The following is a 71,227-nucleotide window of genomic DNA, read 5'->3' on the forward strand; positions in this document are numbered from 1 at the left end:
ACTTGCAATGGCTGCCATTGATATATCTTCATCTGGTTTTGGACTCATGAAAACATGTTGAGGGAGGCACTCCCTTCTCAAATCGAACACTAGCCTAATCTGCACAGCTCGGTTGTGTTGTCAACAAAGCAGCATGGTGCATAGTCCAGAAACATACATCTGTTTAAATTTTCAAACTAGTTTTCATTGGGGGACGTTATCAAAAGCATTCACTTTTGCATGTGAAAACACAGAATCCTACTCATTACTGCACGTGATTAATTAGGCCTATATCACTTCTGTTGTAGGGCCACATCCCGTATGTTTTTAACCAATTTCGCCTGCTTTGAACTGGACACCTGGGCTCACGAACGAATGCAATTTACTTTCAACCGGTGCCTCATACGTTTACCCGGCCAGATTAATCGAATCCCCTTAATGGCAGCAGTAAATGCTCGCAGAGCGCGCAGCCACAGATTGACAGAATTGAATCAAGGGAAGAGTGTACGAGAAAGAGAAAGCTATGCGTCTTGCTCCAATATGTCATTTTTGGAATATAGTAAAGTTTAAATGTTGAGTTTGGGGATTTTTTTCCACCAAGGCGTGACCGTTTTTGGTGATGGTCTAGTAGATTTGCAGTCCGTGGTTGAGACGAGTGTTCCGCTTGATCAAGTCTTGAAGAAACCAGCAGCGTTTTACAACTCGCTTATACAGTGAGTAGACACCAGCCGCACTATTGTTCTTTGCTAACTGGGCTAGTACAGGGATTTCTCAACCATATCTGCCATAGAACTACACAGCTGATTAAAATAACCAACTCGTCTTCAAGCTTTGATAATTTGAATCAGCTGTGTAGTTACAGGGCAAAAGAACATAACGTGCACCCGGAGGGCCCCAGGGCCGAGTTTGGGAAACCCTGGTCTACTAGGCCTATCCTACTGTTAAGATTATACTATTTTGTTCTTCACGGTAGGCTATATACAATCTTTACTGCATATGTGCACGTTCTGTTAATTTAAAGGCAAATGGCTAAATTTCAAAACAATATCTCAATGTAATAAGCATATGAATTGGTCAATTCAATTATTCCAAAGTCAAAATCCTGTAGACCTACGTATAAAATGTGTGCAAAAAAGTAAATAGGCGAAGCAATGACAAGTCACGTTTTGTATTCATAATTGTAGCCTACACCAAACGAAATCAAATAACACATGTGGCGGCCTCACAAGAAGAGTTGACACTGCCAAAGTAAATAATGAGTATTAGGACTTTTCCACAACAGTATTCACCTATTACGCTGCCTTCATTTATATCCATTGATAAATGGTAACGCTCTGATTCAGCTTTGCATGTAGTACCTTGAACTCCTCAGATGGAGACGGAAACACATGACTGTCCTCATATAAAACTAAGAATGTAATGTTTGTTGAAGAAGTAAGATATCAACAATCTGTCTAAATTTACCTCGTGTATGTATTAAGGAAATAAGATGTGAATAAGATGTGAAATAAGATGTGCCATCTCAAACATACTAAAATATCAATACAATATGAATGTGTCCATTAAAATCATCAAATTCACTCTGATTAACATAATTACTTTTCTAATCAAAAGGTCTTATCCACTTTTGAACACGTGTTATTGTCTGCCACCCTCTTTAGTGTAATTGTCCATTGGGCCCTTTGCCAGACAGTTAAAAATAAATTAAAACACTCATTGGTGTTATTACTAAGGATTTGTACTGGTGTTTATTGTTGACCTATTCTGTCTCCTGTGGGATTCTAGATTGAGGAGAGAGAGTACAGCATGCAATGGCTCACACTGTCTGTTGATGAATACAGAAAATAAACGCATCCAAATTGAAGTTTTCTGCTTATGGTCACCATGAAGGGAGTTATATTTACCATTAGTTCACACGACAGGTAATTGTGTGTAGTATGTATTAGGGGTTTCTGACTTGTTGTGAATAAAAGTCTGAGCGTGATGATGTAGTTCAACGTTGTGGGTCTGATTCCCAGGTGGAACCAATATGGGAAGAAGTACAAAAATGTATATACTCACTACTGTGAGGCCCTCTGGATAAGAGTGAATGCTAAATTACTAAAACATATTTTTTGTATTTTTATGGATAGGCATTTACAATAGTAAAACATATGACTTCTTGAGTTTCTATTGTTAGTATAAAACAGGAAGACAACAAGAAGTGTCACAGTACACCACACCTAAAATATGTACGCTATTTAGACCATTGTGTTATTGTGGCGTTAGTGCCCCATTCTCCTTTCCTTCCCCACGCCCCTCCCATATCCTCTCCCTCTCGATCGGAATCTGTTTTCCCAGATCGTCTTTCAGTGAAAACAAACACATACAAATCTATTTGTCGTTTAAGATTAACATCTTCCACTCTGCGGCAGTTTCTTAAAGACTGATATGTTTTGGTTGGCATACAGCAATAAGAAGAACGCCTATATTTTCCATAGAGCGGGGAAAATAACTTGAATCGGGCCAGGATATGTAGGATGGTTTTATTTCACAAAACAAGTGCTGGACACAACCCAGCCCAGAGTCTTTGGCTGCAGATCTTGAATGTCATGTTCAGCAGTGAACTGTTGACTTTGTCATGTTTCGTAACGCGACCGAACGGTCAAACTCAATACCCCCAGGAAAACCAGGAATTATGGACAGCGCTCACACTACTTACTGAGTCACTCGTTGTCCGTGACATCGGATAGGCGTGTGCAATTGCCCCTTCGCTAAGCCCGGCGTCTAAATGTTTCTGCAACCAACCGCAGCACTCCCAATGGATAGCAACGGTCGTCGAGTTCAACACCTCCGACATGTTCATGTTTAAATCCCATGAAAGCCAGTGAGGGCTATAAAACAGTTTTACTTTGACTGCATGCTGACATTGACTTCAGAGCCATTCAGCTAGCTACACTGTTAAAGATTTTAACCAGGTTCCGGTGAAGCAATTGTAATGACAGTCCACCACAAGATACCCAATAGTTTCTTGATCAGCCAGGGGTAGTTGTGTTGAATTTAGATGTGTATTAGACACACCGTTTTTGAGATAATTGTGAAGGGATTTCGCCAGCGGTTGAATGGAATTGGGCATTCCGGGAAAATGTTATCGGAGGTTGCAACAACAGTAACTAAGGGGGGCTGGGCTTAGCGAAGGGTACATTTAAAATACCTCAACTGTGTTCGAAAAGCAATATACTAACATACTGTATACTACATACTATATACAACTAGTTAATTTTAGTATACTATAAACAAACTGTGTTCTTTCAGTTGAGTGTACTTGTGCTTCACCTGTCTACCGGAAGTTTATGCTGTTGCTATGCAACTTCTTGCTGGTTTGTTAGCATAACAAATACTAGCTAGACATCTTATGACTTCATTGTAGTAACAATGTCCATTGAGAATGCACAACACATATACCGCTAAGAATGACGTGAATAATCAAGTCAATAAATGTTGGGTAGTTAGTTGGATAGCATATTGTAATGAAACAGCAGGGAGCAGGTCTCGAACCCTGGACCTTCGAGCCCGAGGTCCGGCGTGCTATCGACTGTGCTGCAAAACCATGCTTGTGTGGCAGGGTCGATTTCCACGCTTATAAACCCAGGGTCTTTACAATATAGTTAATATACTGGCAAGTTTGATGTGTTAGTAGCCAACTAACGTTACCCGTACATACAAGCAACTGCTGTAATGCTATGCGGTTCGTAAGGCTGGCGACTGTGGCGTAGCTAACAAATTAACATAAAGTGTAACTTAATTTATTTAAAAAGTAATTACTTTATTACGTTGCTCAACATTTTCTTGACATTTGTCATAAAATACATTTTATAGTAAAAGCAATTTGTATCCACTGTAGGTTTTCTCTTTAACCCTAATCAAGCGCACCTGATACTAATAATTACCTGGTTGATAAGCTGAATCAGGTTAGTTACAAGTGGGGTTGGAGCGAAAACCTACAGGAAGGTAGCTCTCCAGGAACAGGGTTGGAGAGCCCTGGTTTAAAGTGACTAGTGATCCATTTATTAATGTGATCAGTGACTGGGTTTCAATGTAGGCAGCAGCCTCTCTGAGTTAGTGATGGCTGTTTAGCAGTCTGATGGCCTTGAGATAGGGGCTGTTTTTCAGTCTCTCGGTCCCAGCTTTGATGCAACTGTACTGACCTCGCCATACGGATGGTAGCGGTGTGAACAGGCAGTGGCTCGGGTGGTTGTTGTCCTTGATTAAAATGTTGTCCTTCCTATGGCATCGGGTGCTGTAGGCGTCATGGAGGGCAGGTAGTTTGCCCCTGGTGATCAAATCAAATGTGTTTATATAGCCCTTTGTACATCAGCTGATATCTCCAGAGTGCTGTACAGAAACCCAGCCTAAAACCCCAAACAGCAAGCAATGCAAGTGTAGAAGCACGGTGGCTAGGAAAAACTCCCTAGAAAGGACAAAACCTAGGAAGAAACCTAGAGAGGAACCAGGCTATGAGGGGTGGCCAGTCCTCTTCTGGCTGTGCCGGGTGGAGATTGTAACAGAACATGGCCAAGATGTTCAAATGTTCATAAATGACCAGCATGGTCAAATAATAATAATCACAGTAGTTGTCGAGGGTGCAGCAAGTCAGCACCTTAGGAGTAAATGTCAGTTGGCTTTTCATAGCTGATCATTAAGAGTATCTCTACCACTCCTGCTGTCTCTAGATAGTTGAAAACAGCAGGTCTGGGACAGGTAGCATGTCCGGTGAACAGGTCAGGATTCCATAGCCGCAGGCAGAACAGTTGAAACTGGAGCAGCAGCACGGCCAGGTGGACTGGGGACAGCAAGGAGTCATCATGCCAGGTAGTCCTGAGACATGGTCCTAGGTCTCAGGTCCTCCGAGATTGAGAAAGAAAAAGAGAATTAGAGAGAGCATACTTAAATTCACACAGGACACCGGATAAGACAGGAGAAGTACTCCAGATATAACAAACTGACCCTATCCTCCCGACACATAAACTACTGCAGCATAAATACTGGAGGCTGAGACAGGAGGGGTCAGGAGACACTGTGGCCCCATCCGATTATACCCCCGGACAGGGCCAAACAGGAAGGATATAAATCCACCCACTTTGCCAAAGCATAACCCCCACACCACTAGAGGGATATCTTCAACCACCGTGGCGGTGGTTACCATCCTACCAACTTACCATCCTGAGACAAGGCTGAGTATAGCCCACAAAGATCTCCGCCACGGCACAACCCAAGGGGGGGCACCAACCCAGACAGGAAGATCACATCAGTGACTCAACCCACTCAAGTGACGCACCCCTCCTAGGGACGCCATGAAAGAGCACCAGTAAGCCAGTGACTCAGCCCCTGTAATCGGGTTAGAGGCAGAGAATCCCAGTGGAAAGAGGGGAACCGGCCAGGCAGAGACAGCGAGGGCGGTTCGTTGCTCCAGAGCCTTTCCCATTCACCTTCACACTCCTGGGCCAGACTTCACTCAATCATATGACCCACTGAAGAGATGAGTCTTCAGTAAAGACTTAAAGTTTGAGACCGAGTCTGCGTCTCTCACGTGGGTTGGTAGACCATTCCATAAAAATGGAGCTCTATAGGAGAAAGCCCTGCCTCCAGCTGTTTGCTTAGAAATTCAATTAGGAGGCCTGCGTCTTGTGACCGTATTGTACGTGTAGGTATGTATGTACGGCAGGACCAAATCAGAAAGATAGGTAGGAGCAAGCCCATGTAATGCTTTGTAGGTTAGCAGTAAAACCTTGAAATCAGCCCTTGCCTTAACAGGAAGCCAGTGTAGGGAGGCTAGCACTGGAGTAATATGATCAATTTTTTTGTTCTAGTCAGGATTCTAGCGGCCGTATTTAGCACTAACTTAAGTTTATTTAGTGCTTTATCCGGGTAGCCGGAAAGTACAGCATTGCAGTAGTCTAACCTAGAAGTAACAAAAGAATGGATACATTTTTCTGCATCATTTTTGGACAGAAAGTTTCTGATTTTTGCAATGTTACATAGATGGAAAAAAGTTGTCCTTGAAACAGTCTTGATATGTTCGTCAAAAGAGAGATCAGGGTCCAGAGTAACGCCGAGGTCCTTTTCAGTTTTATTTGAGACGACTGTACAACCATCAGATTCAACAGAAGATCTCTTTGTTTCTTGGGACCTAGAACAAGCATCTCTGTTTTGTCCGAGTTTAAAAGTAGAAAGTTTGCAGCCATCCACTTCCTTATGTCTGAAACACAGGCTTCTAGCGAGGGCAATTTTGGGGCTTCACCATGTTTCATTGAAATGTACAGCAGTGAAAGTTAACATTAGGTTTTCGAATGACATCCCCAAGAGGTCAAATATATAGTGAAAACAATAGTGGTCCTAAAACGGAACCTTGAGGAACACTGAAATTTACAGTTGATTTGTCAGAGGACAAACCATTCACAGAGACAAACTGATTTCTTTCCAACAGATAAGATCTAAACCAGGTCAGAACTTGTCCGTGTAGACCAATTTGGGTTTCCAATCTCTCCAAAAGAATGTGGTGATCGATGGTATCAAACGCAGCACTAAGGTCTAGGAGCACGAGGACAGATACAGAGCCTCGGTCTGATGCCATTAAAAGGTCATTTACCACCTTCACAAGTGCAGTCTCAGTGCTATGATGGGGTCTAAAACCAGACTAAAGCATTTCGTATACATTGTTTGTCTTCAGGAAGGCAGTGAGTTGCTGCGCAACAGCTTTTTCTAAAAATGTTGAGAGGAATGGAAGATTCGATATAGGCTGATTTCTGGGTCAAGGTTTGGCTTTTTCAAGAGAGGCTTGGTGATGCGTTGTGCAGACCGCACAAACCTCTGGAGAGCCTTGCGGTTGAGGGCGGTGCAGTTGCCGTGATACAGCTCGACAGGATGCTCTCAATTGTGCATCTGTAGAAGTTTGTCAGGGTTTTGGGTGATGAGGCAAATTTCTTCAGCTTCCTAAGGTTGAAGATGCGCTGTTGTGCCTTCTTCACCACCCTGTCTGTGGAGGTGGACCATTTCAGTTTGTCTGTGATGTGTACGCAGAGGAACTTTCCACCTTCTTCACTGCTGTCCCTTCGATGTGGATAGGGGGGTGCTCCCTCTGCTGTTTCCTGAAGTCCACGATCTTCTCCTTTGTTTTGTTGACGTTGAGTGAGAGGTTATTTTCCTGACACCACACTCCGAGTGCCCTCACCTCCTCCCTGTAGGCTGTCTCGTCATTGTTGGTAATCAAGCCCACTACTGTTGTCGTCTGCAAACTTGATGATTGAGTTGGAGTCGTGCATGGCCACGCAGTCATGTGTGAACAGGGAGTACAGGAGGGGGCTGAACACGCACCCTTGTTGGGGCCCCAGTGTTGAGGGTCAGCGAAGTGGAGATGTTGTTTCCTACCTTCACCACCTGTGGGGCGGCCCGTCAAATTCCAGGACCCAATTGCACAGGGTGGGGTTGAGACCCAGGACCTCCAGCTTGATGATGAGCTTGAAGGGTACTATGGTATTGAATGCTGAGCTGTCATCAATGAACAGCATTCTTACATAGGTATTCCTCTTGTCCAGATGGGATAGGGCAGTGTGAAGGCGATTGCATCGTCTGTGGACCTGTTGGGGCGGTATGCAAACTGAAGTGGGTCTAGAATGGCCGGTAAGATGGAGGTGATATGATCCTTGACTAGTTTCTCAAAGCACTTCATGATGACAGAAGTGAGTGCTAGTCATTTAGTTCAGTTATCTTTGCCTTCTTGGGTTCAGGAACAATGCTATGACTGTGGCCCTGTATTATCCTCAAAGCGGGCAAAGAAGGTGTTTAGTTTGTCTGGAAGCGTGATTTCGGTGTCCGTCACTACAGACTGGGGTTCAATCCCAGACTGTGTCACAGCTGGCCGGGAGTCCCGTAGGGTGGCGCACAATTGGCCCAGCTTCGCCCGGTTTGGCCGGGGGGTTTTCTTGGCTCAATGTGCTCTAGCAAATCCTAACTTCAGTCATCAGTTGAATGGTTTTTCCTCGTACACATTGATGCGTCTGGCTTCCGGGTTAAGCGAGCAGGTTTTAAGAAGCACCGTGGCTTGGCGGGTCATGTTTCAGAGGATGCATGACTCGACCTTAGCCTCTCCCGAGCCCGTTGGTGAGTTGCAGCAATGAGACAAGATCGTACCTACAATTGGATATCACGAAGAAAAAAACCAACCTAGTTTGTATAATTTTGTATTAATTATTGTGTAGTTTGTATAACTTCTTCGGCATGATATACTCCTCTGTTTATATTCACATTTACTATCAGGCAGAATACACAGGAAAAATGTGAACTTCTTTTCTTTTTCGGATCTCCCTTGGATCTCCCTTGGAGTTTCCAGTTACCAAACCGTAGGAACAACTTTTGCCTTCAGAACAGCCTCATTTCGACAGGCATGGACACTACAAGATGTCAAAAGCGTTCGACGGGGATGCTGCTTCCCACAGTTCCGTCAAGTTGGATGGATGTCCTTTGAGTGGTGGACCATTCTTGATACACAAAGGAAACTGTTGACTGAAAAAACCCAGGCTGGCATCTACTACCATACACTGTTCAAAGGCACTTAAGTATTTTCTTGCCCATTCACCCTCTGAATGGCTCACATACACAATCCATGTCTCAAATCTTAAAAATTCTTATTTAGCATGTCTCCTCCCCTTCATCTACACTGATTGAAGTGGATTGAACAAGTGACATCAATAAGGGATTATAGCTTTCACCTGGTCAGTCTATGCCATTGAAAGAGCAGGTGTTCTCAATGCTTTGTATACTCTGTGTATAGTGGGAGAGCAGTCTGTTTCATGGAAGCTCGGAGTTCAAACTTCAAGAATGTAACATAATATTTAGACGGGACAATGGGCTCAAATTCAGCAAATGATATGTTGAGACCTAGAAGAATAGATAAGCTACTATGAATACATATACAATACACAGGCAATGGTGGGGATCGCAGTACCAGACTCTGGACTTATACTGTATGTTTCGGTTTGTAAGCACACCCTACTTAATGGCAGCGGGCCAGCTTAAGGGTGATGTTCAGTGGGGTTAACTCTTCTCTCATGTTTTTCTAGGGATGAACAGCATGGCAACCTCCCACATTCTCTTCATCTGCCTTCTCCTCATCCTAACAGTTGTGTCGCAGGAGCCGCCAACTTCTGAACAAGGTACTTTTGATTAATGATGAACCAGACCAAACCAGAGGGGCTTTCCTTTCACTGGACAATAAATACAGACCTATCAGATTCCTAGAAGTACTTCCTATGCATGTATAGTTCGTAGTAAGGACAGTCTTGTATGTACACTATGTAGTGTTATATACATAGGGGAGAACCAGGATGAAAGTAACACTTCGTTTTTTCCCTAATTACTTAGATCGATAAAGCTAGAGACACCATATTTTATGACAAACATCACTTGTCATGACAAACAACTTACAGTATATATGTCCTCTACCATAAGCAACTATAATTTCTTCTTTAGGGTAAATTAGTTTAAATTAAATAGACCAAGACCAGAACTACTGCAATGTTACTTTTGTAACCTCCAGTGGGGCGAGAGTAACACAGCCTTGGGGTGGAAGTGACAGCTTGTGAAAAGTGCACAATATCTGTCTTATCCCCATGTTTCTGGTTTGTAATGCTCATTACTTTCGACAAATGTACTATCAGACATCATTTCATGTGTCGATTTGAATAATTCATGTTAAAGGTTAGAAGTGTATGAAAATGAACCTTGCGACAACATCTCAATGTTGCGCAATCATAACATTTTTGACGTACAATATTAATCAGACTAAAAGGAATCACATAATGGCTGTATTAACCATCATTTCCTAATCTCACTTTAATGGCAATGTAGAAAGAAATGTGTTTCACCATTTTAAATGACTATTCATGCATAGCCCTACCAATCAGGTGTGCTCCAGCTGTCCTTGTCATGTGCACTCCTCGTGTCTTGATAGAATAAAACATTTTTATTTTCTTCACAAAATGGCAAACTCATCATGCTTATCACATTTCCATGGCTTGACACAAGGTAATTGACCCACATAATCATAAATATATGTATATATTTTTAACCACTAACTTGCTGATTTAAAGTTTGTGAGAAGTGGATCCATCCAGTCAATTTATTAAGGCATAATTCTAATGTCATATAATGTTCAAACATTCAGTCACTTGTTGATATCTTGCTAACATTATAAAAGCAATATGAACTGTGCTTAAACAGTTTATTCTATTTTATTCCAGGTTCATCAGTTAACATTGTTACTTTGGTCCCACCCCTTTCTCCTGTAACTTCTCCCAAGACTAGCTAGCATGACACTTGAAATCTATACTGTCATTTATCCACTAGATGGTTTAAGAAAGTGACATGTTTGGAACCTTAACAACCTCTCAATGTTGTTTTTCCTCATTTGAAGTGAAAGAAGGGGGCGGCAGGGTAGCCTAGTGGTTAGAGCGTTGGACTTGTAACCGGAAGTTTGCAAGTTCAAATCCCCGAGCTGGCAAGGTACAAATCTGTCGTTCTGCCCCTGAACAGGCAGTTAACCCATTGTTCCTAGGCCGTCATTGAAAATAAGAATTGGTTCTTAACTGACTTGCCTAGAATAAAGGTAAAAAATAAGATAAAAAATAAAAAAGGAACATGGAGGCCAGTGGTTATTTAGAGAGAGTTACATGTTCAAGCTTCATCAATCTTCTGTCAGGGGAGTGCGCTTTGTCCCCCTCCCCATTAAAACAGCCATTTCCTATCTCCGTCCCTACTATTACCCAGCAGCTGTGCAAACACAACCCTCTCTTTCCCTTTGATTAAAGTCATGATGAATGTTTGGACTTTTCAGTCCTAACGTGAGAGAGTAATTCATGATAGTTTCCAAAAATAAATGTGCGTCTAAAATAAATATACAGCAAGCATTTACCTGTTCTGTTTTGTTCAAGAAATTAAGTGAATTACATGTCCATTTCCCCATTTATGGTAGAGGAAAGCTTGAGTGAAGGACATCTGATATATATTGTACTTATGTGGGCACTTTAAAGCAGTAGCTGCAACCAAGGTATTCTCCTTCAATTGAACAGATTTAAAGCACTGAGGTAAAACCTTGGATTATAAAGCTTTTCGTTCTGTTTGTGTCCCTACCTCCTGCACCTCCCACCCATTTATTGACAAAATGTGTCAATTATATTTTTGTCTGGGATCTTAAATTCTTTCAACTATTCTGACAGAGTGAAGTAACACTTACTGGAAACAGAGGAACTTTGTCGAAGAAGCAACACAGTCAAAGCCTACACAAATCAGACAAAACAGACTCACGATAGAGGGAAAGCCTCTGCTCAATCAGTCATCGCCAAAGAGCTCTATTATAAAGTGTATAATGTTACGTAACATGAAGAAACACTTATGAAAGTGTGACTTCACTCACCATAAAGGCCTGAACCACCTAGGAATAAAACTTCCTGCACTCAAACTTTGTTCAGTCAACACTCTTGAATGAAGGGGGCCTCTGAATATCTAAACCGTTTCCCACAGTGCACTACTCACTGCTCCCACACTGCCCCTTCAGAATTCCTGTGAATCCAGTTCCTGGAAAGCACTCGATGTGCAGTGTGCCCAGTGCAACACTATGTGCCCATACGTGCATGCTTATTTAAAGAACATGTTCTAACATATTGTATTAGTCTGTATAATACACTAAACACAGTGCCATTGCATTATCATAAAACATGTTGCGTTTTCACAAATAACTGCTATATTCAATTATTTATGTAACATTTAAACCAGAGTGTGTAATTAAATCATTCATACTGTATATCTGTGATCTAGTCCTCTGAGAGTTGTTAACTGTGTGCCAGACAGTTTACAGTATGATGATACCCCCTGGTGTGTAGGGGAGAACCGGGACAAAGGTAACACATACATTTTCTCAGATAACTATGTCATTCTAACTTCTGCGTTAAGTCGGCATGTTCCTAAAGTGGAGGACGAGCTCCCTGTTAAAAAAACAGCCCAGCCCAACCATGTTTCACAGAGTTAAACAAAGTGGTTTTGAGCCATTGAAGGAGTAAAAAAAACAGAGTTTTTTTTTGTAGAGTTTAAGGCAATAGCACCATCCCTTTCATCTGTATAGATGTGCATGTGTATATGGGATATGTCAGTGACATTGTAGAGAGATAATAAGGAATTTGCCTCTATAAAGCATCCAGTTCTAGCACTCCTTGCATGTGTACTCTACAGGGAATTACATTAAAAGGTACATGTGCATTTAGAAGCCCCTTAATTAAAATAGACATTTCCTCCCACCGTACCTCCTATTTGACAGCAGCCGATCAAACACAACGCTCTCTTTCCTTTGATTAGTCAGGATGAATGTTTTGACATTTCAGTCCTAATGTGAGAGATTTTACGAGATAAATGAGCACGTTTTGTATCTTTATTAAAGGCAATTAAATGTACTCTGCACTGCAGGGATGTCAGGGTAAACGGGTTGTAATGGAAAAGAGTTCACCTTCCAGTGACTGGAAATACTAGAATAACTGGAACTCAAAAGTGTATGTTTTCTTGGAAAGTGTGTTTTGAAGTTAGAGCTTCAACGTTTTGTTGGAGCCAGTGATATCTGCTGCCCACCTTTGCTTCTGTGAAAACTAGCGACCTGAACTTGGCGAACACGAATCAAACAGCACTCACTCACGTCCACATTCAAGAACATTCACAAGTACTCACATATATATTTACACGTGCACATTTACATTCAGAAAATATTGGGTAAGTCAAAATGGGGACTGGATGTAGAGTCTCAATTTCTGCATAGCACGCACACACGCACGCACGCACGCACACACACACCACTAGTCCCCAAATCCTAATCAGTCACAGGAAATGTACCTAGTATGAAACCCTTAAGCGTAGCCAGGTGTTGGATAGATTTTTCCTCTTAATTCTAAGGGCTTTCCTGGGAGGAAAGGATCTGGTAAACAGGTTATTTTTAACCTTTGCGCCCCCTTCCCCCCTTGTTGAGCTGCTAACCAAGCCAGTGGTATGCATCACTCCTCAGAAGAGCAATACACAGTTGAAGCTGCCATCTCCCTATAGGCGCCAGGGCCCTTCAATCAGCTGTTGTGCTGTCCCACTCATCGGTGTTGATGTGGCAGACTGACAGCTCTTGCCAGTGTCATTATGGGAGATGGTACTTAAGTCACTCCTCGGGGCTGTGAACAGACAAGAGTGTTTACCTTAAGCGCCCCTCTCCCCGAGGACACATTAGTATGATAATTTAATATAGCACAGACAGACCAGGACAGCACTTACCTGTTATAAACAAGATAGAATGATAATTTACCATTCCTACAGCTTATTTATTGGTTCCTTTATAATCTCAATGAGCAGAAGGTAACAAGATAAGCAATATTACAGCGTTTTCATGTGTAGAGGTAGTAATTGGCATCTGAGAAAATCATTCCAATTGAGCAATTTAATTAGGAATTTAATTGTCCGCTGTCATTTCCTGCAGAAACAGAAGATATCTGAACAATAGTGTCCATTACTGTGAGTAGAGGTTTCACACCTTGTACTATGTAGTTCTGAGAACCGGTAACGGAGAGGATTTACCAGAAAGTCCCGTGGGCAGTATAGTCTGGCTGACAATTTGAAGGTCTACGGATACTTCCAGGAAAACACAGCTGTCCGCCCTGTGGCTATTACACATGAAGAGCAGCTCAGCCCCGTAAATGGTCTCTATATACAGCAACGGGCGTAGTTCAACTTGACTGGGTGTGTGTCATTTTAGGATAATAAAAAATGGGCGCAAAGTTCATGTTTAAGTTCGAGTTTTGACTGTTTGCAAGCCTTATAGACTGTGTGTGCTCACGTCTCTCTTTCTCACACTCTCCCTCTCAGCCCTGCCCCAGATCCGCCCCCAGATCACTGGCTGTGTCTCCCATGACATGAACACGTTCCGCTGCAGATGGAATGTCGGAACATTCCAGAACCTCACAGAGCCCAGAGACCTGCGGATGTTCTACTACATCAATAACAAGAAGTGAGAGAAAGAAGAGTTTGTTCACTGATAGGCCAATTCATTTTTCTTGAAATCATTTGTAGTTATTAGCCGTATGTGAGTCTCTTCCTCTTACCTACATGTCAGGTGCATGATGTTAGTCTTTCTTCCAATCAGCACAGTATTAAACCCCCCATGTTGTCTCCCATGCCTGCAGCATATCTCCCAAAGAGTGGAGTGAGTGTCCTAACTACATGGCTGACAGGATAGACGAGTGCTTCTTCAATGAAAGCTACACGAAGGTCTGGATAACCTACAGTGTCCAACTCCGCTCTGGAGATCAGGATAATCTCTATGACGAGGTCATCTTCACTGTGGAAGACATCGGTGAGCCTGGCCTCTGACCTCCTAAACCATAGTTACCTATACAGTGCTTTCAGAAAGTGTTCACAACCCCTTGACTTTTTCCACTTTTTGTTGCGTTACAGCCTGAATTTAAAAAATGAAATACTGAATTTTATATATCACTATTATTAGACAAAATAAAGAAAAACCTTTGAATGAGTAGGTGTTCTAAAACTCTTGACTGGTTGTGTGTGTGTGTGTGTGTATATATATATTTCAGAACACCTACTCGTTCAAGGGTTTTGCTTTATTTTTTACTATTTTCTACATTGTAGAATAATAGTGAAGACATGAAAACCATGAAATAACACATTTGGAATCATGTAGTAACCCAAAAAGTTAATCAAAAAGTAAATATTTTTGTAGTAACCAAAAAACAAATCAAAATATCTTATGAGATTCTTCAAATAGCCACCCTTTGCCTTGGTGACAGCTTTGCACACTCTTGGCATTGAAGTCATAAACAGCTCAATGCTTGAAGCACAGCGACGAGCTGCTGGCAAAACGCACAAAAGTGCTGTTTGAATGAATGCTTACGAGCCTGCTGGTGCCTACCATCACTCAGTCAGAGTGCTCTATCAAATCATAGACTTAATTATAACATAATAACACACAGAAATACTATCCTTAGTTTCCGGATTCGACCATATTAATAACCTATCATCTCGAAAACAAGACGTTTATTCTTTCAGTGAAATACAGAACCGTTCTGTATTTTATCTAACGGGTGGCATCCATAAGTCTAAATATTCCTGTTACATTGCACAACTTTCAATGTTATGTCATAATTACGTAAAATTCTGGCAAATTAGGCAGCCCAAACTTTTTCATATACACTGACTCTGCGTGCAATGAACGCAAGAGAAGTGAGACAATTTCACCTGGTTAATATTGCCTGCTAACCTGGATTTCTTTTAGCAAAATATGCAGGTTTAAAAATATATACTTCTGTGTATTGATTTTAAGAAAGGCATTGATGTTTATGGTTAGGTACAGTCGTGCAACGATTGTCCTTTTTTGCAAATTAGCTTTTGTTAAATCATCCCCCGTTTGGCAAAGTTGGCTGTCTTTGTTAGGAAGAAATAGTCTTCACAGAGTTCGCAACGAGCCAGGTTAGCAGGCAATATTAACTAAATATGCAGGTTTAAAAATATATACTTGTGTATTGATTTTAAGAAAGGCATTGATGTTTATGGTTAGGTACACATTGGAGCAAGACAGTCCTTTTTCGCGAATATGCACCGCATCGATTATATGCAACGCAGGACACGCTAGATAAACTAGTAATATCATGAACCATGTGTAGTTAACTAGTGATTATGATTGATTGATTGTTTTTTATAAGGTAAGTTTAATGCTAGCTCGTAACTTACCTTGGCTTCTTACTGCATTTGCGTAACAGGCAGCCTCCTCGTGGAGTGCAATGTAATCAGGTGGTTAGAGCGTTGGACTAGTTTTTTATTTTACCTTTATTTAACCAGGCAAGTCAGTTAAGAACAAATTCTTATTTTCAATGATGGCCTAGGAACAGTGGGTTAACTGCCTGTTAAGGGGCAGAACGACAGATTTGTACCTTGTCAGCTCGGGGGTTTGAACTCGCAACCTTCCGGTTACTAGTCACACGCTCTAACCACTAGGCTACCCTGCCGTAAGGTTGGAAGATTGAATCCCCGAGCTGACAAGGTACACATCTGTCATTCTGCCCCTGAACAAGGCAGTTAACCCACCGTTCCTAGGAGGAGGAGTAATAGTATTGGCTGCTTTTCATGGTTCAGGCCCCTTAGTTCCAGTGAAGGAACAACTTAACTACAGCATACAATGACATTCTAGACGATTCTGTGCTTCCAAATTTGTGGCAACAGTTTGGTGTAGGCCCTTTCCTGTTTTAGCATGACAATGCCCCATGCACAAAGCGAGGTCCATACAGGAATGGTTTGTCGAGATCGGTGTGGAATAACTTTACTGCCCTGCACATAGCCCTGACCTCAACCCCATCAAACACCTTTGGGATGAATTGGAACGCTGACTGCGAGCCAGGCCTAATCGCCCGACCTCACTAATGCTCTTGTGGCTGAATAGAAGCAAGTCACTGCATCAATGTTTCAACATCTAGTGGAAAGCCTTCCCAAAAGAGTGGAGGCTGTTATAGCAGCCAAGCAGGGACCAAATCCATATTAATGCACATGATTTTGGAATGAGATGTTCGACGAGCTAGTGTCCACATACTTTTGGTCATGCAGTGTGTGTGTACAGTATATACAATATGTTGCCTAGTTGTGTAGATATATTGAATTTTGTATGTGCCATTCAGCATTTGAAGTGATGAACCAACTAATGTTTTCCAGTGGAACCAGACCCTCCAATAGCGCTGAACTGGACCCTGCTGAATGTGGGTCTAACCGGGAGCCACTTTGACATCATGGTGAGCTGGGAGCCACCACACTCTGCAGACGTGTCTACGGGCTGGATGACGCTACAATACGAGGTGCAGTACCGTGAGGTCAATTCAACACTGTGGAGGATGGTGAGTCTACACCCTAGCAGTTAGCTGACCAGTGGTGGCTTTTCTGCATGATAAATTAGCGAGACATTCTACTGCACTGATGGATAAAGTTACACAAGCATTTCACTGCACCTGCCAAAAGACCTGCAAATCTGTGTATGCATTCAATTAACTTTGATTTGATTACCCTTCCATGAGGACTCTGACTCTTTTGGTGAAACTGTTGCAGATCCCACCATTGTGACATTTCAGAATCTTTACATAGGGCTCTATTCAATCCGTATCGAGGAAGTTCTGCATTACAGCATGGTTTAAATTCCCGCGTTAGCGGAGACTGCATTCACGGTAAACGGTGTATATTGTCAGCTAAATCCTAAATGACCTTACCATTTCTATCACGCAATCTGCAACGCTTCAGCGACACAGATTGAATAGATTCCTAAATGTAGTTTTCAGTGCTCATATACACCTTCATCTGGACAAACCTGCTAAGACTGCTGTCCATGTAATTTTAGCATGACCAAGTTTTACTGCACTATTTTAAAAGTACCTAATAATCAAGTCTTATGCCTCCTTCTCCCACGTTGTAATTTAGAACAGACAGCCTCTTTCCCACTCTGTCCTCATTCTCGCCCTTTCATGTTATCTCCCTCCATGCAAGGGAACATGAGTCTAATCTTGGGGGTAATCTACCAAAGTGACATACCAAGGCTCTACTGCTTTCGTTGATTCAGGTCCTTATATGGATGAAGCATGCCGGTGTAAGTTGTCTCGCCTGCTGTGTGGGTGCTATTCACCAACTTACTGGTGTGAAACCTCTCTGTTTTGACTGCACCCCCTAGGTGAACCTTGAGAAGGGGAGGCAGCGGTCGCTGTACGGGCTGCGCACCAACACAGATCACGAGGTCAGGGTGAGGTGCAAGACGCTGGCATCCCGTAATTTTGGGGAATTCAGCGACCCCATAGTCATACACATCCCCACTAAAGGTACTGACATGTATAGTTTTTATATACTGTCATATAGAATGTAACATGTTATAACATATATGATGTCTCTGTTTTGAATCATATTAATTGCCTTCTATATATGTGCGCTCAGAGTCCCGATTTCCAGTTACTGTCCTGCTTGTCTTTGCTGCCTTGGGTTTAGCAGTCATCCTAATACTGGTCATCTATTCCCAGCAACAGAAGTAAGATATTTACCCTGTTACTCTGTCTTAAAATAATAAATATGAAGTCTTATGCAACATGTGTGCCTGTTAATAACTATTCCTCTATCTTCAAGGTTGATGATGATTCTCCTGCCTCCAATTCCTGGTCCCAAAATCAAAGGAATCGACCCTGAGCTCTTCAAGGTATTAATTTGACACAATTTTAAAAAGCGGGGAGACAATATGAAGTACCAGCGAGGTTGTAATAGATGTATGTTTCCCCTTTAAACTAACTCTGAGGTATTATGTCTTTGTCCATAGAAAGGAAAGTTGGCTGAGCTGACCTCCATCCTGGGCGACCACCCTGACCTGAGACCAGAGCTGTACGGTGAAGACCCCTGGGTGGAGTTCATCGAGCTGGACATGGAGGAGCCCAACGACAGGCTGACTGAGCTGGACACACAGTGCTTGATGGACCGCTCGCCCTCCTCAGACTGTCCCCCTCTCACCATTGGCTTTGGAGATGACGACTCTGGCCGGGCCAGCTGCTGTGACCCTGATCTGCCTGAACCAGAGGCCTTCCGCTTCCATCCCCTCCTCTCCAACACCAGCCCCAGCCTGGAGCCCTCTGGTGCCAGCACTGAGGCCAGCTCCCCAGTCCAGACCCCCACCACAGGGATGACTCTCTGGGCTGTCCCTGGCAGGGAGGACCTCTATACCCAGGTGAGCGAGGTGAGACCCACTGGCGAAGTGCTGCTGATGCCTGAGGAGCAGAGCAAGGTTGAGAAGGATGCAGAGGAGAAGGCTAAGGAGGGAAAGGAGAAAGAGAAGCAGAGGAAGGAGTTTCAGCTACTGGTGGTGAATGCTGACGGGGGAGGTTACACCACAGAGTTAGACGCTGGGAAGATGAGTGCCAAACTCCCCACTGGGAGAGGCAGCCAGCCTGCTCCAACAGAGGATAGTAGGCTTGTGCAGGGACAGCCCTTTGGGGAGTACCAGAGCCTGTACTTTGAGGCTGAAATGCCCCCCATCCCACCTGCCTCGCCCGTCTCCCCACTGCTCCCTCTCTCTGTCTACACCATGGTGGAGGGAGTGGACAGGCAGAACAGCCTCCTTCTGAAGCCCAGCCCCCCACCTGCACCCCAGCCAGTCCTAACCAAGCTGCCCCTTCCTACACCTACACCAGAGGGGTACCTGACCCCTGACCTACTGGGAAATATTACACCATAACTCAGAGGTGTAGAAAGTATGCTATTGCACACAGATCAGAGGTGGCATTGGAATTCAGTGACTATAAATCAAAGAGTAGGTTGCCAAATGGTATACCTCCAAAAATGAGGGGGGTTCCCCTGCCTGCCCCACCTCTTATCCTTCCTTCTCCCAACATGACCGCTACAGACATTTTGAGGTTTGGTAAGAAGGATGGGGAGGTCAGGAGAGGGGTTTGTTCTTCAAAGTCTGAACTGATGTGCCACACCTGTCTGCTAACACCTTAACTGTGAAAACAAAGGATATAGAAGGACAAGAATGGATTATGGTCTCTCAAAGGAGCTGGCCGTATGAAATATCTTAACATATTACTAATATTTTTGAAGAACATTATCTATAAGTGACTTTAATTGCCAGCACAAGATACATATAGTTAACTTAGTGGTGTTGATACCAATCATTTACAATAATCCCAATTATTGGTTCTTACAACTGAAAAGTATTTACAGATCGGAATATTGTCAAAAGGGAAACATTTGGTAAACAAGTGGGAATACACCATCTGTGTTCTGCCGATTGACTGTGGCTTCTCAACCAGTCTATAAGAGTAGGTCATTGTGTTGTTTTTCCATATATAAACAAATGTGTTTTATCAAAAATTATATATATTTTTTTCTGCTTACTATGATGTACGCTTACAAAAAGGGGACTATCAAATGAGTGTCAGATGATCTTTCTGGGGAACTGGAAATGGTAATGGTTCTTCACTGTACAGCTATAATGTTATAAATAAACATATTTCACATTAAAACTACTGATTCCATTCATTTCATGTAGTACTAATGCTTTGAGTTGTAGCCATTGGACTAGGCTCCATTTGATTTCACAGAGTCAAATTAATCTAAGATCCGTAGAATTGAAATGAATTTTAAAGTAGCCACCCATCAGGATTGTGTTATTATCTTTAGTGATAGAGGGAGAGAGACCAGTCATGAGCAGATGAACATGAATGACAGACCTCATTCACCTGCACACCCTAATTGACAAACAAACAAACCAAAACAAGGGCAAAGTCTTCTCATGCTTTGTTGATTTAAAAAAAGCCTTCAACTCAATTTGACATGCGGGTCTGCTATACAAATTGATGGAAAGTGGTGTTGGGGGGAAAAACATACGACATTATAAAATCCATGTCCACAAACAAGTCTGCGGTTAATATTTTTTTCACAGGGCTGTGGGGTGAGACAGGGATGCAGCTTAAGCCCCACCCTCTTCAACATATATATCAACGAATTGGCGAGGGCACTAGAACAGTCTGCAGCCCCCGGCCTCACCCTACTAGAATCTGTCTAATGTCTACTGTTTGCTGATGATCTGGTGCTTCTGTCACCAACCAGTTAGGGCCTACAGCAGCACTTAGATCTTCTGCACAGATTCTGCCAGATCTGGGCCCTGACAGTAAATCTCAGTAAGACCAAAATAATGGTGTTCCAAAAAAAGGTCCAGTCGCCAGGACCACAAATACAAATGACATCTAGACGCCGTTGCCCTAGAGCACGCAAAAAACTATACATACCTCGGTTTATAGATCAGCGCCACAAGTAACTTCCACAAACCTGCGATCGATCGATCTGAGAGACAAGGAAAGAAGGGCCATCTATGCCATCAAAAGGAACATAAAATTCGACATACCAATAAGGATCTGGCTAAAAAATACTTGAATCAGTTATAGAACCCATTGCCCTTTTTTCATTGTGAGGTCTGGGGTCCGCTCACCAACCAAGCATTCACAAAATGGGACAAACACCAAATTGAGACTGCATGCAGAATTCTGCAACAATATCCCCAGTGTACAGCGCAAAACACCAAATAATGCATGCAGAACAGAATTAGGCCAATACCCTCTAATTATCAAAATCCAGAAAAGAGCCATTAAATTATACAACCACTTAAAAGGAAGTGATTCCTAAACCTTCCACAACAAAGCCATCACTTACTGGTCCTGGGGCTCTGTTCACAAACACGAACAGAGCCCCAGGACAGCAACACAATTAGACACAACCAAATCATAAGAAAACATTGGAAAGAATTATCAAAAACAGCCAACTAGAATGTTATTTGATCCTAAACAGAGAGTACACAGTGGCAGAATACCTGACCAAACTTAAGGAAAGCTTTGACTATGTACAGACTCAGTGAGCATAGCCTTGTTATTGAGATAGGCAGCCCTGGCTCTCAAGAGAAGACAGGCTGTGTGCACACTGCCCACAAAATGGTGGAAACTGAGCTGCACTTCCTAACCTCCTGCAAATGTATGACCATATTAGAGACACATATTTCCCTCAAATTACACAGATCCACAAAGAATTCGAAAACAAACCCAATTTTGAAAAATTCCATATCTACTGGGTGAAATGTTGCCACAAGAAAAGGGCAACCAGCGAAGAACAAACACCATTGTAAGTACAACCCATATTTATGTTTATTTATTTAACCATTTGCACCTTGTTACAACACTGTATACATACATAATATGACATTTGAAATGTCTTTATTCCTTTGGAACTTCTGTGAGTGTAATGTTTACTATTCATTTTTATAGTTTATTTCACTTTTGTTTATTATCTACTTCACCTGCTTTGGCAATGTTAACATATGTTTCCCATGCCAATAAAGCCCCGTGAATTGAATTGAATTGATAGCTCTTTGGTCTGGTGTGAATAGTCAACAAAGTGACCAATACTAGGAATGTTGGTATTTACATTAGTACTTTTACCAAAGTCCAGTTCCAATCAAACATGAACTTGTATTGGAGCTGTCCTTCTCAAAGTAAGGTAAATAGGCCTCAATGATAAACGCTATTTTAAAAACTAGTTCAAAAACTATATTTACAGTCTGTGTCTCCCTCTGGTGGTACTGTAATGTAACATCAGTTCACCTGAATATGTCCTGCAGAGAGACGTCTAGAAGTGAGGGGACTACAGCAGCAGTGTGAGCTGAGGGAATAGTCTCATCTGTTAGATACAGTACTTCATCTATTGTCTAATTCTAAGCTGTCTTGAAAAGGTTGGAATAAAATTAAATGGTAACACTCTGCTTTTCAGCTTTGAATGATCCTCTGTAAGATAGTGTCAGATGTGACAAAAGCAGCATGAGAAGACCGTAGAGGTGAGAGCAGAAGGATTAAATTAACTGAATCGAATAATTATATTCTTGCATAATTAAATAGTTTGGATTTAAAATTGACATGACAAAACAGAGAAAAAAAATGTGTTGCCACTGCTTCCCCCTTGTGGCCGGGTGTCGTCAGGAGCGGGTGGCTGAGGTTCAGAGGCTGGTGGCAGAGATTGTTGCTGTGGGACAGAGACACCAGAGGGAGCTCGAGATTGTGACAGCAGCACAGGAGAGAGGTGGAAAGTGCTCACAGAGCAAACATAAGCACATATTACACAAACACACTGAGTGACTGATAGTGATCCTCATTTCTGCTCATGGAGAGCTGCAGTGTTTCATGTTTGTATCCCAGCTTAGTGCAACCACCCCTGATTCAATTTATACTCAACACACCTTGATACGCTGAAGCAAGTGTTTCATCATTGCGTACGTGTAGGAGTTCAGGAGTTCAGTGGGTCAAATCGGAGGGCCTGTTGTCCGGACCTCTGGCAGTCTCTATGGGGGTGCCACAGAGTTCAATTCTCAGGCCGACTCTTTTCTCTGTATATATCAATGATGTCGCTCTTGCTGCTTGTGATTCTCTGATCCACCTCTACGCAGACGACACCATTCTGTATACATCTGGTCCTTCTTTGGACACTGTGCTAACTAACCTCCAAACGAGCTTCAATGCCATACAACACTCCTTCCGTGGCCTCCAACTGCTTTTAAATGCTAGTAAAACTAAATGCATGCTCTTCAACCGATTGCTGCCCGCACCCGCTCGTCCGACTAGCATCACTACTCTGGACTGTTCTGACCTAGAATATGTGGACAACTACAAATACCTAGGTGTCTGGTTAGACTGTAACCTCTCCTTCCAGACTCACATTAAGCATCTCCAATCCAAAATTAAATCTAGAATCTGCTTCCTATTTTGCAACAAAGGCTCCTTCACTCATGCTGCCAAACATACCCTCGTAAAACTGACCATCTTACCGATCCTTGACTTCGGCGATGTCATTTTCCATATAGCCTCCAACACTCTACTCAGCAAATTGGATGTAGTCTATCACAGTGCCGTTTTGTCACCAAAGTCCCATATACTACCCAACACTGCAACCTGTATGCTCTTGTTGGCTGGCCCTCGCTACATATCGTCGCCAAACCCACTGGCTCCAGGTCATCTATAAGTCTTTGCTAGGTAAAGCCCTGCCTTATCTCAGCTCACTGGTCACCATAGCAACAGCCACCCGTAGCACGCGCTCCAGCAGGTATATTTCACTGGTCATCCCCATAGCCAACACTTCCTTTGGCCGCCTTTTCTTCCAGTTCTCCGCTGCCAATGACTGGAACGAACTGAAAAAAATCACCTGAATCTGGAGACTTATATCTCCCTCTCTAACTTTAAACATCAGCTGTCAGAGCAGCTTACTGATCACTGTACCTGTACACAGCCAATCTGTAAATAGCACACCCAACTACCTCATATCCATATTGTTCTTAATATTTTTTCTATTTTGCACCCCAGTATCTCTACTTGCACATTATCAGCTGCACATCTATCACTCCAGTGTTAATTCTAAATTGTAATTATTTTGCCTCTATGGGCTATTTATCGCCTTAACTCCCTTATCTTCTACATTTGCACACTGTACATAGATTTTTCTATTGTGTTATTGACTGTACGTTTGTTTATGTGTAACTCTGTGTTGTTTTTGTCACACTGCTTTGATTTATCTTGGCCAGGTCGCAGTTGTAAATGAGAACTTGTTCTCAACTGGCCTACCTGGTTAAGTAAAGGTGAAATAATAAATAAATAAATAAATAAAACGCAGGAAGCTAGTGTAGAGAGGCTAGCACTGGAGTAATATGATACATTTCGGGGGGTTTTAGTCCAGATTCTTGCAGCTGTGTTTAGCACTAACTGAAGTTTATTTAGTGCTTTATCCAGATAGCTGGAAAGTAGAGTGTTGCGGTAGTCTAATATAAGTGACAAAAGCATGGATACATTTTTCTGTTTAATTTTTGGACAGAAGATTTCAGATTTTTTTCAATGTTATGTAGTTGGAAAAAAGCTGTACCTGAAACGGTCTTAACATGTTCGTCAACAGAGAGATCAGGGTCCAGAGTAACGCAGAGGTCCTTCACAGTTTTATTTGAGACAACTGTACAACCATCAAGATTAATTGTCAGATCCAACAGAAGATCTCTTTGTTTCTTGGGACCTAGAACTAGCATTTCTGTTTTGTCCAAGTTTAAAAGTAAAACATTTGCCGCCATCCACTTCCTTATGTCTGAAACACAGGCATCCAGTGAGGGATCGGCAGTGAAAGTTAACATTATGTTTCTGTATGACATCACCAAGGTCAAATTTATAGTGAAAACAATAGAGGTCCTGAAACGGAACCTTGGGGAACACCGAAATGTATAGTTAATTGTCAGAGGACAAACCATCTGCAGAGACAAACTGATATATTTTTCAGACAGATAAGATCTAAACCAGGCCATAACTTGTCCGTGTAGACCAATTTGGGTCCCAATCTCGCCAAAAGAATGTGGTGATTGATGGTATCAAAAGCAGCATTGTGGTCTAGGAGCACGAGGACAGATGCAGAGCCTTGGTCTGACACCATTAAAAGGTAATTAACCACCTTCACGAGTGCAGTCTCAGTGCTATGATGGGAGGGCCAAGCAACATAGGAGGGCCAAGCAAAGGAACCAGTTTGTTCAGTAGTTTAGTTGGAATAGGGTCCAGTATGCAGCTTGAAGCTTTAGAGGCCATGACTATTTCATCAATGTGTCAAGAGATATAATATTTAAAAACTTGTGTGTCTCCCTTGATTTAAAGAGGAATCTGTCATTTGCTTTCTAATGATCATGATCTTCTCGTCAAAGAAGTTCATGCATTTATCACTGCTGAAGTGAAAAACATCCTCTTGGGGAATGTTGCTTTTTAGTTGGCTTTGCAACAGTATCAATAAGACATTTTGGATTGTTCTTATTCTCCTCAGAAAAAATTGGATGATCGAGCAGCAGTGAGGGCTCTTCAATACTGCACGGTACTGTCTTTCCAAGCTAGTCGGTAGACTTCCAATTTGATGTAGCGCCATTTCCTTTCCAATTTTCTGGAAGCTTGCTTCAGGGCTTGGGTATTTTCTGTATACCAGGGAGCTAGTTTCTTATGACAAATGTTTTTTGTTTTTAGGAGTGTGACGACATCTAGGGTATTACGCAAGGTTAAATTAAGTTCCTCAGTTAGGTGGTTAAACGATTGTTGTACTCTGGGTAGGTGGAGGGAGTCTGGGTAGGTGGAGGGAGTCTGGAAGGGCATCTAGGAATCTTTGGGTTGTCCTAGAATTTATAGCACGGCTTTTGATGATCCTTGGTTGTGGTCTGAGCAGATTATTTGTTGCGATTGCAAACGCATTAAAATAGTGGTGCAATAGTCCAGGTTTATGAGGAAAAACATTAAGATCCACAATATTTATTCCACGGGACAAAACTAGGTCCAGACTATGACTGTGGCAGTGAGTAGGTCCGGAGTTGGACAAAACCCACTGAGTCAATGATGGCTCCAAAAGCCTTTTGGAGTGAGTTTGTGGACTTTCCCATGTGAATATTAAAGTCACCAAAAAATGCAATATTATCTGCCATGACTACAAGGTCTGATAGGAATTCAGGGAACTCATTGAGAAGAAGAAAACACAGTCATTTTTGGGGGGTAAATTGAAATTTGGTATCGTAAATGTTAGCAACACCTCCGCCTTTGCAGGATGCGCGGGGGATATAGTCACTAGTGTAACTAGGATTAGAGGCCTCATTTAACACAGTAAATTAATCAGGCTTAAGTCATGTTTCAGTTAGGCCAATCACATTAACATTATGATCAGTGATTAGTTAATTGACTATTAACTGCCTTGGAAGTGAGGGATCTAACATTAAGTAGCCCTATTTTGAGATGTGAGATATCACAATCTCGTTCAATAATGACAGGAATGGAGAAGGTCTTTATTTCAGTGAGATTGATAAGGCAAACACAGCCATGTTTAGTTTTGCCCAACCTAGATCGAGGCACACACACACAGTCTGAATGGGGATAGCTGAGCTGACTACACTGACTGTGCTAGTGACTAAAATGGCAGGCTGGCTGACAGCCTGCTGCCTGGCCTGCACCCTATCTCATTGTGGAGCTAGAGGAGTTAGACAGGGTTCTATGTTCATAGATAAGATGAGAGCACCTCTCCAGCTAGGATGGAGTACGTCACTCCTCAACAGGCCAGGCTTGGTCCTGTTTGTGGGTGAGTCCCAGAAAGAGGGCTAATTATCTACAAATTCTATATTTTGTGAGGGGCAGAAAACCGTTTTCAACCAGTGATTGAGTTGTGAGACTTTGCTGTAAAGCTCATCACTCCCCCTAATTGGGAGGGAAACAGAGACAATTACTCGATGCCGACATCTTTCTAGCTGATTTACACGCTGAGGTTATGTTGCGCTTGGAGACCTCTGACTGTTTCATCCTAACATTGTTGGTGCCGACGTGGATAACAATATCCCTATACTCTCTACACTCGCTATTTTTAACCTTAGCCAGCACCATCTTCAGATTAGCCTCAACGTCTGTAGCCCTGCCCCCGGGTAAACAGTGTATGATCGCTGGAGGATTCTTTTTAAGTCTAATACTGCAGGTAATGGAGTTGCCAATGACTAGGGTTTTCAATTTGTCTGAGCTAATGGTGGGATGCTTCGGCATCTCAGACCACGTAACGGGTGGAGAAGAGACCAGAGAAGGCTCGGCCTCTGACTCCGACTCGTTGCTTAATGGGGAGAACTGGTTGAATGTTTCTGTAGGCTGAATGAGTGAAACCGGTTGAGCATTCCTACAGCATTTCCTTCCAGAAGCCATGAGAAAATTGTCCGGCTGCGGGGACTGTGGGAGGTGATTTATATTACTATATGTACTTATTTGTGGCACAGACCCTGTTTCATCCTTTCATACACTTAAATGACCCTTGCCTAATGATTGCATCTGAAGCTGGGCTTGCTGCATGGCTAACCTCACCATACGGCGTTCTCCTGTATATTATGAGTACAGCGACTGCATTTAGAAGGCATAATGTTACTACTTGGTTTCGGCAGGTCTTATAGAACCATGTCCAGATATAGCGTCCAGGGTGACAAAGTTTAATGAAAATAGTTGAGCGAGGGGGAAAATATGTAAATTGAAAATGGCAATTGAAAAGTAAAGACCGTAAAGTTGGCAGGTAGCAAAGTAATCCTAGCAACAACACGTACAGCACGTGAACAAGTCCAGAGTTGCAGCTCTTTAGTTTTAGGTGACTGTGTTTTGTGGATATTTATGTTTGTCTGTGCAAAATGTGTTGTATTCTATTTGTTTTATATTGTATATATTTTTTAAATATATTTTATGAAATTGTATATCCAGGACTCCCTCATAAAAGAGACACTGGCGTCAATGGTGCCTCTGGTACATTGAGAACCACTGGACTGTAGCTTTCCGTCTCTGAAACCGAATTTCATACAACAAAATGCCACACATATAACAAAATATATATTTAGAGTCCCCTGTTTGCCTTATATTGTGTTTTTGTGTGCAGTTGAGGCTAAAGATGCAGAGCAGAACAGAAAGTAGTCCGATATGGAGGAGAAGAGAAAGAGGGACCAGAAGGGAGAGAGGCAGTTTGAAATATTGAAGATACAAACGGTGGGATATAAACTGGCAGTACAGAGCTAAGGAATAATGTCTAACTTGTTTTTGCCCATACCTACACGTACGCTACGGTCACAAGATTCAGGCCTCCTTACTGTCCCTAGAATTTCTAAGAAAACAGCTGGAGGCAGGGCTTTCTCCTATAGAGCTAAATTTGTATGGAATTGTCTGCCTATCCATGTGAGAGGCAGACTCGGTCTCAACCTTTAAGTCTTTATTGAAGACTCATCTCTTCAGTAGGTCCTATGATTGAGTGTAGTCTGGCCCAGGAGTGTGAAGGTGAACGGAAAGGCACTAGAGCAACCAACTGCCCTTTCTGTCTCTGCCTGGCCGGTTCCCCTCTCTCCACTCGGATTGTCTGCCTCAAACTCTATTACAGGGGCTGAGTCACTGGCTTACTGGTGCTCTTCCATGCCGTCCCTAGGAGGGGTGCGCCACTTGAGTGAGTTAAGTCACTTACGTGATCTTCCCCTCCTTAGGTTCGTGCCGTGGGGGAGATCTTCGCGGGCCATACTCGGCCTTGTCTCAGGATAGTAAGATGGTGGTTGAAGATATCCCTCTAGTGGTGTCGGGGCTGTGCTTTGGCAAAGTGGGTGGGGTTATATCCTGCCTGTTTGGCCCTGTCCGGGGCTACAGCAGGAGACAGCAGGAGCGGTAGAGATACTCTGAATGATCGGCTATGAAAAGCCAACTGACAGTTACTCCTGAGGTGCTGACCTGTTGCACCCTCTACAACCACTGTCATTATTATTATTTGACCCTGGTGGTCATCTATGAACATTGAACATCTTGGCCATGTGCTGTTATAATCTCCACCTGGCACAACTAGAAGAGGACTGGCCACCACTCATAGCCTGGTCCCTCTCTAGGTTTCTTCCTAGGTTCTGGCCTTTCTAGGGAGTTTTTCCTAGCCACCGAGCTTCTGCACCTAGGATGCCTGCTGATTAGGATTTAATGCTGGGTTTCTGTACAGCACTTTGTGACATCAGCTGATGTAAGAAGGGCTTAATTAATACATTTGATTGATTGAAATAAATTAGGTTTTTGATTGACAGAGGAGCAAATATACCTGTATTTGTAACTGGTTTGATAGTAATAGGCAAATCTGCTCCATGTAAAGATGACTGCTATTTTAGACATCTGACACATACAGTTGAAGTCGGAAGTTTACATACACCTTAGCCAAATAAATTTAAACTCAGTTTGCACAGTTCCTGCCATTTAATCCTAGTAAAAATTTCCTGCCTTAGGTCAGTTAGGATCACCACATAATTTTAAGAATGTGAAATGTTAGAATAATAGTAGAGAGAATGATTTATTTCAGTTTTTATTTCTTTCATCACATTCCCAGTGGGTCAGAGGTTTACATGCCCTCAATTAGTATTTGGTAGCATTGTCATTAAATTGTTTAACTTGGGTCAAATGTTTCAGGTAGCCTTCCACAAGCTTCCCACAATAAGTTGGGTGAATTTTGTCCCATTCCTCCTGTCAGAGTTGGTGTAACTGAGTCGGGTTTGTAGGCCTCCTTGCTCACACACGCTTTTTTTAGTTCTGCCAACAGATTTTCTATAGGATTGAGGTCAGGACCTTGTGATGGCAACTCCAATAACTTGACTTTGTTGTCCTTACGCCTTTTTGCTACAACTTTGGAAGTATGCTTGGGGTCATTGTCCATTTGGAAGACCCATTTACGACCAAGCTTTAACTTCTTGACTGATGTCTTGAGATATTGCTTCAATATATCCACACAATTTTCCTTCCTCATGATGCCATAATATTATTTTGTGAAGTGCACCAGTCCCTCCTGCAGCAAAGCACCGCTTCACGGTTGGGATGGTGTTCTTCGGCTTACAAGCCTCCCCCTTTTTCCTCCAAACATAACGATGGTCATTATGACCAAACAGTTCTATTTTTGTTTCATCAGACCAGAGGACATTTCTCCAAAAAGTACGATCTTTGTCCCCATGTGCAGTTGCAAACCGTAGTCTGGCTCTTTTATGGCGGTTTTAGAGCAGTTGCTTCTTCCTTGATGAGCGATATAGGACTCGTTTTACTGTGGATATAGATACTTTTCTACCTGTTTCCTCCAGCATCTTCACAAGGTCCTTTCTACCTGTTGTTCTGGGATTGATTTGCACTTTTTGCACCAAAGTACGTTTATCTCTAGGAGACAGAACGCATCTCCTTCCTGAGCAGTATGACAGCTGCGTGTTCCCATGGTTTTTATACTTGCTTGCTATTGTTTGTACAGATAAATATGGAAATTGCTCCCAAGGATGAACCAGAATTGTGGAGGTCTACAATTTTTTTCTGAGGTCTTGGCTGATTTCTTTAGATTTTCCCATGATGTCAAGCAAAGAGGCACTGAGTTTGAAGGTAGGCATTGAAACACATCCACAGCTACACCTCCTATCAGAAGCTTCTAAAGCCATGACATCAGTTTCTGGAATTTTCCAAGCTGTTTAAAGGCACAGTCAACTTAGTGTATGTAAACTTCTGACCCACTGGAATTATAATACAGTGAATTATACGTGAAATAATCTGTCTGTAAACAATTGATGGAAAAATGTATTGTGTCATGCACAAAGTAAAGATCCTAACCGACTTGCCAAAACTATAGTTTGTTAACAAGAAATTTGTGGAGTGGTTGAAAAACAAGTTTTAATGACTCCAACCTAAGTGTATGTAAACTTCCGACTTCAACTGTATAGTAGGTAGGCTAGCTTTCACAATAATTAACTTCGGTTTTTTACTGGCAGGATAGTGCAAATGTACATCTGGTTTGATTTGCTGCTCTAAGTAAAGATATGCATGGCTGAGTTTGATGGACAGATCAATCCTAACACTGTTTCTTCTGCTGTCAGTTTGGTGCTAAACTTACCAGTGTGCAAAGTACAACACAGAGGATCCAGCAGCAGTCACAGGGCTCAGGAATTTACCTCAAAACATATATTTTTTTTAAAGGAAAGGTTACAGAGGCATAAATATCATACCCCCCAAGAAATGAAACCTCCCCTGTTATTGTAATGGTGAGAGGTTAGGATGTCTTGGGGGTATGATATTGGTGCATCTGTAACTTTCTCACTCATCATTATTCACGATTCATTCAGGATTATCTGTAATCATGGTAGCATTCACATTAATGTAGACGTGTTAGAAACATATTATATTCTTATTTACAATAAAAGTGACTCCAAAATGACACAATACATTATATACTATTCATTTCTATTGTCCACAAAATAATCTGAAACAACCAAAACAAACAGCAAATGTATTCCAAAAAATTGGGTCACAAGCTTGATGTATACATTGCGTGCTAGGAATATGGGACTAAATACTTCACTTTTTACTACTTTAATACACATAAGTGAATTTGTCCCAATACTTTTGGTCCCTTAAAATGGTGGGGCTATGTACAAAAAGTGCTATAATTCCTAAACGGTTCGCCCGATATGGATGAAAATACCCTGAAATTAAAGCTGGCAGTCTGCACTATAACCTCATAGTCATTGTATCATTTCAAATCCAAAACAACAACAAATGTGTCATTGTCACAATACTTTTTTTTTTACAACACTATTCATGTGACAGACCAACACCTCACAATGTCATCTTTTAGAGATGGATTGGACCAAGGCGCAACGTGGTAGGCATACATTTTTCTTTTATTTAAATGACACTGAAAATCCAACAAAATACAAAAATGAACGTAAAGCTACATGCAGTGCAAAAAGCAACTACACACAAACAAGATCCCACAATCTAAGGTGGGAAAAAGGGCTGCCTAAGTATGATCCCCAGTCAGAGACAACGATAAACAGCTGCCTCTGATTGGAAACCATACTAGGCCAACAAAGAAATAGAAACATAGATTTGCCCACCCAAGTCACACCCAAGTGACGTAACCAAATAGAGAATAAAAAAGGCACTCTAAGGCCAGGGCGTGACACACAAGGCTTCTTCTCTCTAAGCTGAGACCTTGAAACTGAGATATCCCTTTTTCTTAACAAGGTTCTGGGTGTACTGCCAAATTCCAGACCCTGATAGTGAGGATTTGTTCAATCAGTCACTTGCATGAGCACAGAAAATGGTTATTAGAAGAAATGTATAAAATAGAAAAGCCAACATAAAATTTTCCATCACAATATTTTCATGACGGCAGTTATATATGAAAGATCATTGTCTTCTAACTATATTTGAAAGTGCATTTGTTATTTGAGTTTAATTTCACAGACAATGAGGGTTAAGAGTATCACAACAATTCTCACCAATTCATGCATTTATTTTAGAACTAATCCTTTAATAAAATAATGGTCATTTCCTGCAGAAGAGTGTTGTCATTGCTGGAGTCTGCTGTCTACACTGCCAACCTTATGCCCTTTCTGGTGACGTATGGGGAACCGGCATGTGTGTTTTAACACGGGTCCTCTACTCAGGTAAACAAAGCCTGTGTCTATTCAAGCCCTTAATCCAATAGATAGATGTCTGCCCCCCCCCCCCCCCCCGCACCAGTCATCCCCAGAGAGAGAAAGGAAGCTAACTGTTCCTTTACGTAAGATACCAGGAAGACTCCCACATTCAAGGAATTAAGACGCTGTCCCCCCCCCCCCAGCCAAGGCAATACGTAAATGATTGTGTATTGATTGACCTCATTAATTTGTTTCATAAACAATAGTTAATCGTCTCCCTCATAGAGAGTTGAATAACATGTAGGGCACCTTGGTTAGCAGGTATCTGTATGTAGTGGTTAAATTGAGATGGGTTAAGTAGTAGAACTGTTATGAACCTTGTTGCTTTTGTGTCAAATAAATAAATGGCTAAATCCATGAACATCAAGCATGTTGTTTTCCATTTAGCACATAAAACGTATACCAGAAGACACAGTATAGATGTCACTTAACTACTTATCACTAGACTGCGAACAGCTGGTAGGAGTCCCATTGGATTTCTCTCTCGCACAGGGGCAAGTTCAGTACACCTGAAAATGAGGGGCTGCATTTTAGCCACTTGTTGTTGTTAGATTTACTGTAATCTCTTTATCTGTGGTGTGCTGTGTCTATGAAGGGAATAGGCCAAGCTAATCTCTCTCTGGGAACATTGAGTAACAGTGTTACATGACGTCTGATCCTCAACGTCTGGTCCTCACCGTCGCTCGCTGCAATCAACAGGTCAACTTTGTGTGGCATGGCAGGAAGCCCTTTGGTTGCATAGCACAGGTGTTCTCTACAGTCAAGGCCAAAGGGTCCACAAATGCACATTCCTTTACCTTCCTAAAACCCTATGCAGGGCACTTACAGTGCTGTGAAAAAGTATTTGCCATTTTCAAATTTTCTCTACTTTTTGCGTATTTTTGATACTGAATGTTACTGAATGTTATCAGATCTTCAACCAAAACCTAATATTATATAAAGGGAACCTGAGTGAACAAATAACACAAAAATGACATACTTATTTCATTCATTTCATAAACAAAGTTATGCAACACCCTGTGTGAAAAGTCATATTCCCCTTACACTCAATAACTGGTTGTGCCACCATTAGCTGCAATGACTCCAACCAAACGCTTCCTGTAGTTGTTGTTCAGTCTCTCACATCGCGGTGGAGGAATTTTGGACAACTCTTCCAGGCAGACCCGCTTTAAATCAGCAACATTTGTGGATTTTCAAGCACGAATTGCTCATTTCAAGTCCTGCCTCAACATCTCGATTGGAATTAGGTCTGGACATTCCAAAGCTTCAAATATGTTACCTTTTAACCATTTTTATGTAGACTTGATTGTGTGTTTTGGATCTTTTGTCTTGCTGCACTTCAGCTTCAGCTCACAGACTGATGGCCTGACATTCTCCTGTAGAATTATCCGATACAGAGCAGAATTCATTGTTCCTTCTATTAAGGCAAGTCATCCAGGTCCTGAGGCAGCAAAGCATCCCCAAACCATCACACTACCACCACCATGCTTGACCGATGGTATAAGGTTCTTACTGTGGAATGCAATGCTTGGTTTTGCCAGGTGTAATCAAATCAAAAATCTAATCAAATTGAATTAGTCACACGCGCCGAATACAACAGATGTAGACCTTACCGGGAAATGCTTACTTGCAAGCCCCTAACCAACAATGCAGTTTAAAAAATATGAATAATAAATAGAAGGAACAAGTAATTAAACAGCTGCAGTAAAATAACAATAGCAAGACTATATACAGCGGGTACAGTATAGAGTCAATGTGCGGATGCAACGATTAGTCAAGGTAATTGAGGTAATATGTACATATAGGTAGAGTTAGAGTTATTAAAGTGACTATGCATAGATAATAACAGAGAGTAGCAGTGTAGAAGGAGGGGGCAATACAAATAGTCTGTGTAGCCATTTGATTAGCTGTTGAGGAGTTTTATGGCTTGGGGGTAGAAGCTGTTTAGAAGCCTCTTTGACCTAGACTTGCCGATCCAGGACCGCTTGTCGTGTGGTAGCAGAGAGAACAGTCTATGACTAGGGTGGCTGGAGTCTTTTACAATTTTAAGGGCCTTCCTCTGGTCCTGGATGGCAGAAAGTTTGAGGAGGGGACTGAGCATGCACCCCTGAGGGGCCCCTGTGTTACGAATCATCGAGGCGGATGTGTTGTTACCTACCCTTACCACCCGGGGGCGGCCCTTCAGGAAGTCCAGGATCCAGTTGCAGAGCGAGGTGTTTAGCCCCAGGGTCCTCAGCTTATTGATGAGCTTTGAGGGCACTATGGTGTTGAACGCTGAGCTTTAGTCAGTGAATAGCATTCTCACATAGGTGTTCCTTTTCTCCAGGTGGAAAAGGGCAATGTGGAGTGCAATAGAGATTGCATCATCTGTGGATCTGTTAGGGTGGTATGCAAATTGGAGTGGGTCTAGGGTTTCTGGGATAATGATGTTGATGTGGGTCATGACCAGCCTTTCAAAGCACTTCATGGCTACAGACGTGAGTGCTACGGGTTGTTAGTCATTTAGGCAGGTTACCTTAGTGTTCTTGGGCACAGGGACTATGGTGGTCTGCTTAAAACATGTTGGTATTACAGACTCGGTCAGGGAGAGGTGGAAAATGTCAATGAAGACATTTGCCAGTTGGTCAGCGTATGCTTGCAGTACACGTCCTGGTAATCCATCTGGCCCTGCAACCTTGTGAATGTTGAACTGTTTAAAGGTCTTACTCACATCGGCTGCGGAGAGCGTGATCATACAGTCATCCGGAACAGCTGGTGCTCTCATGCATGTTTGAGTGTTATATGCCTCGAAGCGAGCATAGAAGTAGTTTAGCTCGTCTGGTAGGCTCGTGTCACTGGGCAGCTCTCGGCTGTGCTTTCCTTTGTAGTCTATAATGGGTTGCAAGCACTGCCACATCCGAGTATAGTACAATTCGATCTTAGTCCTGCATTGACGCTTTGCCTGTTTGATGGTTCATTGAAGGGCATAGCAGGATTTCTTATAAGCTTCCGGGTTAGAGTCCCGCTCCTTGAAAGCAGCAGCTCTAGCCTTTAACTCATTGCGAATGTTGCCTGCAATCCATGGCTTCTGGTTGGGGTATGTACGTACGGTCACTGTGGGGACAATGTCATCGATGTACTTATTGATGAAGCCAATGACTGACGTGATGTACTCCTCAATGCCATGGGGAACAATCCCGGAACATATTCCAGTCTATACTTTTGACTCATCTGTCCATAGTAAATTATTCCAAGACTCTTGATGATCATCAAGGTACTTTTTGGCAAACATGAGTCAACTTTTTGGACGAGGTGGATCCCATTATTATAAGGACACAAGGCGAGACCCAAATGCAGACACAGGAGGCAGATGGTAGAGCTACGATATTTATTATAACAAAGGGAGTAGGCAAAGGCAGGTACAGAGAACTGGCACGAACTGGCACAGAGAGACAGGAAACACAGGGATATATACACTGGGGATAATAAGCGACACTTGGAGGGTGTGGAGACAATCACAAGAACTGGTGAACCAGATCAGGAAGTGACAATTATGTCTGGTTAAAGAGCAACAAATCTGAGGTTTTGGAATGGCCTCGTCAAAGTCCAGACCTAGTCCAAATTCAGATTTGGTGGCAGGACTTTAAACGAACAGTTCATGCTGGAAAACCCACAAATGTCGCTGAGTTAAAGCGGTCCTGGCTGAGAGACTGGTCAACAACTACATGAAGCATTTGGTTGCATTCATTGCTGCTAAAGGTGCCAAACCAGTTATTGAGTGTATGGGGGCAATATTTTTTCACACCGGTGAATTGGGTGTTGCATAACTTTGTTCATTAAATAAATAAAATAAGCATCCAATTGTTTTTTGTTATTTGTAAACTCATGTTCCCTTTATCTAATATTAGGGTTTGGTTGAAGATCTGCTAACATTCAGTATCAAAAATAGAGAAAATCAGAAAGTGGGCAAATACTTTTTCACGGCGCTGTATATATATATTTTTTTATGTAACCTTTATTTAACTAGGCAAGTCAGTTTTAAGAACAAATTCTTATTTGCAATGACAACCTACCGGGGAACAGTGGGTTAACTGCCTTGTTCAGGGGCAGAATGCCAGATTTTTACATTGTCAGTTCAGGGATTTGATCTATCAACCATTCGGTTACTGGCCCAATGCTCTAAACACTAGGGTACCTGCCGCCCCAAAACAGCTGAGTTGGCCGGGAATACTGTACATGTTATGATCCCATCTACCCTTATTCTGCATGCTCTGTAGCCTTTCACATTAGCAACTTGAGGAGATTGGGATACATCTAAATAGAGCTTGGGGATTAGAGTGCATGACACCAACTTGATCCCTTATTTGCGAGGGGAGGGGATAGAAGGAGACAGCCTCAGAGGTGAGGAGAGTTAATTTTACGTTGACTCTGCAGCTTGAATAGGCTGATGCTCTCCAGGACCATTACCAGGCGTACAGATCAGAGCTGGGGAAACCTGGGAGAACAGCTAGAGACATATTCTGAGACCGTCAGTGGAAGTCAGAACCTAAAAGCTAAATGGAGTTGGATATTTGTATTTCAGAGTTTAAAAGACATTGAGGAGGATTGGAGATCTACCGCTTGCTCCATAGAAAGGATTTGATGGATTTTACCATGACTTCTGAAGCTGCTGTTTGGGTATCCAAAGGTGCTGAGAGTCATGAAAATGTCTGACATGGGATAAAAGCAGAGCGACAGCTTTCAAACTTGAAGGTGAGATATGCAAAAAGATTTTCTCTCTTCTGAAGCTGGTATTATTGTATAAATCATTGCAAAACACTGACAATAACTTTCTTTTAAAAAAAATCTAATTTTGATGCCCTGTAAAACTACTATAATATTATATAATAGTAGGGGAGAGTGGGTTAAGTTGAGCCAAAGGATTAAGTTTAGCCACCGTTGTTTTTAGAAACCATACACAAAATGTATAATTTGACCAAATATTTAGGAGCCATGGTTGAGCCAATGGCAAGTTGAGCAAATTGAAGAGTTTTCTTCCCAGGCGAAATGCAAGGCATAATCACTGGGACATGATGTAACAACAGGGCCTGGCTAGGGTGGCAAAGTTACCAGTAATTCACCAATGTTACCGGAATCTTGGTAGTTAACAGAAAATCTACGGCAATCTATCGTAAACTTTGATCATTTATACACTACCGGTCAAAAGTTTTAGAACCCCCACTCATTCAAGGGTTTTTCTTTATTTTTACTATTTTCTACATTGTAGAAAAATAGTGAAGACATCAAAACTATGGAAAAACAAATATGGAATCATGTAGAAACCAGAAAAGTGTTAAACAAATCAAAATATATTTGAGATTCTTCAAATAGCCACCCTTTGCCTTGATGACAGTTTTGCACACTCTTGGCATTCTCTCAGCCAGCTTCACCTGGAATGCTATTCCAACAGTCTTGAGCACTTGTTGGCTGCTTTTCCTTCACTCTGCGGTCCGACTCATCCCAAACCATCTCAATTTGGTCGAGGTCGAATTGTGGAGGCCAGGTCATCTGATGCAGCACTCCATCACTCTCCTTCTTGGTAAAATAGCCATTTCACAGCCTGGAGGTGTGTTGGGTCATTGTCCTGTTGAAAATAATAGCCCCACTAAGCCCAAATCAGATGGGATGGTGTATCGCTGCAGAATGCTGTGATAGCCTTGCTGGTTAAGTGTGCCTTGAATTCTAAATAAATCACTGACAGTGTCACCAGCAAAGCACCCTCACACCATAACACGTCCTCCTCCATGCTTTACAGTGGGAACCACACATGCGGAGATCATCCGTTCACCTACTCTGCATCTCACAAAGGCACGGCGGTTGGAACCAAAAATCTCCAATTTGGACTCCACACCAAAGGACAGATTTCCGCCGGTCTAATGCCCATTGGTCATGTTTCTTGGCCCAAGCAAGTCTCTTCTTATTATTGGTGTCCTTTAGTGGTGGTTTTCTTTGCAGCAATTCTACCATTAATGCCTGATTCACGCAGTCTCCTCTGAACAGTTGATGTTGAGATGGGTCTGTTACTTGAACTCGGCAAAGCATTTATTTGGGCTGCAATTTCTGAGGCTGGTAACTCAAATGAACTTATCCTCTGCAGCAGAGGTAACTCTGGGTCTTCCTTTCCTGTGGTGGTCCTCATGAGAGCCAGTTTCATCACAGCGCTTGATGTTTTTTGCGACTGCAGTTGAAGAAACTTTCAAAGTTCTTGAAATTTTCCAGAGTGACTGACCTTCGTGTTTTAATGTAATGATGGACTGTTATTTCTCTTTGCTTATTTGAACTGTTCTTGCCATAATATGGACTTGGTCTTTTACCAAATAGGGCTATTTTCTGTATACCCCCCTACCTTGTCACGACACAACTGACTGCCTAAAAGGCATTAAGAATGAAAGAAATTCAACAAATTAACTTTTAAGAAGCTGTTAATTGAAATGCATTCCAGGTGACTACCTCATTAATCTGGTTAAGAGAATGCCAAGAGTGTGCAAAGCCGTCATCAAGGCAAAGGGTGGCTATTTGAAGAATCTCAAATGTAAAATATATTTTCATTTGTATAACACTTATTTGGTTACTACGTGATCCCATATGTGTTATTTCATAGTTCTGATGTCTTCACTATTATTCTATAATGTTGAAAATAGTAAAAAATAAATAAAAAACCCTTGATTGAGTGGGTGTTCTAAAACTTTTGACCGGTAGTGTACTTTTTTTAAAGTATTCATATATACATATATTAGAAAATTGTTATATCTGTGTCCTTAAGTTTTTAGTAGATAGACCATATGGTTCAAGAGCAAATAGCCGACTTAATGAAAAAAGCATATGCACAAAAATCTGATTTCTCTCATATGTGGTGCACAAATTTGTTTACATCCCTGTTAGTGAGCATTTATCCTTTGCCAAGATAATCCATCCACCTGACAGGTGTGGCATATCAAGAAGCTGATTACACAGGTGCAACTTGTGCTGGGGACAATAGAATGTGCAGTTTTGTCACACACCACAATGTCAAAGATGTCTCAAGTTTTGAGGGAGGGTGCAATTGTCATGCTGTCTGCAGGAATGTCTACCAGAGCTGTTGCAAGAGAATCGAATGTTCATTTCCCATGTTGTTTTAGAGAATTTGGCAGTAAGTCCAACCGGCCTCACAAACGCAGACCACATGTAACCACGCCAGCCCAGGGCCTCCACATCCAGCTTCTTCATCTGCAGGATCATCTGAGACCAGCCACCCGGACAGCTGAACATCCGAAGAATTTCTGCACAAACTGTCAGAAACCATCTCAGGGAAGCTCGTCGTCCTCAGGGTCTTGACCGACTGCAGTGCGACGTCGTAACCGACTTCATTGAGCAAATGCTCACTTTCGATGGCCACTGGCACACTGGAGAAGTGTGCTCTTCACAGACGAATATCGGTTTCAACTGTACTGGGCAGATGGCAGATAGCATGTATGGCGTTGTGTGGGCAAGCACTTTTCTGATGTCAATGTTGTGAACAGAGTGTTCATGGTGGTGGTGGGGTTATGGTATGGGCAGTCATAAGTTACGGACAACGAACACAATTGCATTTTATCAATGGCAATTTCCATGCACAGAGATATTGTGATGAGATCCTGAGGCCCATTGTCGTGCCATTCATCAGCTGCAATCTACTCATGTTTCAGCATGATAATACACGGCCCCATGTCGTAAGGATCTGTACACAATTCCTGAAGGCTGAAAATGTCTCAGTTCTTCCATGGCCTGCATACTCACCAGACGTCACCCATTGAGCATGTTTAGGATGCTCTGGATCGACGTGTACGACAGCGTGTTCCAGTTCCCGCCAATATCCAGCAACTTTGCACAGGCATTGAAGAGAAGGACAACATTCCACAGGCCACAATCAACAGCCTGATCAATTATATGCGAAGGAGATGTGTCATGCTGCATGAGGCAAATGGTGATCACTCCAGATACTGACTGGTTTTCAGATCCAAGCCACTACCTTTTTTTAAGGTATCTGTGACCAACAGATGCATATGTGTATTCCCAGTCGTGAAATCCATAGATTAGAGCCTCATTTATCCATTTCAATTGACTGTCTTCCTTATATGAACTGTATCTCAGTAAAAACTTTGAAATGGTTGCATTTATATTTTTGTTCAGTGTATTTTACATGTCATAATCCCAGAAAGAGGGCCAGAGATAATTACGGACATCCGCGATAATCTGAAGTACCCAAAAGGGCCACTAGAAGTCTTTGATAGATTATATAAAATCCTTGAATGATACCAATATTCTGGTATTTTACTGCTAAACTTTGGAAAGTTTCAGTAAAATACCCTCCCTTTGCAACTGTAGGCCTGACGTACTGTATGTTAAAAGTGTTTGTTAGGTATTAAGCCTGTGTTAAAAGATGCTTACAATTATTCAAATACAAAAAAAGATTGTGTTAAATTGTGTTTGGGAAATTAAGATAGACATGTTTTTAAAAAGGTAGTAAGATTTAATTCAATACAGAAATTTATAGGTGGTTTAACCCAGGGTAATTTGCGCCAAGCGACCACTTTTTTTGTAAAACTATGCTTCCAAAACTGTGATGTTTACATGAATTCTGATTATATCCAAGAATACACAACATCCTGAAATATATGTAGATACTGTACCTTTGTTAGAAAGAATACTATATTTCCCATGGCTGAATGATGCTGAATGTTGGAAAAAATTCTCAACTCACCCCACTCTCCTATATATAATTCAATTCATAGTAACTGTCTAGGAAATCCATCATACTATTGACTATTGGGTTCTCAAGATGACTGTATATAATTTATTTCCTGTCCACAGTCCATAACCTGCCATGACCTGAGCAGTAGTAAAGATGCCAGGGGGGCAGTACCAGGTGTCCACCAGGAGGAAGACTCTCCACAGCCGCTATAGCCTGTCAGTCAGCTCATTAGGTCGGCAGGATGAGGAGGAGGATACCCCGCCACCATGCCTCAGCCCTCTGGAGAAGCTCACCACCAAAATGTGTCAGGATGAGCAGACCATCAAGGAGCTGATTGTGGGCCGTAGGATTGGCTTCTACAAGGTCCGAGGTGAGATCGGCTCTGGAACCTTCTCCCACGTCAAAATGGCCTTCCACTCCCTCACCAAAGGCAAGGGCCACATTGCTGACCGTGCAAAATGTAATCAATAATTAATCAGTGCAGCTGGTATCATCATCCATGCAATGATGCTAACAGCATAGCAATTCGTTAGTGTGACTGTGAAACCACCACAGTAAAGCATGTTGAAAATGAACTGAGAAAAACACCTGTCTCAAGTGATCCAACACCTCTCACCTTCTCTCCCCCAGACAAGGTGGCCATCAAGGTGCTGGATAAGATGCGGCTGGATGTTCAGGCCCAGAGGCTGCTCTCCAGGGAGATCTCCAGCATGGAGGCCCTGCAGCATGCCAATGTGGTGCGTCTGTACGAGGTGGTGGAGTCACACAGCCGACTCTACCTGGTGCTGGAGTATGCCGGGGGAGGGGACCTCCACACACACATCTGCTCCGATGGCAAGCTGTCAGAAGCCGAGGCCAAGATCACCTTCGCACAAATCCTATCCGCCATCAAACACATGGTCCGTAACATTCAATTGAATACACATCTACTGTAGAATCAGCCATGTGATCCCAGGTCTTATTACAGTCCAATACAGAGATTCTTGATATAAAGATATTATTTTTGTCAATTTCAATCATCAAATTATTTCATACAGTATGTTTATTGTTTTTATTTGCAGCACGACAAAAACATAATCCACCGGGACCTGAAGGCTGAGAATGTACTGTACACCTGTAATGGCTGTGTGAAGGTGGCTGACTTTGGCTTCAGCACCAGGGTCACCAACTGCAGTGACACCCTGGACACCTTTTGTGGCTCTCCCCCCTATGCCGCGCCTGAACTCTTCAGGGACGAGTGCTATGTGGGGCCGCCAGTGGACGTATGGGCCATGGGCGTCCTGCTCTTCTTCATGGTGACTGGCACCATGCCCTTCCGAGCCGAAACCATGGGCAAGCTGAGGCTCGCTGTTATAGAGGGAGTCTACACCCTCCCACCCTGGGTGCCAGGCCCATGCCAGCGGCTGATTCGGGGCATCCTGAAGCCTGTGCCAGTGGAACGCTATGCGGTGGACCAGATGCTGGGCTGTGACTGGCTGCTTCCTGTGGAATACCCGTGGACTGTGGTGCCACCGGTCCCCCTCAACCCTCTGCGCCTGGCGGATGCAGAGCCTGGGGAGCTGGATGAGGAGGAGGAGGAGATCAGGGCCTCCCTGGAGGAGCTGGGTGTCAACATGGAACACATACGCAACAATGAGGGCAAGGACAGCCGCAGCCCCATCACCGGACTTTACCGCATCCTCTTACACCGTGCCCAGAAAAGGCGTGGCGCTGAGACTGTGCCTGTGGTCGGAGGATTGGTCCGGGACCCTAAAAGAGAGGGCCTCCGAGCTTACAGAAGTCTGATGCACTCCTCCAGGTTATGTGTCCTTCAGTAAGTGACCAGCCTGGACGTGGGTCCTTGTAACCCTGCTTTAATCCATTGAAAATTCACTCAGGGTCATACAGCTACAAATGTTTTATTGCACTTTGGGATGAAAGTGAAAATGTGTTTTGTGTGAATGTAACACAGGAACCTCTGTAGATGAACAGTTGTGGTAACACACAGATACTGAAACATTGGACTGCTGGTCATGATGTCTCTAACAAAGTAAGATTGTTATTGGTAATCTTTTGTGAAGCTGAAATAGAGATGTAAAAGTGCCTGATGAAATAATGAGTCCCATCAAAATGAATTTAAGAAGCACCCTTTTTAGTATAGAAGTGATACTTATGGGGGCCTCCCGGGTGATGCAGTGGTTAAGGGCACTGTACTGCAGCGCCAGCTGTGCCACCAGAGACCCTGGGTTCGCGCCCAGGCTCTGTCATAACCGGCTGTGACCGGGAGGTCCCTGGGGCAACGCACAATTGGCCTAGCGTCGTCCGGGTTAGGGAGGTTTTGGCCGGTAGGGAAATCCTTGTCTCATCGCGCACCAGCGACTCATGTGGCGGGCCGGGTGCAGTGCGCGCTAACCAAGGTTGCCAGGTGCACGGTGTTTCCTCCGACACATTGGTGCGGCTGGCTTCCGGGTTGGATGGCGCTGTGTTAAGAAGCAGTGCGGCTTGGTTGGGTTGTGTATCGGAGGACGCATGACTTTCAACCTTCATCTCTCCCGAACCCGTACGGGAGTTGTAGCGATGGGACAAGAGTACCTAGTACCTACTAAACAATTGGATACCACGAAATTGGGGGGAAAAAGGGGTCAAAATTCCACACACAAAAAAAAAGTGATACTTATATACTGTTATTCATAGCACAATAGAGCGCATGAAATATGAAGAATGTGCTGAAAGAGCATTGCTTTTAGACAACTCCTTGGTTGCTTGATGAAACATTGATAGTCTCTGAAATCAGTATACTTGTTTGTCTTCGTGATTTTTCTTGCCCTTAGAGAAGACTGATTTTGTGCAGGTGATTGTCTCTGTATTATATTCGACCACCAAATGGAACTTTTACCATTGTGACTTATTGATGCTCTAAATAAAGCGCAATAAAGACTTAATTGACATTCATGCAGTTTTTTTTTAAGCAGGTGGAGGTCAAATATAATAAGCAAATTTAGGGCTGCTATTCTTTGTATTAAGTGTTTACAAAAGTTTCACCAGTGTCCTGCTAGACACCATGTAAACAATAGCCCACAGCAGCTGGCAGAGCACCAGATGATAGTCAGCCCCCTATTTAAACCCCCAAACCCAATAGTGTGCAACTGCAGCCCCCCACACAGACACACACTTTTGAATGTGGGTCAAAAGGAAAATCTAAGTATATGAGTTTTTTTGCCTTTAGACAATGTCCTTCGCTCCCACCTGCCGAACACCTGCCCTCCCCATTGTTAACAGAACTGCAGGAAAGCGGTGCCTGAAAGGCGGGGCAAAGTACACTGTTGACCGGTGGCCCCACCTCTCGCTAAAAAAATATCTAGTTAACAGAAGAAAGGAAGACAGAAGAAAAAGGAAAAGAAAAAGGACAACAAAGTGAAACCTCTAAAGAAACAAGAGACCATAATACAAGAAACAGCACTATAGAGAGATAGAACAACAACAACGCAGCCACTGCCAGCTAGCCTACTTCAGCAGTACTGTATCATTTGAATTATTTTAGTCAATAAGATTCCTGCTACGTAAGCTTAACTTTCTGAACATTCGAGACGTGTAGTCCATTTGTCATTCCAATCTCCTTTGCATTAGCGTAGCCTCTTCTGTAGCCTGTCAACTATGTGTCTGTCTATCCCTGTTCTCTCCTCTCTGCACAGACCATACAAACGCTCCACACCGCGTGGCCGCGGCCACTCTAATCTGGTGGTCCCAGCGCGCACGACCCACGTGGAGTTCCAGGTCTCCGGTAGCCTCTGGAACTGCCGATCTGCGGCCAACAAGGCAGAGTTCATCTCAGCCTATGCCTCCCTCCAGTCCCTCGACTTCTTGGCACTGACGGAAACATGGATCACCACAGATAACACTGCTACTCCTACTGCTCTCTCTTCGTCCGCCCACGTGTTCTCGCACACCCCGAGAGCTTCTGGTCAGCGGGGTGGTGGCACCGGGATCCTCATCTCTCCCAAGTGGTCATTCTCTCTTTCTCCCCTTACCCATCTGTCTATCGCCTCCTTTGAATTCCATGCTGTCACAGTTACCAGCCCTTTCAAGCTTAACATCCTTATCATTTATCGCCCTCCAGGTTCCCTCGGAGAGTTCATCAATGAGCTTGATGCCTTGATAAGCTCCTTTCCTGAGGACGGCTCACCTCTCACAGTTCTGGGCGACTTTAACCTCCCCACGTCTACCTTTGACTCATTCCTCTCTGCCTCCTTCTTTCCACTCCTCTCCTCTTTTGACCTCACCCTCTCACCTTCCCCCTCTACTCACAAGGCAGGCAATACGCTCGACCTCATCTTTACTAGATGCTGTTCTTCCACTAACCTCACTGCAACTCCCCTCCAAGTCTCCGACCACTACCTTGTATCCTTTTCCCTCTTGCTCTCATCCAACACTTCCCACACTGCCCCTACTCGGATGGTATCGCGCCGTCCCAATCTTCGCTCTCTCTCCCCCGCTACTCTCTCCTCTTCCATCCTATCATCTCTTCCCTCTGCTCAAACCTTCTCCAACCTATCTCCTGATTCTGCCTCCTCAACCCTCCTCTCCTCCCTTTCTGCATCCCTTGATTCTCTATGTCCCCTATCCTCCAGGCCGGCTCGGTCCTCCCCTCCTGCTCCGTGGCTCGACGACTCATTGCGAGCTCACAGAACAGGGCTCCGGGCAGCCGAGCGGAAATGGAGGAAAACTCGCCTCCCTGCGGACCTGGCATCCTTTCACTCCCTCCTCTCTACATTTTCCTCTTCTGTCTCTGCTGCTAAAGCCACTTTCTACCACTCTAAAGTCCAAGCATCTGCCTCTAACCCTAGGAAGCTCTTTGCCACCTTCTCCTCCCTCCTGAATCCTCCTCCCCCTCCCCCTCCTCCCTCTCTGCAGATGACTTCGTCAACCATTTTGAAAAGAAGGTCGACGACATCCGATCCTCGTTTGCTAAGTCAAACGACACCGCTGGTTCTGCTCACACTGCCCTACCCTGTGCTCTGACCTCTTTCTCCCCTCTCTCTCCAGATGAAATCTCGCGTCTTGTGACGGCCGGCCGCCCAACAACCTGCCCGCTTGACCCTATTCCCTCCTCTCTTCTCCAGACCATTTCCGGAGACCTTCTCCCTTACCTCACCTCGCTCATCAACTCATCCCTGACCGCTGGCTACGTCCCTTCTGTCTTCAAGAGAGCGAGAGTTGCACCCTTCTGAAAAAACCTACACTCGATCCCTCCGATGTCAACAACTACAGACCAGTATCCCTTCTTTCTTTTCTCTCCAAAACTCTTGAACGTGCCGTCCTTGGCCAGCTCTCCCGCTATCTCTCTCAGAATGACCTTCTTGATCCAAATCAGTCAGGTTTCAAGACTAGTCATTCAACTGAGACTGCTCTTCTCTGTATCACGGAGGCCCTCCGCACTGCTAAAGCTAACTCTCTCTCCTCTGCTGCTCTCATCCTTCTAGACCTATCGGCTGCCTTCGATACTGTGAACCATCAGATCCTCCTCTCCACCCTCTCCGAGTTGGGCATCTCCGGCGCGGCCCACGCTTGGATTGCGTCCTACCTGACAGGTCGCTCCTACCAGGTGGCGTGGCGAGAATCTGTCTCCTCACCACGCGCTCTCACCACTGGCGTCCCCCAGGGCTCTGTTCTAGGCCCTCTCCTATTCTCGCTATACACCAAGTCACTTGGCTCTGTCATAACCTCACATGGTCTCTCCTATCATTGCTATGCAGACGATACACAATTAATCTTCTCCTTTCCCCCTTCTGATGACCAGGTGGCGAATCGCATCTCTGCATGTCTGGCAGACATATCAGTGTGGATGACGGATCACCACCTCAAGCTGAACCTCGGCAAGACGGAGCTGCTCTTCCTCCCGGGGAAGGACTGCCCGTTCCATGATCTCGCCATCACGGTTGACAACTCCATTGTGTCCTCCTCCCAGAGCGCTAAGAACCTTGGCGTGATCCTGGACAACACCCTGTCGTTCTCAACTAACATCAAGGCGGTGGCCCGTTCTTGTAGGTTCATGCTCTACAACATCCGCAGAGTACGACCCTGCCTCACACAGGAAGCGGCGCAGGTCCTAATCCAGGCACTTGTCATCTCCCGTCTGGATTACTGCAACTCGCTGTTGGCTGGGCTCCCTGCCTGTGCCATTAAACCCCTACAACTCATCCAGAACGCCGCAGCCCGTCTGGTGTTCAACCTTCCCAAGTTCTCTCACGTCACCCCGCTCCTCCGCTCTCTCCACTGGCTTCCAGTTGAAGCTCGCATCCGCTACAAGACCATGGTGCTTGCCTACGGAGCTGTGAGGGGAACGGCACCTCAGTACCTCCAGGCTCTGATCAGGCCCTACACCCAAACAAGGGCTCTGCGTTCATCCACCTCTGGCCTGCTCGCCTCCCTACCACTGAGGAAGTACAGTTCCCGCGCAGCCCAGTCAAAACTGTTCGCTGCTCTGGCCCCCAATGGTGGAACAAACTCCCTCACGACGCCAGGACAGCGGAGTCAATCACCACCTTCCGGAGACACCTGAAACCCCACCTCTTTCAGGAATACCTAGGATAGGATAAAGTAATCCTTCTCACCCCCCCCTTAAAATATTTAGATGCACTATTGTAAAGTGGCTGTTCCACTGGATGTCTTAAGGTGAACGCACCAATTTGTAAGTCGCTCTGGATAAGAGCGTCTGCTAAATGACATAAATGTAAATGTAAATGCTAATACAGCAGGTGGGAGGATGGAGCCACACTGGGTGCTAACCAGCTTGCTAGTTAGTGACACTATGTGCTAGCTTGCTAGCTAGCGAACACATGGTGTCGCCCCCCCCGCCTAATATAAGTATAAAGAGGGGTTGCTGTAGAGGCAGGAATGCCCACATGTAGGAATGCCCCGAATTGTGGGCTGCAGTTGCACCCTTCTCCCCAAACCAGTCTACTTCGGACCCTTAGGCACCCAAAACACCCTCAACTCCTCCCCTGTCTGGCCTCACCTGCAGAAAGCGGCAGATGGCACAGCGTGGCTACACAGACATCTGCCGGTCAGACAATAATCCCTCTGTGTGGACTGCTGGATGTGACAACAGAGTGCATTCTGCTATTGTGCGCTCCCATACACATGCAGATCAGCCAAGAAGGGAGGAAGGGACAGAACAGACTTTTACTGGTGGGACAACAGCGAGCAGTTGACACCCTTAAGCGCCTGCTGAGCACATTTTTTTTGTCAACCCAATAACCTCCCCATTTTAGTAGGCATAGGCTACTCTCCAAACTTAATAAGGAGAGTGAAAACACATGACGACAAATACGATATTCATTCAATTTATTAGGGTATTCGTTTATAAACATTTAAATAATTATTCATTTTTCCCCTTTTAATGTTTAACAATGAAATGTTATCAAGCATAAACATGTATAAAAACAGATAACATAAGTAAAAAAATATATATTTTTGAAAAGTTAAGCAAAACATTCTAAAGTGAAACCTTTAGAGCATTATAAGTGTAATATTTATTATCTTTTTTTATGTTCATTTTTTGTCATTATTACATTTCTAAAGTTAAACCTTTAGAGAATTAAGACAATTCTGGAAAGTGGGAAACATTTCGCTGAATGTAACGGTTGTTATTGCCGCTCAGCAAGAAGACATTTTAAAAAGTCAGTTTTTAAGAATGCTTCTTCTTGGCACCGCTTCTTCTCCTACTGCGCGTGCTTCAACGTGCGACGTTCGCTCTGTGGAACACAGGATGCAGAACTCGCTCCTCCTTTCTCTCCAAACCTCATCCACACAAAGAATGAGGGCCGTTTTGTCGCTCTTGTGGCATGCCTGACCTCATTCACATAAAGAATGGATGTCATCTTGGCATGGACGGGACAAGAGACGACGAAATCACGGGGGCCCCATTCGGGCCGGCCACGCGATGCCTGGATCAGAATCCTCCTCAGGAGTATCCAGGGATGAGAAACAGTGTCATCCTGTAAAAGGATGAGTATTTCCTTATAGGTTGAAGGTTTACAGCATCTCAAGAGAGAAGAGTAAAGTCCCAAATCAGCGTTTAGGGAGGGTGATCTCTGGAACCCAGTCGTTCAGACCGCGGCTCTCCTCACAGAACAGGTGCAGCTTCTCCAAAGCAGGGTCCTCCCAAGAACCATCAGCTGAGTTCTGTTGACAAACAAGAGGGGAAAGAAACATTAGTCACATGGACACAATGAACAGTTAAAACCATGATATATTATTGCATGTTTTAATAAAGTCAGCTTGGGTTGAATTAGTACATACCGTGATGAGACAGCAGTGGGCGTCTTCAAGCTGGCCAGTCTTGTCACCAACAATTTCGGCCAGTTGCTGCATGTTGTTCACCCTGACGATGCTGATGTCGTTGTCAAAACAGTAAGACTGGATGAGGGTGAAGTGGATCTGGAGAGCAATGTCACACTCCCACTCCTCATCGGTTGCCAGGACACAGAAACACACATTGTCTGGGTCACTGCAAAGAAAACATAGAAAGAACCATAAGTACATGCAAAATGACTTCAAAATAAGCAAACATAGATAGAAGTTAAGTTTACATATGCATTTCAAGAAACTCATACTTACACATTCATAACTTTAGCAGACTCATAGACACCGACAGTCAGGCAGTTGTTGTCTTTAGCGGAGAGGAGAACTTCCTCCAGTGCTTTGCCGGTGCACTGGGCACGTTCAACGGGCTTCTGGATCAGAACTTCCTCAAGAGTCATGATGATGCAGAATATTCCAAAACTTCCTGAGTGGGAGTTAGTGTAGCCGGAGAGTAAATCCGAAAAGATTAGTGTTTCTGAAAAGAATGCGCTGCGCTTTTATACCTTTGGGCTAGTGGCGCCTGTGAATACGCAGCGCCCTGATTGGTTGACCTGAATGGCGCAATAGTATGCTAATTGTATTGTCTCACTGCTCGTGGCAGATTGATAGGAGGCATAATGGCACGTCTTTTTCTGTGCCGGGCATGCTCCGACCGAAAACAGAAATGTTTATATTTATTTCAGATGGATTTAGATAATGTTCTCTCCAAGTTTGAACTCAATAAATTGAGATTCTGTCATATTTTGCTTGAGTTTTGATTGTTTCACATGACACGCTAATTAATGCCAATAGCCTCAAAATATGCTTTCGGAGATGCATTTGATAATTTATTAAATCAGTCTATAAACCTACTGAAACAAAAAATCGAAAGATAATAAAACTTTGTAAAGTGCTTAAAAGTGCCCAAATGGTCTCTGATTAAGATGCTGTATGTTTCAGTTTTAGGTGAAAGTATGTCCAAACACAAACAATAATATAGTGAAAGTAAAGTGCGCAGAAGGGCAACCATCTCCCCGTTATTAGAGGGCAGGTGGAGGATGGCCATCTGTAGAGCCTGACCAAAAACGGCCCCTATTGTGCTCGCAGAAACTCCTATTATCACCCTCTCAATACAAATGTAAATTAACAGCGCGTGCCAGGAGACCGTGCTTGCCGCACAATATACTGACCACGTGATCGCTATCAGCTGTCCGAACTTTTATTTATTTACTTTTGCCACATGGACCAATGAAGAATATAGCCATGCTTTACCATACAATTAATTATAAAGTTGAGCAGCTGGCACGGTTAACCATTAAGACCAAGTTATATTTGCAGGGTAAAGCCTAATAGCCTACGCACAAATTCGAATATTACGCAGTTTGGCCAAATTGTATCCACTTAGGTGGCATTTAAGGTGCATAAAATAATCTAGAATAGGACTGCTGCATGCGTAATTAGAGGGTCGAGATAACAGGTTCGCGGTGATTGATTCAGCTCCATTGTTTGGTGGATAGCAGCGCGGCAGATGGTGGACTATTGCTATGAGGACACCCCCTCATCCCGGCAGAGCCCCCCCCCCCCCCCCCTCTCCCACCCGGTGGCGCGCCGCTCCTATTGTCCGCGAGTCTTTACATTCGCTGGAAGAAAAAGTCTGTTGTCTGAGATTTTATCCAATTTAAATGTAAATAAAGCGAGCGTATGGTCCAAACTCACGACTATGAATCTTTGATAGGCGTAGTCTTATCTTTAACATAGGCCACGCGCATGAGTTGCAGCCCAAGAATGAATCATTCATATACACACCCAATAAATAAATATGCTGTTTTGATTAAATCATGTTATTTTTCTACACAACATAACAAACGAAATGATTAGAGCAATTAGAATAGTTCATTATCATTGGTTTATTATTGGGCAATCATTAGTTGAGAGGTTTAAATGGCCCATGTTGCAGGCAACAACAACCCATCGTTTTTTATACAGTAAGTTAGCCTAATGCACAACAGTTTACAAAGTTAACAGATAGGGTTCCTTGGATTGATTCATCCGATAGCAGCTCAAAGACTGTGCTATTTTTGGAAGGCTCAACCTAACCTAGCTTGGCAACAGGGCAGGCGCGTGCAAGTCGATATAGGACGCATTGTTCATGAAGAAGCACATCTGCCAGACGGGGCCCCCACCCCAGCAGCGCATGACAGGTGTTTCTGGCTCAAGCCATAGCTCGCTCTGGCGAATGACAGCCTACTGCACATTGACCCATGGCTCAAAAGTTCTTTGTGCAGATGCAAATTAGCCAAACAACCAGATAACTTCAACTAGACTACTTTCCGTTAGCAACGTTCTATTCATTTAGTAGTAGCAATCATGTTGGTTCAGAGCCTAATAATAAAATGGGTCATTCACGATGAAGTTGGGTTTGCAACTTGCAAGTTGAAACAGTGCGGTCACAGTGTAGGATACTTTGGGTATATTATGCAATCAAATAACATAGGAAAAGCTGCGAGACTTCTACAATATTGTAATGTCCAAACTATTGCGCTTGCCTCTGTTCGTTTTACCAGTCAAGGCTACTAATGCACTCTATTACAATGTCTTATTTACAGACACACGTTTTATGTTGGCTATGCGCAATATCTGTGGCAGTCATTGGCCATTATGCACTGCATGTGCCGACTTATCTCTGCTTGTATCGTGCAGCAGAAGTTTTCTTTGTTGACCCCTTCACCTTCCCCCACCCCCACGGACAGATGGGATCTTGTTGCTATGGAGAGAGATACAGGCATCTCCAGATGCCACGCGCCTGAAGTCAGCCATGGTTTTACAAATGCAAAACAGCGGCGCGTGCCATTATCGTTTGCAAATAGGAACTTTGCGCCAATTCTGTTCTCCAATACTTGCCTAATCAGCAAAATTGTATAGGCCTACAAGTTGTGAGTTATCTAGATATTGAAGTAACACAATAATATTGAGTTTTTCCAGAAATATTTCTTAATACATAAAGGTGTATGCTAAATGTATGCTAAATCTACTTGATATATCATGCATTTACTCTATTTAAATCATGAAGTGTGCACCAGAAAAGTTGACCAGATTTCGATAGTATAGCGATATCTTTATGTAGTTTGGAAGCCTTAAATGTGCCACTTGGATATGGTTGGTAATTATGGATATTATAGTAGGCTAATAATCTTATCATTCAAACCGACCCTGCACAAATCTGAATGAATTCATTCATAAACGTCAGGGAGTTCTGCATTTGCACCCATTCAATCGAACGGAAACTGCCCTGTCCTTTCTTCTGAAATTGTGTCTATAGGCACGAGCCTGCTAGGGGTCGCATGTGCATTGTCTCCCAGCAGCCAATCACAAAACGCGCGTGTGCCACGTCCTCCCTATAAATACTAGCTGTTTCTTACAACTAGCACAAACACACTTCTGTTGAAACCTTGTCAGCATTTCCTAGAACTAGGCTCTACAATGGAAACGATTGGCAAATCTCTGAAGGAAGCTCTCAAGTCTGCCCAGTGTGAGGATCGCCTCACTGTTGGTGTCTATGAAAGTGCCAAAATAATGAATGAGTAAGTATTTTATGTACTGAATTTGAACTTTATTTAGATTTTTTTAAATATGTAGATTTACTCATTACTGAAGTCACTGTGTTATTGTATGATAATATTGACTAATGAATTTTTTTAATATATTTTTTATCTCAACAGTGACCCAGACAGTGTGTCTTTCTGTGTCCTGGCAACCGATGAGGAGTGGGAGTGTAATATTGCTCTCCAGATCCACTTCACCCTCATCCAGTCTTACTGTTTTGACAACGACATCAGCATTGTCAGAGTGAATGACATGCAGCGCCTGGCCGAGATTGTTGGTGACAAGGCTGGCCAGCTTGAAGATGCCCACTGCTGTCTCATCACGGTATGTACTAATTCAATTCAAACCTACTTTATTGAACTCTTTAATAAACCATTAATTGTGTCCATGTGACTAATGTTTCTTTCCCCTCTTGTTTGTCAACAGAACTCAGCTGATGGTTCTTGGGAGGACCCTGCTTTGGAGAAGCTGCACCTGTTCTGTGAGGAGAGCCGCGGTCTGAACGACTGGGTTCCAGAGATCACCCTCCCTAAACGCTGATTTGGGACTTTACTCTTCTCTCTTGAGATGCTGTAAACCTTCAACCTATAAGGAAATACTCATCCTTTTACAGGATGACACTGTTTCTCATCCCTGGATACTCCTGAGGAGGATTCTGATCCAGGCACCGCGTGGCCGGCCCGAATGGGCCCCCGTGATTTCGTCGTCTCTTGTCCCGTCCATGCCAAGATGACTTCCATTCTTTATGTGAATGAGGTCAGGTATGCCACAAGAGCGACAAAACGGCCCTCATTCTTTGTGTGGATGAGGTTTGGAGAGAAAGGAGGAGCGAGTTCTGCATCCTGTGTTCCACAGAGTGAACGTCGCACGTTGAAGCACGCGCAGTAGGAGAAGAAGCGGTGCCAAGAAGAAGCATTCTTAAAAACTGACTTTTTAAAATGTCTTCTTGCTGAGCGGCAATAACAACCGTTACATTCAGCGATATACTTCCAACTTTCCAGAATTGTCTTAATTCTCTGAAGGTTTCACTTTAGATGATTTGAATATGACAAAAACTCAAAAAAGAAAGGAAACAAGAAATGTACTGTAATGCTCTGAAGGTTTTACTTTAGACATTCAATATGAGCATTTATTATCGAAAATGCTACAATGTTGAACTCCTGATTGCATAAAAAAATTTTTTTTTATTGTTCAATGAAATGTTTTACTGTTGAATTCCTGATTGTCAAACTAAGAAAGAAGATAAATGAAAGAATATATTTGTTATTTTCTAAAGGTTTCACTTTATAAATGACATGTATGATGAAACGATCAATAAAATGTTGAGCGTAAATTTAATTTTGGATCTTGAATGTTCTCTCCATACTAAATCAACTCAGCTCCCAACAATAATTCTGAAATAACCGGTGGCACTTGCACAGTGTTTGGTGCTCTTACCACTACCCAACACTTGTACATCCCATAGGCCTGATGTACTGTGTTCTATCCTAATTGACCTATCGTCATGGCCTGTTATATCCATGTTTATGCAGTGTCTTTGTTTACAAACTACTGCCCTTGCAGGTCCATATCTATTCTGACCACTGGAAGCATTTACCTGTGAGAGGTCTATCTTGGTATTTGTTTTTTTATTGCTATTTTATTAGGATCCCCATTAGCTGTTGCGAAAGCAGCAGCTACTCTTCCTGGGGTCACACACAAAACGTGAAACATGACATAATACAGAACAGTAATAGGCAAGAACAGAACGACATCAATTAAAAATATATATACTACGACTACAAGACAGCGGATTGTAGTGATATTATGAAGGTTCAACTGGATTGACTCCCATATCTGCTAGCCCTAACAGACCTCTCTTCCACACATACCCACAACATACAGAGAATGAGCCGGTGCCTTATCACACAGCAGTACAGGAGAACAGTTGTTGTCTGTCACTAATCAGATGGCAAGTAACCAGATTGATTGATCAATAATACATTGATGATTAATTGTCACTTTATGCCCTCAGTTACTTAAGAGTTGAGATTTGGTTGAATGACGTAATTACTCCCTTGTATGGTAATTAGGCACACCTATACACATTGATCAAATGCCCCTATAGTGTTTATGACCATTGTGCACATCATGCACACCGACTTCCAATTGCATGTTGCAGCAGGATTAGGAGAGAGTTTACTTTGAGTTTGCACCTGATTCTAACTTCTATTTTCAAGGCGTGTATTTATAGGTGTTGTGCACTGAGGACTGCCTCTAATCAGTCCTGTGGGTGCATATTGCATGTGGTAGCTTTAGAGGCAGTGGATGGAGGATAGTGGTGTTGTTAATGTCTCTTATGGCTGTTTAAGATCTACTCAGATCCAGCGTTCTACTTTTTTACTAGAGTGGTGGTGTGTGATAGAGGAACTACCTTTGGTTATTATGTGGACCATTGATTTTGTGGCAATTATTTCACCTAAAGATGACAGAGAATAACAACAAGCAATCTTATTCCATACACATGTCACAGCCGAACAAAACAAAGAAGAAATGTATCCAGCTTTTCACTGTGCTCTTTTGCTCTTGGAACACACAGTTTGTGAATAGCCGCCATTCATTGGCAATTCAGAACTTTCCGGGGCTTTTGTGCTTTTAGAAACAAACTCCAATGTCATTCTGGGCCAGTATGCTTCATGTCATTCTTAAGCATTGTGCCTGTATGTACTATTCAACAGCTGCCCCAGCCCTCATGCCCCAACTCGTGACACTCTATCTCTGAATACCCCCTCTCCATCTCCTCCCCCCTCAGTAGCAGTCCTATCTGACCTCCAGATCTGCGGCCCTGCACTGAGCTGCCAAACGCTTCCATAAAATCAGCCCCCAAGAATGGTTTGTTTAATTAGTGGCCCAGTGCAGCGTGTATGGCGGGGTGCAGCCGGGGATATTGTTCCCCGTCAGACAGCAAGCGCCTGCAGACCCAACCAAACCCCCCAAAATCTACAACCAACCCCCCTAAATCTACCCGGCAACTGGCCCACAAACACTGACTCCCCCTGCTGCCCCACGTAATGAGACAGAGGAGAGGAGGAGGAAGGGAGGAAGAGGAGGAGGAGGAGAAAGAGGAGAGCACTGTGCCTGGCACAAGCCAGGACCCCCCCCCCCAGTAATTGGAGTAGTAGGACTCTTTATTCACTTATCTGCACGAAGAGAGAGATTGAAGCCTAATGCAATGTTAGTAGTAATACCCCCATGAGGTTCATGCACTGATATGAAAGCATGTGCTCTGCAGCTGTGCATCCCAAAAGGGCTGGTGCTCTCTCGATCGCTCTATCTCTGCACTTCACAGCTGCTCTGATATGTGCAGTGTCTAATGTGCAAAGGTGGGCAGCAGAGGCTGCTTTAATTGCCCTGTGTCACAATATTTCATTATCTGTACCCCCTCAAACAACCCCGGTTGCCCCCGTCTCAACCCGTTTTATAAAGGCTCTGTTCCAGCCACATGGCTCTTCTCAAGTGTCTTTTCAACACTAATGCCCCCCTCCCTCTGCACAATGAGCTGACGACGCCCCAGGAGCAGCAGCAGCAGCAGATGGTGCTGAGGGAAGAGGATGTGATGGGGGGTCAGATTGGGCTTCTGTTCTAGGCCGCCCTGTTGCCCAGGCTACAGCCATCGGAATCCTCCATTACCACTAGTCTGCAGGAAGTCTGTGTTTCTATTTGGTTCTATTTTTAGGGGACAGTCAATCAAAGTGATTCGATTGGTATGATTAAATGGTCAGTGAATGGCCACCTTTTTACTTGATCATCTTAATCCCATAAACTGCAGCTATCTCATTGCACATGATTACAGTGGTGTAAAGTACTTTTGTAAAAATACTTTAATGTACTACTTAAGTAATTTTGGGGGGTATCTGTACTTTACTATTTATATTTTTTGACAACTTTTACTTTTACTCCACTACATTCCTAAAGAAAATAATGTACTTTTTACTTCTTACATTTTCCCAGACACCCAAATGTGCTCGTTACATTTTGAATGCTTAGCAGGACAGGAAAATTGTCGAATTCACACTTATCAAGAGAACATCCCTGGTGATCCCTACTGTCTCTGATCTGGCGGACTGACTAAACACAAATGCTTTGTTTGTAAATTATGTCTGTGCCCATGGTTATCGTAAAAACCTATATTTTTTTAATTGTGCTGTCTGGTTTGCTTAATTTAAGGAATTTTAAATGATTTATACTTTTACTTTTGATACTTAAGTATATTTTAGCGATTACATTTACTTTTGTATATTTAAGTATATTTAAAACTAAATTCTTTTAGACTTTTACTCAAGTATTATTTTACTGGAGTCATTTACTTTTAAGGTATCTTTACTTTTACTCAAGTATGACAATTGGGTACTTTTTCCACCACTGCATAGTTGGGCATTGCTTCTGCTCGCCATATGCATTTATAGCATCCCAACAAAGTGTAAACATTGCATCCTCTTGTCAAGTTGTTTTATCTGGATTGAACTATGTGGGTAAAGCTTTTCATAGAATCTAAAGTTGTGCTTGGGAAGTGTCAAAGGAATAATTGTCACGTTCTGACCTTAGTTCCTTTGTTTTGTCTTTGTTTTTGTATGGTCAGGGCGTGAGTTGGGGAGGGCAGTCTATGTTTGTTTTTCTATGTTGGTTTTTGTGTTCGGCCTAGTATGGTTCTCAATCAGAGGCAGGTGTTGTTAGTTGTCTCTGATTGAGAATTATACTTAGGTAGCCTTTTTCCACCTCGGTTTTGTGGGTGTTGACGTTCTGTCTTTGTGTTACGTGTGTATGTCACCAGACAGGACTGTTTCGGTCGGGCATTCATTTTGTTATTTTTGTAGTGATTCAGTTTTCAGTGCTTTCTTTAATTAAAATTATGAACACTTGCTGCGCTTTGGTCCACCTCTCTATCTCCCGAAGACGATCGTTACAATAATGTTGTTTCTGAAGTGTTACCTTAGGAATCAATCTGTTATTGCTGCTATGGTGGTGGTTCGGATGAAACTAACCATGGGGCAAAAACTGGTCGAATCAACATTGTTTCCACATCATTTCAATCAAAAAGAATCCATTGGATTTGCAAAAAAAAAAATCAAAGGGCATTTCGTCTTTCTTTCACCCAACTTTGAACTAAAATCCAATGACATGGTGACATTTTTTGTTGATTCCACATTGAATTCACGTTAGTATCAAACTCAAATGTAAATCAAAGCTAGATGTTGAACTGATGTCTGTGCCCAGTGGGGTAGTTGTGTCTGGAGGGATGTAAGGCTCAGCTGGCTGTGTCTGTAGTGATATGTTGTCCTCTAGTCTGTTGGTTATGCTAATATCACTTATTACCATGAACCTGCTGCTGGGGTCAGAGGACCAGAGGTCAGGACCCTTACCAGTAAACGTGTGCACACATACACTCACACACACGCACACATTTCCACTCCTTCTCAGCTGCTCATATGCAAATCACCAGTGGATGGCTTTATCCTGTTTGAATTCATAATTAATCTGATAACTAATTATCATATGTTTCACAACATAAAGATATGGTAATTCCTCTGATTATGTAAATAATAAAGGTCAGCTCCATGACTGCATCACTATCATTTCATCAAATCGTTACAATTTGCTCTTCAGTTCCATCCTTGCGTGCCTGTACTTGAAATTCTTCCTTGTTTACTCTACCACTATCTCCCACACAGAGCAGCTACAATCAGGTGTGGTGATGTTTCTAGCTTTGTCATGTCTAGTGCTGTAACCATGGAGCTCAGTTGCTGACTACGGTTGCAAAGCTACCGGTAACTACTCATGCAGATCCAGGATTCCTTTCAGCCAGGGTTTGTTTGTGTTTCACTAATGCTTCATAGCACAGATAAGGGTACTAAATGCTCCAGGATCTGGATCATAGGAGAATGTGTGAAAGAACCCTAATTAATAAACATTGACAACAAATCCTTATTTACATAGCAAAATAAATAAAAGTGTGTAAAATAAATGTAACGCTGAAACCCTCATATTAAACACCAATGGTATTCACTAAATCGATGGTTATATTTAGGATGTTTTACAGCTTTTTATTTTAGTATTATTATTTCATATACAGTATTTGACATGTGATAAGACCAGAAAGGGGGCTAGAGATAATTACAGACACCTGTGATAATCTGAAGTACCCCAAAGAGCCACAAGAAGTATTTTGATAGATTACATAAAATCTTTTAAAGATACAAAAATTCTGGTAGGTTACTGGTTGGGCCTATAATCAAAAGGTTGCTAGATCAAATCCTTGAGCTGACAAGGAAAACAATCTGTTGCTTACCCCTGAACAAGGCAGGGGTAAATATGAATTTGTTCTTAACTGACTTGCCTAGTTAAATAAAGGTAAAATAAAAACTTGTGAACTGAAAAGTTGCCAGTAGAATGCCCTCCCTTTGCAACCCTAGTGCTGACACACGTCAACTTTTACCAAAACACGGCTCCTCAACCAGACGATGCTGAGGCAGATCTCCCCCCACACACATACACATCTCTCTCCTCAGCTCTATATCATTGCTGTGTGTGTGTGTGTGTGAGGGGGAGCTATGGAGGCTGTGCTCTCTAGCAGTGCTCTGAGTGCTGCCAACAGGCTGAGCCAGGGCCCCGAGGGGCCTACGAGGGCCCCATGGAGGGGAGGCGCTGGTCTAGGCACTGATCAGATGGCTAATGTGGTTGTGTGGTCATGTGGAGCCCCCCCCCCCCCCCAAAAAAAGAAAGCTCACACAAAAGATGCAGCCACAACTCTTACACCCCTGTCAAAGGGTGGGGTGTGTAGGAGGGGCACAACACAAAGGTTCACTGAGACCCCCCTTTTGTTTCGGCCCTGAAAGAGTGGTGAGGTCCAGGAGCAGCTGCCGCGGCTGCAGAGGACATTTGAGACGGTCCTTTTCACAAACACAAAGTCTGGACCAGAGAGTGTGCAGGGTGGAGGGGTGCAGGGGAGGAGTGGGGATAGAGTAGAGGGCGGGTGGGGCATTTGTGTACAAAACGAAAGGCACACTTTGACAGGACAATGTGGGCTCTCCTTTGAAAGGAGAGAGCAGAGGGATGGGTGGAGCTGCTACTATGGGTTGGGTTGGAAGAGAAAGAGCTCATAAAGTTCACAGGCATTAACGCGAGCCCATCAGTCACAGCACAAAGGAGTCCCAGAGGGCAGCCATATGGGCGAAGGAATCTCATCTTTTCAGGGATCACTATCACCAGCCTAGTAGAGGCAGGCCTTTACTAAGCAACAGCAGCTCAGTCCTGGCTCTGCACTCATTGCACTCCCCAACCATAACAAAGATCACTGCTTCTGATTGGATGTGGATGGAGTGTTTCTATGCTCTTAGTGAAGCTTCTCTTCAATAAGTTGAGTGTAGCTATGATAGGGCATTTATTGTTTTAATGGTCCTCCTTTTGAATTAGTTGAAGTGAGCTTGTAGTCTTCTTAAAAAGTAATGGAAGTAGTTGTAGTTTTTCCTATTTAGCCATTTTAAAGTTGCATACCCCATGCATATCTATCCAGTATATCATATTAGCTCTATTGTGATACAATAGATACTGTTAGCTATACCTAAGTTTGTGACATTGATTTGAATCTTTAGATTATAGTGTCTCCATTTCACTATTAGGAATACATTGAGGAATGGCTTATCTGTTTCCTGAGTTTATAACGTTTTCTTTTCAGTATACTGCTCGAACAAACTCAATAATATGCAGGTGGATGTTGAAACCTCTGTTCTATTTGCACAATAAACTGGCCACATATGTATCTATTTAACTAGATGAGTCAGTTAAGAACAAATTATTATTTATAATGATGGCCTAAGAACAGTGGGTTAACTGCCTTGTTCAGGGGTAGAATGACAGATTTTTTACCTTGTCAGCTCGGGGATTCGATCTAGCAACCTTTCAGTTACTGGCCCAACACTCTAACCACTAGGGTACCTACCACCACTGTGAGATCCAACTGAGAAAACACACCACAATTCAGATGATTGTTCACCTCCCTTGCTGATTATATCTGAGATGTGTGAGAGTCCACTTTGCTGCTTCCCTCTGGTGTTGAATCAGAGAACTGTCTGCTTCAACTGACTATGGGGCAACAGTGTCACCTATTGGACAAAAATAACACAGACACTATAATTACATTACTGGTCAGCTAAACCCCTATAATTGTACTGCATTTACACAGCTTTGGTTTGTTTTACAGAACATTCACGCCCAAATAAAAGCTAAGCATTTTAAGCCATTCCATTAGACATGATTGATTTTAGCACCAGTTATCCATGCATACTGTGTATACCAGATGTTGAGTGGGGGTAAATGTAATGTGACCATGAGCTCATGAGCTCAGAGATGTAAGGAGAAGAAGAGTCTCATTTCAATAAGTCGTCAGTAATATCAGACTGGCTTAAGGTACATTGGACAGGAAATGGCAGACCCGTGTCAAATGAATCACCAACAGTGTGAAAGAAGACTGGATGGATTTTCCACACTGCTGTTTACAGAGACAAGACAACAGGCCTGTGGTTGTAGCTCTGAGAGACCTGCTGAGACATCATGAGGTTGCCATCTATATTACAGTCTGCTGAAGACAGAGGGTAAACCTCGCAGCAGAGTCGCTTGGCTGGATGAAAACTGGCGATGAGTTTAGGAGAAGATGGACGAAATTGAATATTGATGAGAGCTATACCTGGGCAAATATATTTATACAGATTAGTTCAAGGCAGAGGATACAGTTGAAGTCGGAAGTTTACATACACCTTACGCCAAATACATGTAAACTCAGTTTTTCACAATTCCTGACATTTAATCCTAGTACATATTGCCTGTCTTAGGTCAGTTAGGATCACCACTTAATTTTAAGAATGTGAAATGTCAGAATAATAGTAGAGAGAATGATTTATTTAAGCTTTAATTTCTTTCATCACATTCCCAGTGGGTCAGATGTTTACATAGACTCAATTCGTATTTGGTAGCATTGTCTTTAAATTTGGGTCAAACATTTTAGGTAGCCTTCCACAAGTGTCCCACAATAAATTGGGTGAATTTTGGCCCATTCCTCATGACAGAGTGGATGTAACTGAGTCAGGTTTGTAGGCCTCCTTGCTCACACATGCTTTTTCCATTCTGCCCACAGATTTTCTATAGGATTGAGGTCAGGGCTTTGTGATGGCCACTCCAATACCTTGACTTTGTTGCCCTTAAGCCATTTTGCCACAACTTTGGAAGTATGCTTGGGAACATTGTCCATTTGGAAGACCCATTTGCGACCAAGCTTAAACTTCCTGACTGATGTCTTGAGATGTTGCTTCAATATATATACATCATTTTCTTTCATTTACATTTACATTACATTTAAGTCATTTAGCAGACGCTCTTATCCAGAGCGACTTACAAATTGGTGCGTTCACCTTAAGACATCCAGTGGAACAGCCACTTTACAATAGTGCATCTAGGTCTTTTAAGGGGGGGGTGAGAAGGATTACTTTATCCTATCCTAGGTATTCCTTAAAGAGGTGGGGTTTCAGGTGTCTCCGGAAGGTGGTGATTGACTCCGCTGTCCTGGCGTCGTGAGGGAGTTTGTTCCACCATTGGGGGGCCAGAGCAGCGAACAGTTTTGACTGGGCTGCGCGGGAACTGTACTTCCTCAGTGGTAGGGAGGCGAGCAGGCCAGAGGTGGATGAACGCAGTGCCCTTGTTTGGGTGTAGGGCCTGATCAGAGCCTGGAGGTACTGAGGTGCCGTTCCCCTCACAGCTCCGTAGGCAAGCACCATGGTCTTGTAGCGGATGCGAGCTTCAACTGGAAGCCAGTGGAGAGAGATTATACTTTCCTCATGAAGCCATCTATTTTGTGAAGTGCACCAGTCCCTCCTGCAGCAGAACACCCCCACAACATGATGCTGCCACCCCCGTGCTTCACGGTCGGGATGATGTTCTTCAGCTTGCAAGCTTCCCCCTTTTTCCTCCAAACATAACGATGGTCATTATGACCAAACAGCTCTATTTTTGTTTCATCAGACCAGAGGACATTTCTACAAAAAGTACAATTTTTGTCCCCATGTGCAGTTGCAAACCGTAGTCTGGCTTTTTTATGATGGTTTCAGAGCAGTGGCTTCGGCCTTACAGGTTATGTCAATATAGGACTCGTTTTACTGTGGATATAGATACTTTTGGACCTGTTTTTATCAGCATCTTCACAAGGTCCTTTGCTGTTGTTCTGGGATTGATTTGCACTTTTCACACCGAAGTACGTTCATTTCTAGGAGACAGAACAAGTTTCCTTCCTGAGCAGTATGACAGCTGCCTGGTCCCATGGTGTTTATACTTGCTTGCTATTGTTTTACAGATGAACGTGGTACCTTCAGGTGTTTGGAAATTGCTGCCAAGGATGAACCAGACTTGTGGAGGTCTACAAAAAATGTTCTGAGGTCTTGGCTGATTTCTCTTTTGATTTTCCCATGATGTCAAGAAAAGAGGCACTGAGTTTGAAGGTAGGCCTTGAAATACATCCACAGGTACACCTCCAATTGACTCAAAGCATGTCAATTAGCCTATCAGAAGCTTCTAAAGCCATGACATAATTTTCTGGAATTTTCCTAGCAGTTTAAAGGCACAGTCAACTTAGTGTATGTTAACATCTGACCCACTGGAATTGTGATACAGTGAATTATAAATGAAATAATATGTCTTGTAAACAATTGTTGGAAAAATGACTTGTGTCATGCACAAAGTAGATGTCCTAACCGACTTGCCAAAACTATAGTTTGTTGACAAGAAATTTTTGGAGTGGTTGAAAAACTAGTTTTAATGACTCCAACTAAAGTGTATGTAAACCTCCGACTTCAACTGTATATGTGATTGATGAGTTTGATGGCTTAATCCCACAAATGACTAGAAGTCAAGTTTAACTCTTCACCTGTGCCACATATAAATGGACAGACTCTGCCTAACATGAAAGCCTCAAATGTGGTTGACTAACTTTCCTATTATTTATCTGTCAACAATTCTTCTGAAGTGAGTCCAAGAGCGTATCTCCTTGGAAATGTATGTGTATGCGTGCAGCTAAGACACACATGAAAGCATGTTACGTCAATGTGCGTGTCATTACAATCATGCTTTTAGCATGTTTTTGGGCTGTTCAAGGCATTCCAATGCTCTGACTACGATGCTACAGAAAAGAGAGAACATCAGTAATTCATCACATTCATCATCACTGCACTAGGAGGAGAAGACAACCCAAGGTTGCTCTTAGGGGTGTTTCGGTGTCTGAACTGGTGACCGCTGGATGCATTTATTTCATGCTGGGCTTATGTCCACCCCAGTTCCCATGCCAACACAAGGCTCAGTAGCAGCCCCCTCCTCCCTCACAGTCTCTCCGCTCAGCAGATAGATCCAATGGAAGTCATTTCAGAGAGAATTAACACAGGAGGCTAATACTTCCACAGAGCAAATTGGATTTCTGCGCTCGGCTGCCTCCAGAGGATCACGGTATTACACCGGACCAAAGTCTCTCCCTTCCAGGTCTGAAAACGATGTGAATGGCACACATGGGACTGGAGCATGGCATTTCACCACAATTTGACACCTACTGTACTGATGGCCTCAGGCTGTACATATGGTTTACAAGATGTACGTGTAGACTGGCCAAACCAGCCATGTCAGCAAATCAGCAGTCCTAGTGTACAGTATTGTCATTCTGTCTTTATTTAGTGGGAACAGAAGCCTCTGGCCCTCATAACACTGTGTGTGTGTGTGTGTGTGTGTGTGTGTGTGTGTGTGTGTGTGTGTGTGTGTGTGTGTGTGTGTGTGTGTGTGTGTGTGTGTGTGTGTGTGTGTGTGTGTGTGAGTGTGCGTGCGTGCGTGCGTGCGTGCGTGCGTACGCGTGCGTACGCGTGCGTGCGCGTGCGTGTGTGTGTGCGTGTACATGTGTGTATGCGCGCGCTAACTGTACATCAGTGTGTGTCTGTTTAAGTCCGTAAATGATCCTCTGTCAAGTCATTTGTCAAAAATCCTCCCAGTCATTGTCATTCACTTCTATCATTCTCAAAATTCACGCATAATCTAACAAATTGGACTTTATGCTAATTCCTTATGACTCAATTATGTTAAAAGCCTGGTTTGACTGACAGACATAATTACAGTCATAACGTTGGCTGAGATATTACCAGCAAATTACTCTGTAATGAATATCAAAGCCTGGTTCCCGCTTGATGAAGGCAGGCTGGGATGAGTAAATAAACATTCATGTGTTTGCAGCGATGAGCTGCATGTGCCCCGAAGCAGTACTAGGACACCAGAGAGGTCCATGCTGAATGAATTAGCTGAAATTGTTCAAACTAAGGATTTGATTTGATGTGTACAGAAAGACAAGGAAGATCATTTACCCTAAAAGTCAGGCCACTGTTTTCCTGTGTTAGGTAATACTGAGTCATCATAATAATTGTGTCCATATCAACATATATTGTTTATTTGTTTACATAATTCTACACATGTAAAGGACAAAATTATCAGTACTTACTGTTACTATTTGTATCAGTCCATTCATGCAGATGACAACTCATGTATAAATGTTTCTCTGACATATAATTCCACATCAAAGATCAAACTGATGTTACCAATGTAGAATAAGACCAATGTTACAACAACCTATTTATAAAGTATTTCTGGTTAAGAACTTTCAGAGTCTTTTGCAGTAAAGTTCCTTCTCCCTTCTCCATTATAATATCTAACATTGTTCTGTCGATATGCTGTGGTGTTCTGGGCAGCGCATTGAGACCTATGATGAATGTATTCAAAAGAAATTTAAAGTCGTTGCATATTTTATGCTCCTCAGATTAATTATACAGTAATGGTCTATTGTTATGATAGTGAAACACAGCCTGTCCTTTGCAGTGAGAAATGTTGCTCAACACTGCTATTTGCACAGCTGCAGGGGTCATAAATTAATCCAGAAACACAAACACATTAGCTCAACTCTTTCATCACATTCTCAAACAAGGTAGCGTGATATCCTCCTCTCCCGTAGTGGATGAGAATAAATACCTCTCTCTCTCTCTCTCTCTCTCTGTCTGTGCAATGGGAGATACCTGTCTCAGCATATCTCATTTGTGTGTGTGTGTGTGTGTGTGTGTGTGTGTGTGTGTGTGTGTGTGTGTGTGTGTGTGTGTGTGTGTGTGTGTGTGTGTGTGTGTGTGTGTGTGTGTGTACATGTGCAGACATGAATAAACAGTTGCTACTATGCTGCTGCTGCCTTGCTCCTGATAACAAGGGCCGGCCCTAGCCTTTTGGAGGTCCTAAGCGAGATTTGGTTGGGGGGCCCCCCACCCCGCAGGCAAATTGTTTTAATGGTACCCTCTTGACAGCAGGGAGAAAATGTTTAATTTTAAAGTTAATTTCCTGCAATTCTATACATTTTGCCTTGGGGTGTAGAGAAAACGTTGCAGTTTTAAAGCAAGCTTTCTGCCGTTCTACACATTTTGCTATGACTTATGTCATGTTAATGTGATATCTGTGTGAGAGTGACTAAAAAAAATCAAGGGGAACCCCACGGAGGTCAGGTCCCCTGGGCACATGCCCTAAGTGGCCGGTCAGTATTCGGCAACGATTACTACAGGTTTAGATAGCTGGCTAGATGAATTTACCAATCTAAAAATTGTCAGCAGATATGGCTAATTGAGTGACTGTCAGTGACTGACATTTAAAGAGAAAAACTGTTGTTGCACAACCAAATATCATAATTGCAACTTGTGTATTCTACTATTGTAATTTTCAACAGTAGGTTGAGACCCGACTGAGTCGCTAATATATATATATATATATATATATATATATATATATATATATATATATATATACATACAGTATATCACAAAAGTGAGTACACCCCTCACATTTTTGTAAATATTTGAGTATATCTTTTCATGTGACAAAACTACAGTTCATTGAGGGAACCATGAATGCCAACATGTACTGTGACATACTGAAGCAGAGCTTGATCCCATCCCTTCGGAGACTGGGCCGCAGGGCAGTATTCCAACATGATAACGACCCCAAACACACCTCCAAGACGACCACTGCCTTGCTAAAGAAGCTGAGGGTAAAGGTGATGGACTGGCCAAGCATGTCTCCAGACCTAAACCCTATTGAGCATCTGTGGGGCATCCTCAAACGGAAGGTGGAGGAGTGTAAGGTCTCTAACATCCATCAGCTCCGTGATGTCGTCATGGAGGAGTGGAAGAGGACTCCAGTGGCAACCTGTGAAGCTCTGGTGAACTCCATTCCAATTTGGACATTTTCACTTAGGGGTATACTCACTTTTGTTTCCAGCGCTTTAGACATTAATGGCTGTGTGTTGAGTTATTTTGAGGGGACAGCAAATTGACACTGTTATACAAGCTGTACACTCACTACTTTACATTGTAGAAAAGTGTCATTTCTTCAGTGTTGTCACATGAAAAGATATACTCAAATATTTACAGTTAATTCTAGTAAATATTTCCTGTCTTTGGTCAGTTAGGATCACCACTTAATTTTAAGAATGTGAAATGTCAGAATATTAGTCGAGAGAATTATGTATTTCCTCTTTAATTTTTTTCATCACATTCCCAGTGGGTCAGAAGTTTACATACACTCAATTAGTATTTGGTAGCATTGCCTTGAAATAGTTTAACTTGGGTCAAACATTTCGGGTTGCCTTCCACAAGCTTCCCACAATAAGTTGGGTGAATTTTGGCCCATTCCTCCTGACAGAGTTGGTGTAACTGAGTCAGGTTTGTAGGCCTCCTTGCTCACACACACTTTTTCCGTTCTGCCCACAGATTTTCTATAGGATTGAGGTCAGGGCTTTGTGATGGCCACTTCAATACCTTGACTTTGTTGCCCTTAAGCCATTTTGCCACAACTTTGGAAGTATGCTTGGGGTCACTGTTCATTTGGAAAACCCAAGCTTAAACTTCCTGAATGATGTCTTGAGATGTTGCTTCAATACAGCCACATACTTTTCCTTACTCATGATGCCATCTATTTTGTGAAGTGCACCAGTCCCTCCTGCAGCAGAGCACCCCCACAACATGATGCTGCCACCCCCGTGCTTCACGGTTGGGATGGTGTTCTTCGGCTTGCAAGCCTCCCCCTTTTTCCTCCAAACACAACGATGGTCATTAATGGCCAAACAGTTCTATTTTTGTTTCATCAGAACAGAGGACATTTCTACAAAAAGTACGATCTTTGTCCCCAAGTGCAGTTGCAAACCGTAGTCTGGCTTTTTTATGGCGGTTTCAGAGCAGTGGCTTCTTTCTTGCTGAGCGGCCTTTCAGGTTATGTCGATATAGGACTCATTTTTACTGTGGATATAGATACTTTTGTACCTGTTTCCTTCAGCATCTTCACAAGGTCCTTTGCTGTTGTTCTGGGATTGATTTGCACTTTTCGCACCAAAGTACTAGGAGACAGAACGCGCCTCCTTCCTGAGCGGTATGACGGCTGCGTGGTCCCATGGTGTTTATACTTGCGTACTATTGTTTGTACAGATGAATGTGGTACCTTCAGGCGTTTGGAAATTGCTCCCAACGATTAATCAGATTTGTGGAGGTCTACAATTTTTTTCTGAGATCTTGGCTGATTTCTTTTGATTTTCCCATGATGTCAAGCAAAGATACACCGAGTTTGAAGGTGGACCTTGAAATACGTCCACAGGTACTCCTCCAATTGACTCAAATGATGTCAATTAGCCTATCAATAGCTTCTAAAGCCATGACATCCTTTTCTGGAATTTTCCAAGCTGTTTAAAGGCACAGTCAACTTAGTGTATGTAAACATCTGACCTACTGGAATTGTGATACAGTGAATTATAAGTGAAATAATCTGTCTGAAAACACTTGTTAGAAAAATGACTTGTGTCATGCACAAAGTAGATATCCTAACCGACTTGCCAAAACTATAGTTTGACACAACTGTGGGAAGCATTGGAGTCATCATGAGCCAGCATCCCTGTGGAACGCTTTCAACACTAAGTAGAGTCCATTCCTCAACGAATGGCTGTTCTGGGGGCAAGGCTTAAAGGCTTAAAAATACTCCTTTAAACTGTCTCCTACCCTTCATCTTTAACAAGTGACATCAATTTAACAAGTGACATCAATAAGGGATCATAGCTTTCACCTGGATTCAAATGGGATCATAGCTATCACCTGGAATCAAATGGGATCATAGCTATCACCTGGATTCAAATGGGATCATAGCTATCACCTGGATTCAAATGGGATCATAGCTATTACCTGGATTCAAATGGGATCATAGCTATCACCTGGAATCAAATGGGATCATAGCTATCACCTGGATTCAAATGGGATCATAGCTATTACCTGGATTCAAATGGGATCATAGCTATCACCTGGAATCAAATGGGATCATAGCTATCACCTGGATTCAAATGGGATCATAGCTATCACCTGGATTCAAATGGGATCATAGCTATCACCTGGATTCAAATGGGATCATAGCTATCACCTGGATTCAAATGGGATCATAGCTATCACCTGGATTCAAATGGGATCATAGCTATTACCTGGATTCAAATGGGATCATAGCTATCACCTGGATTCAAATGGGATCATAGCTATCACCTGGATTCAAATGGGATCATAGCTATCACCTGGATTCAAATGGGATCATAGCTATCACCTGGATTCAAATGGTCATTCTATGTCATGGAAAGAACAGATGTTCCTAATGTTTGTACACTAATTGAATACACCACCGTTGAAAAGTTTGGGGTCACTTAGAAATGTCCTTGTTTTTGAAAGAAAAGCACATTTTGTTGTCCATTAAAATAACATCAAATTGATCAGAAATACAGTGTAGATATTGTTATTGCGGTAAATGACTATTGTAGCTGGAAACGGCAGATTTTTTATGGAATATCTACATAGGCATACAGAGGCCCATTATCAGCAACCATCACTCCTGTGTTCCAATGGAACGTTGTGTTAGCTAATCCAAGTTTATAATTTTAAAAGGCTAATTGATCATTAGATAACCTTTTTGCAATTATGTTAACACAGCTGAAAACTGTTGTTCTGATTAAAGAAGCAATTAAACTAGCCTTCTTTAGACTAGTTGAGTATCTGGAGCATCAACATTTGTGGAATCGATTACAGGCTCAAAATGACCAGAAACAAAGGACTTTCTTCTGAAACTCGTCAGTCTATACTTGTTCTGAGAAATGAAGACTATTCTACGTGAGAAATTGCCAAGAAACTGAAGATCTCGTACAACGCTGTGCAGTACTCCCTTCACAGAACAGCGCAAACTGCCTCAAACCAGAATAGAAAGATTAGTGGAAGGCCCCGGTGCACAACTGAGCAAGAGGACAAGTACATTAGAGTGTCTAGTTTGAGAAACAGACGCCTCACAAGTCCTCAACTGGCAGCTTCATTAAATAGTACCCGCAAAACACCAGTCTCAACGTCAACAGTGAAGATGCGACTCTGGGATGCTGGCCTTCTAGACAGAGTTCTAGACAGAGGAACTCTGCCTAGAATGACAGCATCCCGGAGACACCTCTTCACTGTTGACATTGAGACTGGTGTTTCGCGGGTACTATTTAATAAAGCTAGCAGTCAAACGTTTGGACACACCTACTCACTCAAGGGTTTTTCTTTATTTTGAATAATAGTGAAGACATCAAAACTATGAAATAACACATATGGAATCATGTAGTAACCAAAAAAGTATTAAACAAATCAAAATATATTTTGGCTTCTTCAAAGTAGCCACCCCTTTGCCTAGATGACAACTTTGCACACTCTTGGCATTCTCTCAACCAGCTTCATGAGGAAGTCACCTGGAATGATTTTACAACAGCCGTGAAGAAGTTCCCACATATGCAGAGCACTTGTTGGCTGCTTTTCCTTCTCTCTGTTGTC

At 42.9% G+C, this 71,227-nt stretch overlaps 4 protein-coding genes across 7 annotated transcripts; 3 read left to right on the forward strand and 1 right to left on the reverse strand.

Annotated features, from left to right (window-relative positions):
• Nucleotides 1–415: 415 nt before the first annotated feature.
• On the forward strand, nt 416–20,078 carry LOC115101134 (growth hormone receptor-like). Of its 3 annotated transcripts, XM_029620369.2 has the most exons (10): nt 416–692; nt 8,348–8,565; nt 9,078–9,170; nt 13,900–14,041; nt 14,217–14,386; nt 16,750–16,928; nt 17,750–17,894; nt 18,007–18,097; nt 18,193–18,262; nt 18,380–20,078. In XM_029620369.2, exons 1-10 carry the CDS (start codon nt 550–552, stop codon nt 19,286–19,288), a joined length of 2,160 nt encoding a protein of 719 aa, XP_029476229.1. In that variant the 5' UTR covers nt 416–549; the 3' UTR covers nt 19,289–20,078. The 3 variants fall into 3 exon arrangements, with proteins under 3 accessions (XP_029476229.1, XP_029476231.1, XP_029476230.1); XM_029620371.2 differs by lacking the exon at nt 8,348–8,565 and having other exon boundaries at nt 417–692; XM_029620370.2 differs by lacking the exons at nt 416–692; nt 8,348–8,565 and adding an exon at nt 8,615–8,981.
• Nucleotides 20,079–37,024: 16,946 nt separating this feature from the next.
• Nucleotides 37,025–44,272, forward strand: LOC115147013 (serine/threonine-protein kinase NIM1-like). 2 transcript variants are annotated; one of them, XM_065004570.1, is made up of 4 exons: nt 37,025–37,354; nt 41,471–41,781; nt 41,982–42,250; nt 42,413–44,272. In XM_065004570.1, exons 2-4 carry the CDS (start codon nt 41,505–41,507, stop codon nt 43,166–43,168), a joined length of 1,302 nt encoding a protein of 433 aa, XP_064860642.1. In that variant the 5' UTR covers nt 37,025–37,354; nt 41,471–41,504; the 3' UTR covers nt 43,169–44,272. The 2 variants fall into 2 exon arrangements, with proteins under 2 accessions (XP_064860642.1, XP_029544864.1); XM_029689004.2 differs by having other exon boundaries at nt 41,471–41,721.
• A 4,436-nt stretch (nt 44,273–48,708) lies between these two features.
• Nucleotides 48,709–50,145, reverse strand: LOC115147014 (growth arrest and DNA damage-inducible protein GADD45 gamma-like). The gene is made up of 3 exons (XM_029689005.2): nt 49,950–50,145; nt 49,632–49,839; nt 48,709–49,514 (listed from the first exon to the last, which is right to left on the reverse strand). Exons 1-3 carry the CDS (start codon nt 50,090–50,092, stop codon nt 49,401–49,403), a joined length of 465 nt encoding a protein of 154 aa, XP_029544865.1. The 5' UTR covers nt 50,093–50,145; the 3' UTR covers nt 48,709–49,400.
• Nucleotides 50,146–53,119: 2,974 nt separating this feature from the next.
• On the forward strand, nt 53,120–54,336 carry LOC115147015 (growth arrest and DNA damage-inducible protein GADD45 gamma-like). The gene is made up of 3 exons (XM_029689006.2): nt 53,120–53,254; nt 53,393–53,600; nt 53,703–54,336. Exons 1-3 carry the CDS (start codon nt 53,154–53,156, stop codon nt 53,814–53,816), a joined length of 423 nt encoding a protein of 140 aa, XP_029544866.1. The 5' UTR covers nt 53,120–53,153; the 3' UTR covers nt 53,817–54,336.
• The last annotated feature ends 16,891 nt before the right edge of the window (nt 54,337–71,227 follow it).

Source organism: Oncorhynchus nerka, linkage group LG19, assembly GCF_034236695.1.
Source record: "Oncorhynchus nerka isolate Pitt River linkage group LG19, Oner_Uvic_2.0, whole genome shotgun sequence".
In the NCBI taxonomy this organism is placed as follows: Eukaryota; Metazoa; Chordata; class Actinopteri; order Salmoniformes; family Salmonidae; genus Oncorhynchus; species Oncorhynchus nerka.

What these genes read in the sequence shown, in the direction of transcription:
- LOC115147015 (XM_029689006.2), top strand. Translation starts at nt 53,154, where the DNA reads ATGGAAACGATTGGCAAATCTCTGAAGGAAGCTCTCAAGTCTGCCCAG. An exon ending in AGTGCCAAAATAATGAATGA is followed by an intron (nt 53,255 to 53,392) that starts GTAAGTATTTTA and finishes TTATCTCAACAG; the next exon opens with TGACCCAGACAGTGTGTCTT. An exon ending in CCCACTGCTGTCTCATCACG is followed by an intron (nt 53,601 to 53,702) that starts GTATGTACTAAT and finishes GTTTGTCAACAG; the next exon opens with AACTCAGCTGATGGTTCTTG.
- LOC115147014 (XM_029689005.2), bottom strand. Translation starts at nt 50,092, where the DNA reads ATGACTCTTGAGGAAGTTCTGATCCAGAAGCCCGTTGAACGTGCCCAG. An exon ending in TCTGCTAAAGTTATGAATGT is followed by an intron (nt 49,840 to 49,949) that starts GTAAGTATGAGT and finishes TTTTCTTTGCAG; the next exon opens with TGACCCAGACAATGTGTGTT. An exon ending in CCCACTGCTGTCTCATCACG is followed by an intron (nt 49,515 to 49,631) that starts GTATGTACTAAT and finishes GTTTGTCAACAG; the next exon opens with AACTCAGCTGATGGTTCTTG.
- LOC115147013 (XM_065004570.1), top strand. Translation starts at nt 41,505, where the DNA reads ATGCCAGGGGGGCAGTACCAGGTGTCCACCAGGAGGAAGACTCTCCAC. An exon ending in CTTCCACTCCCTCACCAAAG is followed by an intron (nt 41,782 to 41,981) that starts GCAAGGGCCACA and finishes TCTCTCCCCCAG; the next exon opens with ACAAGGTGGCCATCAAGGTG. An exon ending in TATCCGCCATCAAACACATG is followed by an intron (nt 42,251 to 42,412) that starts GTCCGTAACATT and finishes TTTTATTTGCAG; the next exon opens with CACGACAAAAACATAATCCA.
- LOC115101134 (XM_029620369.2), top strand. Translation starts at nt 550, where the DNA reads ATGTTGAGTTTGGGGATTTTTTTCCACCAAGGCGTGACCGTTTTTGGT. An exon ending in CTTCACTGTGGAAGACATCG is followed by an intron (nt 14,387 to 16,749) that starts GTGAGCCTGGCC and finishes AATGTTTTCCAG; the next exon opens with TGGAACCAGACCCTCCAATA. An exon ending in CATACACATCCCCACTAAAG is followed by an intron (nt 17,895 to 18,006) that starts GTACTGACATGT and finishes ATGTGCGCTCAG; the next exon opens with AGTCCCGATTTCCAGTTACT.